General features: G+C 37.9%; 1 long non-coding RNA gene across 1 annotated transcript; it reads left to right on the top strand.

Moving 5' to 3' along the window:
- The first annotated feature begins 2,112 nt into the window (after positions 1-2,112).
- Positions 2,113-23,542, top strand: LOC121366166. The gene is made up of 3 exons (XR_005957133.1): positions 2,113-2,173; positions 4,498-4,756; positions 23,508-23,542. It is a non-coding gene; the product is annotated as an uncharacterized LOC121366166 (long non-coding RNA).
- Positions 23,543-55,883: the final 32,341 nt, after the last annotated feature.

Below are 55,883 nucleotides of genomic sequence, written 5' to 3'. Positions count from 1 at the left end.
AGGGAGAGGGGGCTAGAGCCAATAATTCTGATTGAAAATATTGTTTGTAGTAAATCTTAAGGCAGAGATACATTTTACTTGTAAAATGCAGGAGACTGCATTCCAGGACATCTAGTGTACGGGGAAGCATATCATCGAGCTCCCCTAGCAACTTTGCTACTTGCTTCTACCGTGCCTGCTATAGGCCTATATACATATTGTGAACATACTCGTCGGAATGTCGACATCGACACTCATCAGTTCGTGAATGTTTTGAATGCCGCCAGGGGTATGTCATCATCAGAATCGTTATCGTCTTCTAAATGATCATCATCAGCATCGTCCAGCGAATTATGCAGAAACTTAGCATGACGAAAACAAGTCGCAAGTGTAGATTTTGTGGCCTTGGTCCAGTACTGTTGCATCATGTACAAGGCATCCAGTACGGTAGTCCGAACGGACGTAGAAAGAAAGTGTGGTTCTTTTTACGTCCGAAAATTGTAACATTACCCTATACATAGCTGGTGTTGAAAACTTCAGATTGTTTATGACACATTTATGACACTGTTCGGTGGTTTCCCATTTAATATTTGATGGATCACCCGTTCGAGGGAAATATACCTAAGACAGACGGGACCAATAATTTAATTCGACAGAGGTATCTGACCCATCAGCAGTTAATATAAGGGTTTACCGAACCAAAAACTCGGGACTTCGTTTTTGGTTCGAGCGTTGCAGTGTGTCCGACCCTTCCGAGGTCGAGCCAACGAGTTGATATATATATATATATATATATATATATATATATATATATATATATATATATATATATATATATATACACACACACACATACACATAGACATACACATACACACACTCTGTCACAAAAGAAACGCATAGGTGATAGGGAAAGAAGAAAAGTGTTTGATTTTACAAAATACCGGGTTTGTTTTTACAATGTTGCTGAATGACCGTGTTTGTTAATGTTCCTGGAATGGGACAGCATGCCCAAATGCACCCTAAAACAAATTTAACGCACTTTGTGGCACGTTGAGACACGTTGTGCGACAATTGCAGAAACTCGGCGTGAAATGGTCTGATTTTGGCGAATGCACGTGAAACGGGGAAAAGATTGGGGTAGTGATGGGTATTTAAAGGTGCAATGATGCCTCATTTCCATTTCGACGTACAGACGAGTTACAAGATGCCAAGACTATGGAAGCCTAGCGAATCGAAACATTGCAATAGGCCGCCTCCAGTTAGGTCAATCGCAGTCAGCAGTCGCACACGACATGAACGTCCATCAGAGCCCCATTTCACGTCTTTGGGATAGGTACCAGCAGTTTCAGTCAGCTGAAGACTGGCCCAGAAGTGGAAGACCTCGCATAACAACTGCAGGATAAGATCGCTACATCCGGGTTCTGCACTTGTGTCACCGAACTGCCACAGCAACGAACACTGCTGGACGCATACCTGGTTTGGGAAGGTTGTCCAACAAACATTCGGAACCGACTTCGAGAAGCTGGTTTATGGGCTAGGAGACCGTATGTTGGCCCCGTCCTGCGACGTCAACATCGACATTTACGTGTTCGCTAGAGCATGAATGTACAGGGGTGGAACTTGGGAAACTCGCGGCGAGTATGGTTCAGCGACGAGTCACGTTTCCTTCTACAGCGACGTGATGGACGACAACGTGTTTACAGACGCCGCAATGAACGTTTTGCCAACAACTGCGTCGCCCAACTTGACAGATTCGGTGGAGGTGAGCCATCTCATACACTGGCAGAAGTGAACATATGTTCGTACAAGGCAACCTGATAGCTGTACGCTACCGGAATGAAATTCTTCGCCGTCAGATGCTTCCCATTTTGGATCGACATAGAGAACTCTTTCAGCAGGACAATACCAGGCCGCATACGGCACGTGTAACAATGGACTTTCTACAGAATGAGAACATTAATGTGCTGCCATGGCCATCACGATCGCCAGATCCCAACCCCATTGAACATCTATGGGACGAACTTGACAGACGTGTACGCCAGCGTGACCTGGAGCCTCAGACGCTTCCGCAACTGTCACATGCACTGCAGGAAGAATGGGCTAGGATTCCACGTGCCCGGATTCAGAGACTCATTCAGTCTGTGCCAAGGAGATGTCGCGCAGTGATTGATGCTGCTGGTGGCCACACACGGTACTGATTTCAAATTTGACTGTGATACAATTATAAATAGCGAAATTATGCCACTTTGTATTAAAGAGATAATTGCATGAATATTTTCACTTTCTTTCTTTCTTTATATCTGCATTGGTCAAACACCAGTCACACGTGTGTGTGTATGTATATATATATATATATATATATATAAAGAAAGAAAGAAAGAAAGAAATGTTTTATTTAACGACGCACTCAACACATTTTATTTACGGTTATATGGCATCAGACATATTGCTAAGGACCACACAGATTTTTGGAGGAAACCCGCTGTCGCCACTACATGGGCTACTCTTTCCGATTAGCAGCAAGGGATCAGAGATGGGGCGATTACTTGACCAAAGAAATCGATTACGATTACTTTAGAATGTCACGATTACGATTACGATTCCAAGATAATTGAAAGTAATCGATTACGATTGCGAATACATTGTCTAGCAATCATGATTACAATCATGATTACAATCATGATTACATTTCCACAAATCTACACAAATAATGAAATGATGTTACCACCATGAAGTTATGCACTTTATTTTACAACCATACCGATTTCATTCATTGAAAGAGAAAATGGATAATTTTTATTATTTATTAAATTATTTAAAACATTTATAAACGTATGTATACTGCAGGGAGGGAATCAGTTTCCAAAACCAGATTTATTATTCTTAAATTTGGATTATTGACGAAAAGGTACCCATAACCATAGGTATAATTATTGTATCAATGCATAACATATATATTTTGTTATATTATTGAAATAAGCCCTAATTAGTAATTGCAAACTGTCTGATCACTATTACTTGGGTTTTTTTATTGTTTGTAGAACGTATATCATTTAATACATCCACAAATTAAAATAAATTATTTAAAAAAAATTAAATCTATAAATGAAGAAATAAAGAACGAAAGAAAAAACCAAACAAGTAAATAATTAATTAAATTGATATCTGCATACATATACATGTGCACAAGTTGCTCATTGCATTTAATTGTTGACATTCTAAAAATTACTATTATTAATGAATCGATTTGCAGTCATGTTTGCTTTGTGCCATATTATTAGGATCCAAATGTATCAGTGAAAATTACAAGTATCTTGGTCTGGGTGTGTTTATTTTGGTATCATTTGAAGCACCGCGTTTCGTAGAACATCTATTAAAATCAGCTTTCGGGAATTTTTATCAGACGTATTCATATTTTAAGCTATTTTAAAGGAAAATAAACCAAGGTTTATCGTGAAAGCCTATTTTCAACTGGGTGTTTGCTTAATTAGTTACGTTATTTGTGGTTGTGTCTGCGACAAGGTGAGGATGACTGTCCATGGAATCAAGCTTGATACGACTGGCTGGCTGCCCGTCTGCAGTCGTAACCACTAACAAAAGAAAAGAAAGTTTGCTAGGATACCATTGGTTGACTTTCACACCTGTGACAAAACGAGATATTGTCAAGCGTTTCTTAGTTGAATTCAGACCCGTGATAACGCTGTATATGCATTCAGAGGAACACAAGTGTTTTATTATAAAAACAAATATATATATATATATATAATTCCTTTTTTTACGGCAATGAATTAGGATACAAAAGTGGGGCATGGTGCAGCGCCCTTTTATATATTGCTAGCTAGAACACTGCATTGTATTCATTCAAGTGGTTTCATAGTAAACGTAAACACGATAGATACCATTATGCTTTCATCCCTTGAGTAACATTCATTTGAAAATCCAGACGTTATGATCCCCTTTTTCTCAAGGCAAATAATAGTTCTACTATGAGAGTAGTAGACAATGGGAGATCAGTACTACTGACTGACCAGTACTGCTTCTAACTATAGGCCCTGTTACTGGAGTTGATGCTAAACACATCTAAGTTTAGTAAATAATTATGAGTAATTCTGAAAGTCAATGTAATCGATTACGATATATATCTCTGATATATATATATATATATATATACATACACACACACACACATAGACATACACATTCAATCACACTCACACACACACACACACACACACACACACACACACACACACACACACACACACACACACACACGCATGTACATGTATTCAGCCTGAACCCTGTAGTGACTCCCTAGAGTCTGGGTATGTTTCTTCACTGTCACTGATTTGATAAACAGGAATACACCAAACTACGTTGTTGTTAGACATCTGATCAAACAAATCAGAGAAGCTGCCAAATAGAAGGTGTCATACATATCAGAGAGGAGCTTAACTGAAATATAAATGACAAAACCGTATTTTGCAATCAAACTCGTATCTGTGTACAAGGCAGAGTCGAAAGAATGTCGTGACTGCATCCAAGATCTTCTGTGAGGTGCTCGCCCATTGGTGGACCGCTATTCCCCTAGCAAACCCGTAACAGGGTATTTCATCCCTCCAGCTTCGCCTTTAGGAGGACTGCCACTCCCAAGACTAAGCTTAGAAAACCCAAACTTACACAGGATAGAGCTCAACGGAAATATACACAGCTGTGATGACATGCACTTATGAATCACTGTATAAACAGTGATGATGTCAGGTGTTCGCGAAAGGTGAGCATATTCTACAGCCATCAAGTCCATAGTTGAAATGTACAAGATTTTAAAAAAAAGATGCAAAGGCATGTACAAGGTCAAAATAGGGTACTGCAATGAGACATCATTTTAACCAATGATGCGTCATATAGAGAAATGGCTTCTAGGTGTCTACCATAATACGTTCTTAAAGGCATACTGTCACAGATTTAAGGACCTTATTTCTCTAAAAATGGATAATAAATAAAAATTACATTAATTGTTGGAAACCAAATCTAGCTATCACATCACCTTAACTGAACCATGATGGAGTGAAATCCATGTCAACCCTCTCGGCAATTTTAGTTTTTGAATTATGGACCATTGCCATAATTCAATTATTTTTACAAAATCTAATTAATAAATGGAGTATGTGGTTATGAAGATGTTTGAATAAAGTATATTTAGGGACAAATCAAAGTATATTTGTTCAGGTAATACTTTGTTAGACAATTAAATAGGTCAGTGGTCTGTGACAATATGCCTTTAAGGTTTTCATGATGTTATAACCCTGATTAAACAACTTCTCTATCAATATATTATGAACATGCCTTAAGGTATCACAGACGTTGCGAAATACAGACACCAAAAGTGTTTGTGGTATAATAGAGCTTGTTATAAGCATAATATCATGAACAGTGAGTGGTAAAGCGCTCTGTCCCTTTAATACGCTGGTATGTTTGTAGCATAACAGAGCTTGTTATAAGCATACTATCATGGAACCATTGATCTAATGAAGCTCATATAATTAATGAATGAATGTTTAACGACACCCCATCACGAAAAATACATCGGCTATTGGGTGTCAAACTATGGTATGCATATTATGCAAAACAGTAACAGAAGCTCGTAGAATGCTAAGCAAAATATCTCGTATCCAAATGCTGACCACTCTCTTTTTGTTTGTCTATATGAGGACAACCATTCCCAAGGGGATCCTTTACTTAACATATATATATATATATATATATATTAGTGGCGCAGGAAGGTGCCAAAACGTGTGGGATGGGGGGCACACTTTTATATGTACACACTTTTACACTTTTACCGTAGCTAGAGGTACATTAAATCGCAGCTAGACATTTAGTCAAATTAATGTACACTTCCATTCGTACACAGTGATATATACACAAACACAAGCATATTATCTGCAAATATCAAAACTTTATTAAGGTGCCGTTTTAACGAGTCAATCATCATTGAGCTATTTTTCGTGGTCCCCTTTCCCAAGACGTGTTCGTAAGTATTTCTGTTGAGCACAAAAAATATTGTACATTTTCTTTTCTGCACACAATCTGACAAACAATAATAGTAATAGAAAACTTTATTAACGTCAAAAAATAAAAGAACAAGTTGACAACTACTTCTCAATTCATTAGTAACAAAGAACCTTTGTTGCAAGCGACTGGAGCGTAGACGCGCCGGAAATAATTTAGTGGTTAATTGGGGCCGCTTAGCGCTCTAAAAATCAAGGGCAGATAAGTATGTTTCTAATAGAGGCTATACACGGGCTGATGCGCGTCGTACACTGGTATATTCACAGGGCTCGTCTTTAGAAGCGGATTGTGTAGTTAATACTAAACACAAAGCTTAGATATTTTACATGAAGATTCAATGATCATCTATACAAAAACGGTCAGGTATTAAATTTTAGATGTTATGAAAGATATTATGTGGTTTTTGTTGTGAAAAAGACCTGAAGTGCTACGGTGGACACCGAATCAGTATCGTTCATTCATGCTGTTCGTGAATGGCAAAAGAAAAACATGCGATTTTCGGCATGGAAGTCAATTAAACTGTATATTAAGATATTTTCAAAAATCTGACGGTGAGAACAAAAGGAATTCTTACTTCAGTGATAAAAATCAAGCATTTCCTGGTGTGCAATTAACTCCTGCCGTACACGGTCCCTTCGGTTGAGTAACATGAGGATATCTTTATAATATGTGAAAATTTCAAGGTGTAATGACTTTTAAAATTTGACAAATAGTATCATTTTCTCTTAAAGGATTATGAACGTATCTAACCGTGTTTGTAGAAAATAGTGTATTTTAAAAATGTACCATTACGAAATATGGCCATGAATTGAAATTGCGATAAGATAGGCTGTTATATTCGGGTCTATTGTGTATAGAGCCAAAACGATGTTGCTGCAAGTGCCTGTAGCCAAACTACTATTCTTTTTTTTTACGACCCTATGTACAAAATGTCAGCGTCACATCTAGTCAATCCCATTCACTCAGTTCAATATTTGCTGGTTCGGTCAAAAACTTTTGTAATGACTGTGCCAAAGACATTTAGCATTTCTCTACAAACCCATTCTCTCTTAATGAGTGCCATGTACAAGAATACCTATGAAAATAACCGAATACATAACAACCGATGGAATCGTAATGTTTGTCTTGTCACTTGACTATTCTCGCGAGTATTCTTGTACGAGACACCTATTAGTTTAGGGAGTTATGTTAATTTTTTGAAGGTTGCATTTTTTTTTGCTCAAGTTAATACAATTTTGGTCATATGTTCCCATGACCTACCTGAACTAGAAATCCATTAGTAGCACTTTTTCTGACCCCTATCATATCAGCCATCTTGAAATTCAAAATGGCCGTCATTTTCATATAATTTCTTTATATATCTCCACTCCCATTTAACATGGAAACATATTTTTGGGGTCTATTTAAACATATTATGTTAAATATGTTAATGAATTAATTTGTTTTCATTATTATTATTCATCTCACATGGCAACCATCTTGAAATTCAAAATGGACGTCATTCCATTGTAGTTTTTTCTCTATCTTTACTTCCATTAAACACACAAAAATAATTTTGGTGTCAGTTTGCGTCTATGAGCTCAGATGATTATTTTGTAAAAAGATAAATTGTTGTCTGATCTTGGCAGCCATCTTGAAATTCAAAATGGCTACCACTTTAAAAAAAAAAAATTCAAATATCTTAACTCCCGGTTAACGTGGAAGCATAATTCTTGTCCATGTACATTTCTGTATTCCATGCATTGGATGGTTTTCATTTATATAGTCATGGAATCATGAAAACAATCTTGAAATTCAATATGGCCGCCATTTTAATATATGTGTCTTATATCTCAATTCATGGTTAATGGAGAAGCACAATTTTGTTGTCTAGATGTATATTTCAGTGGTCAATGAAGATTTATAGTCGTCCAATTATAGCAAACATCTTAAACTTCAAAATGGCAGCCATATGGAAATTCAAAATGCCACCAAGGAAATCATTTGGCAAATACTTTTCTCCTAGTCTACGTACAAATGCAACTTTTGTATTCATTAGTCCATTTTTAGGTCAAATAATTATAATATTGCAATACTAATGACAAACTGATGAAATAAAGGGACATACCAACTGTAAATTGTAATGCATAATGGCATATTATGCATTTACTTCATCTGTAATAGTATGCACATTGCAGCAGTCCTCATCAGTTTCATGTATGCAACGCTCTGTACATTGAAGGTTGTGTCGCTTACACTAAATTACAGTACATCTATCTGAACACTTACTGACACCACAGTTGCATCTGATCAGTTCTACCACAGATTCTGGTGCAGCTTGCACCTCCAACTGCAGTCACAAATATACCAACCCCCTTGACCCAACCAAGTTTGCATGGATCAAGAATGTCCAGATGTAGTATGGCATCTTGAGCTCAGAAATGTGCTTGGAGATGTCCTTTTTGTGTATGCTGTTTTCATACCCCAGAGGTAGGTGGCAGTGTTTCCACACTTTGGTTTGGTGATGGTTTCTTGAACTTTTCATCTTAGAGTAACTGCATCAGTTGTAGAAATGACCCTTGTGCTTGGTTCCATGTAGTAAAACCTTCACATTTTTCACTGACGTCTTTGTATGGTTCATCACCAATTCCAACCTGACTTTGGTGTTACCTATATATGCCAAATATCTAGTAACAGCATATCCAAAGAGCATATCACCAAGCAAATATCCTAGCTTAGGATCCCATGCTACATCCAGTGATCTAGACTCATGGTTGGATCAAGGATATATTTGTAAATGTGGTTGAAAGTGCAAGCTGCACCAGAGGCTGTGATAGAACGGATCAGATGCAACTGTGGTATTGGTAAGTGTTCAGGTAGATGAATATGTAAGAAATACGACCTGCAATGTACAGAACTCTACAAGTGGTGATGGCTGCTGCAATACACATGCCATAACAGACGAAGTAGATGCCTAATCAGGGGTCACAATGGAAAATAATTAATTTTAGTCAATTTTCAGATACATGTATGTAGGATATTTCTTTAGAAATTATTAAAAAGTGGCTAATTTAAACAACATTCAATTAGCCAGATACTAAATGGGTGAGCCCTGCTAATGTGTCATTGTGAATTACAGTTTACAATTGGTCTGTTAAAATCAAGAACATGAAAGTCATTAGTAATGCAATATTTTAATTATTTCGCATAAAATGTATGTTGACTAGGAGGAAAAGTATTTGCCAAATGATAAAATTGGTGACCATTTTTAAATCTCCATATGGCTGCCATTTTGAATTTTAGTGTGGTCCCATGACTGGAGGAAGGTTATAAAAATGTCACCCTTTAATTCATTGATCCTAAAAATGTACAGACAAAAATAATTGTGCCTCTACCTTAACCGGAAGTTGTGATATATGAAAAATACATTAAAATGGTGGCCATTTTGAATTTCAAGATGGCTGCCACAATTGGATGACTATAAAAATGTCATTAATAAATTCAAGGCTACATAAATTTACATATAGACAAAAAATATTGTGTTTCTATGTTAACCGAGAGTTGAGAGATATGAAAAAATATATTAAAATGGTGGCCATTTTGAATTTCAAGATGGATGCTTAGGTCAGACAACAATTTTTGTTTTCACAACTTCATTCACTGAGCTCATAAATGTAAACAGATACCTAAATTGTTGTTGTGGGTCAACTGTGAGTAAATATATATATATATAAGAATATTTAATTGTTGGCCATTTTGAATTTCAAGATGGCTGTCTTTCCCAAATGACTAAATAAAATGTTATCAGCGAGTTCATTGCCCTCAAAAATATAAATAGACACAAGAATTGTGTTTCTATGTTAACTGGGAGTCAAAATATATGTAAAATATCCCAAAATTATGGCCATTTTGAATTTCAAGATGGCCGCCATGATCAAATGAGTGAAAAAAATGCTACCAATGGATTTCTAATTCTGGATAGTCTTAAGAATAAAAAGATATACATTTTACTGACTTGAGCAAAAAAAATATGCAAATTTACAAAGCTGCCTGGACTATATAGTAACATATGTGGCTAAAACTCATACCTGCAGCGTATCAATCGACATAAACGCCACGGATATAAATACTACCACCCCTCATACTTAAAGTGAATAAGAAAAAATTATGGGTCAAACTGCTCATTTCTGAGATAACAGGTAGCATCTATGACTACCCTAGTTCCGCACAAAAATCGTACTTCTTTTTACAGGTACCCTATACATGTTTCAAGGACACGGTTACCTGACACAGTGGTACTAGATGAAATAAAATTGCATATTGTTTTACCCAGATGAAACTATTATTTTTTACAACCAACACACTCACATTTATCACCAATCACAGGACTTGTGGTGTTCACTTCTCTATCAAAAGTTCGGTGCACCTCGAACTTCGACCCAGCCGGAAGTTATTTGGTTTAGTACTACCTACAGAGACGAAGATCCTACCTCATATTAGATTAGGCATAGATGTTAAGTAAACTTATAAATAAAACATTATTTATTTATTTCAAAATAAAAATATGCCTGACAATAATGTGGTTACCTTACCTTCTGGGTGAACAAAGATGTACTGATTGTGGACACTTGTAAAACAACAAAATAACAAAAAACATTTTTTTTCTGTTTGAACTGATATTCAGTTAAAATGACATGGTAAACTATATAGCATCAGTCCGTGCACTTAAAGGGACATTCCTGGGTTTGCTGCAATGTTTAAGATGTTATCGACTAACAGAGACTTTTTAACGATTGTAATTGCATGTCAAATGTATTTTTCTTCCTAAAATATTAGTGGCTGTATATTAAACGCGTTTCTGATCGTTTTACTATTTGTACTAAGTTAAATTTCATTTTATTTCCTAAAATATATTTTTTTGTACGTACAAAATTATTTGAAGACAAATTCCAGTTTGGGCTTCTTACAAATATTAAAGGAGTAGTATAAGGGCCTACCGGGCGTCATGACCTACTTTTCCGTGACCTTGACCTTGGCAGATGTCTGGCCTGTATGGCGTCATGACCTTGACCTTGGTATGAGTCATAGGTGTGTCGTTATAGTCTGACCGTGGCCGTGACCTTGGTGTCTGGCCTTGGTGTGAGTCATAGTGGTGTGGCCTACTAGGATGAACGCTCGCCCGTGTCTCTGACCGACTTAGGTTGGTACTGATGTCCTTGGACTGGCCCTGACCGATTTGTTTAGCATTGACCGACTTAGAAGGCAGTGTCTGGTATACCTGGGCAGGTGTGCGACCTTGGTGTAAGTCATAGCCTTGACGTACTTGGTGTGTGACTCATCGCCTAGCCTTGACAGGGATGGTGTAGGATCCCAAATTGCTACTAATGGGAAAGTGCAGCGGGTTTCCTCTCTAAAACTGTCAGAAGTATGTTTCACATCCAATAGCCGATGATTAATAAATCGGACTGCCCGACGCGAGGTAGTGTATTTAATTTTAGCGCGCTGAATGATGAATGGTTATCACTGTTTACATCATCCGGCAAGTGATGGTATCTTGTGTTGTCAGTCTCTAAATAAAATACTCTACGGAACTTCTAGAAGTTACGTTCTCAAAGTCTGGCAGAAAGACGAAATGATTGAAATAGGTGAAAAAAGGAATTCTCGTTCTACACTATCTGATAGCGCATTCACAAGACTGTTATGAACTGACCTATTTCGTCGCTTCATCCCGCGAGCGCACACCCACCCACACATATATATGGTTTAAATGACAGGCTTTACCAATATTTCGGTAGCTCAGTCGTTAGCGTAGTCGACTTGAGCGTGAAAGCTACGTCGTTCGTATCTCATGTGGTAGAATTTTTTTTGTTTATTATTATTATTTTTAAAATTAGTTTATTTATTTATTTGTTTTTATTTTATTTATTTGTTTATTTATTTATTATGTTCAAGCAGAACCCAATACAATACCCTCTAATAACCCTGTGTGGACGGGACGTAGCTCAGTGTTCCCTTGATGTGCGGTAGGTCTGGGATCGATCCCCGTCGGTGGGCCCATTGGGCTATATCCAGCCAGTGCTCCACAACTGGACAACGACCGTGGTATGTGCTATCCTGCCTGTGGGAAGCGCAAATAAAAGATCCCTTGCTGCTAATCGGAAGAGTAGCCCATGTAGTGGCGACAGCGGGTTTCCTCTCAAAATCTGTGTGGACCTTAACCATATGTCTGACGCCATATAACCATAAATAAAATGTGTTGAGTGCGTCGTTAAATAAAACATTTCTTTCTTTCCTCAATCAAAATCTGTGTGGTCCTTAACCATATGTCCGTATAGCCGTAAATAAAATGTGTTGAGTAAATAAAACATTTCCTTCCTCGTAAAATAAAGATTAATTGAATACAAATATTTATTTTTAGTATTTTGTTTTTGTCATAGGGAAAGAAAGACATATTTGTCTCGAAGAAAGGAATGTTTGTTAAGAAGAAAGGCATATGCGTTAAGGAGAAGAAAGGAATATTTGTTAAGGAGAAGAAAGGGATGTTTGTTAAGGAAAGAGAAGGTGTGTGTGTGTGTGTGTGTGTGTGTGTGTGTGTGTGTGTGTGTGTGTGTGTGTGTGTGTGTGTGTGTGAAACATCCCCAACCCACTGCTTTGAAGAAAGAACGCGTGACTGCAACTCAACCCACTGCTTTGAAGAAAGAACGTGTGACTGCAACTCAACCCTCCAACCTAACCTATGATCTTTTAACTGCATTTTAAACACAAGTATTTCCCTAGAGTACAAGCCTTTTTACAGGGCTTTTTAATTACCAAATGGGTAAATACAGTGGTCGATCTAGGATCGATCCCCGTCGGTGGCCCATTAAGCTATAGCCAACCAGTGTATTATGTCTGGTATATCAAAGGTCGTGGTATGTTCTGTCTTGTACACACAGCTCTTGCTACTATAAAGTAGCGGTAGAAATATCCAATCACAAATCTAGTCATAGAGTAAAAAACACAAAAAACAAACGCAATGGTTTGGTTTTTCTTTTTTTTTATTTCTAAATTACAATCACTGGTCTCTCTAGAGACAACTACACATGAAATGGACACACATTGGGTTACATCGAGAGGCCTTAATGGTGACATGTGAATAATATGAGTGTTCATTTCTCTTCATCATCGTCGTCCTCCTCATCGTCGGTATCGTCGTCGTCTTGTTCATCCAAATATTCGCCGATCCATGAACGATACTGATTTAATTTAGAACGAATCTGTGGTCTCACATCTTTGTCTGGATTCACAAACTGTAAAATTTTCCTGGTGTTGGGACCTTTGTCAAAGTAATGCATATATGTCAGAAAGCGAGAGTACGTGTCTTTAAATAACTTCCATTGCAGTGTCTTCATGTTTCTTTCAATGGCATCTTGGGACATGTGTTTTTCTTCGTAGCGTTTTCTCTTGCTTTGGAGATAGTCACGATTGATGTCGAATTCACGTTCCACCATGAGACGAATGCCTTCGTTTTCCAGGTCGGGCTACGGCTCTCCATTTCCCTTTTCGCACGTTTTCACGTGTCGCTGCAAGTCGCTTCCGTCTTTAAAGACCAGACCACACGTATCGCAAGACTGCATCCTCTTGACTTTTTTCAGATAGGGTTCTACCTCATCATCTTCTTCTTCGTCGTCACTTTCGTAGGCGGGTATGCCTGGTAGTTTTCTCTTGAATGCGCCCCTTTGCATGATTAGGCCGAAGACGCCAACGTTCGGGTGTGGTCGGTTTCAAGTCCACCAAGAGATGTCCGTAGGGCCTGTGGGTAGCTTCCTCAAACTGATGCATGAAATGACTAGTGTTTTCCGGATACATCTGCCGTGCCAAAGTCAGAACTTGCTGCTTGTCGATGGGGTTGTTGAACAGCGCTAGATAATGGCAGTTTCTTCTCTGTGTCGGGTCCTTGCTGTGATACAGGTTCTGATTGATAGCGATGACGGATAAGTTTCTGTGATGACTTCCTTCTGTGAACAGGTCGGTGATCCTTGGGTCTTTATTAGCCATACACATCAGGTCGTCCAACACGATGAGATTTCTGACTCTGGGATCCAAATAACGATCCTTTTCCAAATTCTCAGGTATACCTTGAACAAATTTCACTCGAGCAACCTTTTTGATCATATCATAGAGGGGTTGCCATCGTTTGTAGAGCCAGATGATGCGCTGGGGAGGCGGCTGGATTTTACCATCTCTCAACAATTTGTATACGAAAAATGTCTTTCCACACGACGTGGTTCCCGACACGATCATGGTGAAGGGATGTAGCAATCTTAGGGGATGCTGTTGCTGCTGTGGTGGTGGTGGTGGTGGTGGTGGTGGTGGCTGCTGTGGTGGTGGTGGTGGTGGCTGCTGTGGTGGTGGTGGTGGTGGTGGTTGCTGCTGTGGTGTGGTGGTGGTGGTGGTGGTTGCTGCTGTGGTGGTGGTGGTGGTTGCTGCTGTGGTGGTGGTGGTTGCTGCTGTGGTGGTGGTGGTGGTGGTGGTAGACCTTTAGCATGTTTTTGTTGAAAATGTCTTAACATGGCGTCTCTCCTCGAGAATGTGAAACCACATTCTGAACATGTGCTCTGCATGACGACTCTAAATGAAATGACGATATCTGACCCACATAGTTCCTTTTATAGCTTATTTAGAAATGCTTCTGCAGTTTCGGGGCTTTCCAACCCGTATCACTTTGTTGTTGTTGTTGTTGTTTCCGTTTCAGATCGGCTTTGGCTTGCTCTACCACTTGTTGTGTTGGGGAGACCATGACGACTTTGGGTGTCGGGGACTTGTTCTGTTCCTCTTTTTCTTTTTTCCACGTGGGATCGTAGAGTTCTAGACATCGATTCACACTGTACATGATCTGACTTTCCCCACCACGTTGAATTCGAAGTGAGGTTGAAGTTTACCTTGTGCCTGCAGTTTATAGAAACGGGTCCACTTATCCACGTCGGGTACATATAACTTGTACTGGTCTGACATGTTGCTCCTCTGAAAGTTCTACCTCAAATGACGAGTTTTCCAAAACTATTTTACTTATATACCTTATGACGCATAAAGATATGGTACAGGAATATTTGAATGTGTGTGATACGTATGACCAGTGTCCCTCCTCCCAAGCACAAATCTCATCGTGCGAGCTCCCAAAAAACATCGTTACCAAAGTATTACCCTTTACCAGTGTTACTACCATAGGGACACGTCCAGAGACACACTCATGGACATAAATAAGAAAGCAAAATCTGTTATTCACGGTTTTATTCACAACATACAACATGAAAACATAGCACACAAGTGTCTAAAACATTTAATATCTGAACAGGTTGTTCACATAAGGACATCTTGGAGAGAGTCTGTAATGTTCCATCACTGGGTCGTCTGTCTTCTTCCATCGGTAGACGCGAAGTCCGCAACAGTAACAGGTGATGGCATCGTGGTCTCCCGTGTAGTAGAAACCGACCTTGGCAAGTTCTTTTGGTTTTTGACGTAATTGTATGGGCCACCGAGCATACGTCAGCATCCGGGCATAGAAATGTCTCATTTCGGGACGATGACAGAACATGTAACGTCTCGAATAGCAATCTTCCTCACAGGCAGCATCTGTTTCACAGGCAGCATCCGTCTGATCTGTGGGTTCATCCACGAGTTCGCCATCTTCAGTTCCAACCCCAATGTCACGTGTAGCATCCGTTTGATCCGTATAATGAATATTCTTCTTCTTCTCATCTTGTTTGGTAGTCACTCTTTTACATTTGATTGTATGTCTTTCTGAACATTTACAGACCAAGACGTCGTCCTCGTCGCTACTGCTGCTACTAACACTGCTCGAATATCCCGATGTCATTTTCTTCGTACCAGAATATCTTCAAACTCCAAAGCAAAAATAGATCTCGTTCGCAGAACTTTCGGCAAGCGAATGACGCTACTAACAAAACACCCCTTTTTATATCTAAATACGAACCTACATAGGTCAAGGCCAGTCGTAAGTAGGCCAAGGACAATAGTCTGGGGGACAGTCCAAGGGCACAACGGAACTAGTCTAAGTAAGTCAGGGCATGACTCATACCAAGGCCACACACACACACACACACACACACACACACATTCCTTTCTTCTTCTTAACAAACATCCCTTTCTTCTCCTTAACGCATATGCCTTTCTTTTTAACAAACATTCCTTTCTTCGATACAAATATGTCTTTCTTTCCCTATGACTAAAACAAAATACTAAAAATAAATATTTGTATTCAATTAATCTTTATTTTACGAGGAAGGAAATGTTTTATTTACTCAACACATTTTATTTACGGTTATACGGACATATGGTTAAGGACCACACAGATTTTGAGAGGAACCCCGCTGTCGCCACTACATGGGCTACGATTAGCAGCAAGGGATCTTTTATTTGCGCTTCCCACAGGCAGGATAGCACATACCACGGTCGTTGTCCAGTTGTGGAGCACTGGCTGGATATAGCCCAATGGGCCCACCGACGGGGATCGATCCCAGACCTACCGCACATCAAAGGAACACTGAGCTACGTCCCGTCCACACAGGGTTATTAGAGGGTATTGTATTGGGTTCTGCTTGAACATAATAAATAAATAAACAAATAAATAAAATAAAAACAAATAAATAAATAAACTAATTTAAAAAATAATAATAATAAAAATAAAAATTCTACCACATGAGATACGAACGACGTACCTTTCACGCTCAAGTCGACTACGCTAACGACTGAGCTACCGAAATATTGGTAAAGCCTGTCATTTAAACCATATATATGTGTGGGTGGGTGTGCGCTCGCGGGATGAAGCGACGAAATAGGTCAGTTCATAACAGTCTTGTGAATGCGCTATCAGATAGTGTAGAACGAGAATTCCTTTTTTTTACCTATTTCAATCATTTCGTCTTTCTGCCAGACTTTGAGAACGTAACTTCTAGAAGTTCCGTAGAGTATTTTATTTAGAGACTGACAACATAAGATACCATCACTTGCCGAATGTAAACAGTGATAACCATTCATCATTCAGCGCGCTAAAATTAAATACACTACCTCGCGTCGGGCAGTCCTTAGAAGTGGTAGGTTAACGACACCACTAGAGCATCTCGATTTATTAATCATCGGTTATTGGATGTGAAACATACTTCTGACAGTTTTAGAGAGGAAACCCGCTGCACTTTCCCATTAGTAGCAATTTGGGATCCTACACCATCCCTGTCAAGGCTAGGCGATGAGTCACACACCAAGTACGTCAAGGCTATGACTTACACCAAGGTCGCACACCTGCCCAGGTATACCAGACATTGCCTTCTAAGTCGGTCAATGCTAAAGAAATTGGTCAGGGCCAGTCCAAGGACATCAGTACCAACCTAAGTCGGTCAGGGACACGGGCGAGCGTTCACCCTAGTAGGCCACACCACTATGACTCACACCAAGGCCAGACACCAAGATCACGGCCAAGGTCAGACTATAACGACACACCTATGACTCATACCAAGGTCAAGGTCATGACGCCATACAGGCCAGACATCTGCCACGGTCAAGGTCACGGAAAAGTAGGTCATGACGCCCGGTAGGCCCTTATACTACTTAAAGGGACATTCCTGAGTTTACTACATTGTAAGATGTTTTCGACTAATAAAATATTTCTACGACTAAACTTACATATTAAATATATTTTCTTGTTTAGAATATCAATATCTGTATATTTAATGTGTTTCTAGTCGTCTTAATATTTGTAAGAAGCCCAAACTGGATTTTGTCTTCAAATAATTTCGTACGTACGAAAAAATATATTTTAGGAAATAAAATGAAATTTAACCTAGTACAAATATTAGAAAGACCAGAAACACGTTTAATATACAGCCACTAATATATTATGCAGAAAAATATATTTGATTTTTAATTACAATCGTTAAAAAGTCTCTGTTAGTCGATAACATCTTAAAAATTGCAGCAAACTCAGGAATGTCCCTTTAAGACGACCAGAAACACATTGAATATACAGACACTGATATTTTAAATAAGAAAATATATTTAATATGTAAGTTTAATCGTAGAAATATTTTATTTTTCTAAAACATCTTACAATGCAGCAAACTCAGGAATGTCCCTTTAAAAACAAAGATTTACGTATTCTACGAAATATAAAAACATGTGAACATATGACGACTTGAAACAGCGTGCTACATTTTCCATAATTTCACACAAATAATAATAGTGAACATTTCATGACATTTATGTTATTGATAACAAATAAATATGAAAATGTCTGGGTTTGTCAAAACACACATGCACACGCACGTGTACACAGTTCAAGAGCCACATGCATATATACATGTAGTATCTGTATGTTAATTCTGATAGAAATGTAGTTATAAAAGAAAAATAATTCATAAAAAGAACACGATCTAACAAGAAACCAAAAGGTTATGGGGTGCAATTCGTACACATTAAAAATTGACAAATGGGTGCGCATCGTATACACATGTTGGTGCGCGTCATACACTGGTGCATTGACAGGGCTCGTCTTTCGAAGTGAATTGTGCAGTTAATACTAAACACAAAGCTTAGATATTTTAAATAAAGATTCAACGATCATCTATAAAAAAGGTTATGTATTCAATTTTAGAGGTTATGAATAGCATTATTTGGTTTTTGTTGTCGATTCAGTACTGTTTATTCATGCTGTTCGTGAATGGCAAACGAAAAACATATGATTTTTGGCATGAAGTCAATTACACTGTATATGTTTACAGCCTAAACTTTCATACAGATTAGTTAATTATATATTAAGATATTTTCAAAAATGTCACGGTGATAACGAAAGGAATTCGCACTTTAGTGATAAAACGCAATCATTTCCTTGTGTGCAATTCATTCCTGCCGTACACCGTTCCTACGGTGTGCAAAGTAGAATGAAGATAAACATAAATTATTCTCATTTAATTTTTGAGGTAGGTTATCGTGGATTTAATATCGCTAAATGTTACATTTAAAACCTAACGCTAACACATTCGTAGGTATTAAATCAACGATAGCCAACGATAGGGGGCAAGTGGGGCAGTTCTCCCCCCACCCACCCCCTGAAAAAAATCCGGAAACAAATTATAGAAACTTAAATGAATACTAAAGCAAGGCTTTTGAACTGGTATGCATATTCAACGATACATAATGCACATTATTGTTTAATATCAACAAGTATAATCGTATAGTTAATTAATAAAACGGTTAAATGTGACGGCTATTATATATAACAGGCGCAGCCATTTTGTACCATCCCAGTGAATACGCCCTCTGGCGAGCTGGTGGTTACGTAATACCCAACGTGTCATGTCAGGAATTAGTCTTCAAACTGAAGAAACAGAACATACCTGATCTTTGCGGATGCATCGCAATGTTCTGTAATAATATCCATTCCAGTAACACAGCAACGTGTATATATGTGGTTTATTTTTCAATACAAAATAAACCACCATTGTCAAAATGGTGAAATAACTGTATTATGTTTTGTACATAAATTAACCCACGTACTGAAATAATAGTCGGTGTGTTTTCTTGGTTAATTGGTCTTTTCTTTCTGTGGCCTGTACCTGTGGTTCCTGATTGGCAGGTGTATATTTAGACGGTCCCCAGACACTGTGTCTAGACACACTAAAAAGACATGTCTCTTTTATTAAGATCACAGGGTATTGTGTGATAACCTCAAATTGTAATGGACATTACCAGCCGTCCTGTTTTATTACTGTAAGTAATTCTATAAAACCCTTGATTAAGTAGACTTTCCCATCTAAAATCACAAAACTGACCAATTACGTAGTCCCAAAGAATTGAAAATTATCACTTGGGTATCGTGAGTGGTAATTTTTGCTCGATAGGCCAATAGGTCTAATAATATAAAAACAATTATTTGGATTTAAAAAAAAACAAAAACAAACTATAACTCCATTTCGTTATATTGATGCAAATTGAAATATATTTAGTTAAATAGTTTATTATACTATCAAGTCATTTATGTTGTTTTACAAGTCAGGTTGATAAAAGCGAAGCGCCTTGTCATAAATTAGAGCGTTTGTTTACACTGTGCATACAGAAGTTGGACGGAGCTGATGTCACTTCGCCCCAAGCTATACTACCAGACGTCCCAAAAATGAAACAAAATGGCTGCCCCCAGTTAGCAGGAATAATCATGGGGTTTTTTTTAATTATTAACTCTAAAATTACACGTTTTTCATTTGTTAAAGTGTCAGTATGTGTTGGTGGTCCGGGTATGCATCTTTCCAACTCTTGTTGGAGTTTAGTCTACCGTTAAAGAAAATTCTCTTCTTAAAGGAATGCTAAAGCAAGGCTTTTGGACTGGTATGCATATTCAACGATACATAATGCACATTATTGCTTAATATCAACAAGTATAATCGTATAGTTAATTAATAAAACGGTTAAATGTGACGGCTATAGCCTATATTAAAAACATACTTATCTGGCCTTGATTTGAATAGCGCTAAGCGGCCCCAATTAGCCACTAAATGATTTCCGGCGCGTTCACGCTCCAGTCGCTTGCAACAAAGGCCCTTTGTTACTACTGAATTGTGGAGTAGTCATCGACATTTATTTTTTGAAAGTTTTATATTACTATTATTGTTTGTCAGATTGTGTGCAATCTCCTTCTTTTACAGAATGACTGACTCGTTAAAACAGCATTTTAATAGTTTTGATATTTGCAATGTGTTTGTGTATGTATCACTGTGTATGAACGGAAATGTACATTAATTTGACTAAATGACTTGCTGCGATTTTCTGTATCGCTAGGTGTATTATTAAAGGGACATTCCTGAGTTTGCTCTATTGTAAGATGTTTGCGACTAATAAAGTATTTCTATGATTAAACTTACATATTAAATATGTTTTCTTATTTAGAATATAAGTGTCTGTATATTCAATGTGTTTCTGGTCGTCTTAATATTTACAAAAAGCTTTACTGGATTTTGTCTTCAAATAATTTCGTACGTATAAAAAAATATATATTTTAGGAAATAAAATGTAATTTAACCTAGTTCAAATATTAGAATGATCAGAAACACGTTTAATATACAGCCACTAATATTTTATGCGGAAAAATGTATTTGATATGTAATTACAATCGTTACAAATTCTGTTAGTCGATAACATCTTAAAAATTGCAGCAAACTCAGGAATGTCCCTTTAACTACGATCTATGCAGTAGGCTAGTTAATAATGAAACTAACGATACAGACATTCACTTCCTCGCCTAACGATAATGTTTCTACTGTCTGAATCGGTAATAAAGACGGTTTCGGAAGCAAACATGCACATATTTTTTCAGTGGAATAAACACAGGTAACAAATCGTACATCAAAAAAAAGAAAGAAATGTTTTATTTAACGACGCACTCAAGACATTTTATTTACGGTTATATGACGTCAGACATATGGTTAAGGACCACACAGATACTGAGAAATAAAGCTGAAAAGCAACCTATTAACTTTTCATCTGAAAATGCTGAAGTATACAACAGGCACTTCTCTTTGGAGGAGTTGCAGGATGCTCTACGTAGAGCCCATGATACTTCAGTAGGACCAGATGAAATACATTTTCAAGTGTTAAAACACTTACCTGAATCATCCTTAATGGTTTTATTAAATATCTTTAACATCATCTGGATTTCTGGTGACTTTCCTTCTGACTGGAGAAAAGCCATTGTCATTCCTATTCCTAAGCCTGGTAAGGATCCAACGAATCCTACCAGTTACCGCCCTATTGCTTTGACAAGTTGCATTTGTAAACTCATGGAAAGAATGATCAACCGTAGACTTGTCTGGTATCTCGAGTCCCACAAATTGCTTACTAACGTGCAATGTGGGTTCAGGTCTAAACGTAGCACGGTCGATCATCTTGTTATATTTGAAACGTTTTGTAGGGATGCTTTTATCCATAACCAGCATTTGGTATCGGTCTTTTTTTTACCTAGAGAAAGCTTATGATACCACGTGGAAGTATGGGATTTTGAAAGACCTCCATGGCATGGACCTAAGAGGCCGTATACCTGACTTTATCTCAAATGTCTTACAGAATAGGTCTTTCAAGGTACGAGTGGGATCTACGTTATCCGATTCTCACTCCCAAGAGATAGGTGTGCCTCAAGGTAGCATCCTGTCAGTAACTTTATTTTCCGTGAAAATTAACAGCATCACCCAGTGTTTAAAACCTGGCGTTGATAGCTCGTTATATGTAGACGATTTTCAGATTTGCTACAGGTCGTCCAGTATGAGTATCATTGAACGTTAGTTGCAGCTTTGTTTGAATAAACTTTAACAATGGGCAACTGACAATGGATTTCGATTCTAAAAGTCAAAAACCGTCTGTATGCATACCTGCCAGAAAAGGGGTCACCATTTAGATCCTCAGCTGTTTCTGGACAAAACTCCGGTTCCAGTTGTGGAGGAGACCAAATTTCTGGGGGTTATTTTTGACAGGAGGCTATCTTTTGTTCCTCATTTACAGTATGTGAAAAAGAAGGGCTTAAAGGCCCTCAATATCTTAAAAGTTATTGGCAATACTGAATGGGGAGCAGATCCAACGGTTATGCTCCGACTTTACAGATCTTTAGTTCGGTCTAAACTTGATTATGGGTGCATTGTGTATGGGTCAGCACGTAAATCTTACTTGCAAATAGTAGATCATATACACAACCAGAGACTTAGGCTTTGTTTTGGTGCTTTCAAAACATCTCCTGTGGAGAGCTTGTACGTCGATGCACACGAACCTAGTTTGGATGCTAGACGTGCAAAGCTTTCTCTGCAGTATGCTACAAAGATTAAATCAATGCCAAAATATCCTGCACACAATACGGTGTTTGATAACAAATATATGAAGTTATTTGATGCGAAACCGAATGCGATTCGAACATTTGGTCTTCGCATTAAGCAGTTTTTATGAAGTTAACAACATTGATTTAACAGACATTTTGGAAACGCCTTCATATTTTATTTTGCCACCTTGGTGTATCAAACCACCAAAAATTGTATTCGATCTTGTGCATCTAAAAAAGTATCGCACAGATGCAGTTATTTATAAACAACATTTCATGGAAATCCAAGAGAGGTAACGTGATTACATTCCTGTTTACACAGACGGATCACGGGATGGGAATTCTGCGGCTTGTGCTAGTTTTTCTATCAGACGCAGTAATTTCCATGAGATTCCCCGATTCAGCATCAATCTTTACTGCTGAAAGCTGGGAAATCATTAAAGGGACATTCCTGAGTTTGCTGCAATTTTTAAGGTGTTATCGACTAACAGAGACTTTTTACGATTATAATTATATATAAAATATATTTTTATGCATACAGTATTAGTGGCTGTATATTAAACGCGTTTCTGATCGTTCTAATATTTGTACTAGGTTAAATTTCATTTTATTTCCTAAAATATATTTTCAGGAATGTCCCTTTAAAGCCCAGGAACAGATTAAAGGTGGGTTTATACTTTTTACGCCGTCACACGGCGTTAAACGCTAGCACACGCCGGTAAACGCTACGCCGGTTGACGGCGTGAGCTGGCGAGTGACGGCAGACGTTAAGTGCCATTGGCCAAGTATAAACACACGGACGTACACGCTCGCAGACGCTGACCTTGTTTCAAGACTCCGCGGTAAAATTGAACTTTGAACAAATGTTAAGATGGTGGACATAAGCGACGAGGTGGCACTTCACCTCGTACAGTTGCAAACAGCAGTCGTCTTGTGTTATTTAGAGAGCCAAAGGGACACTGCTCGACTTTTGTATTAAGATCCTTGAAGCCAATCAAAACCAAGGCGATTTAATGTTATACTTTGAACAGGGTCCGGGGGTCTTAATATGCATGCCATTTCCAAATCATGAAGTGCTGCAAATGACATTTAAAATAAGTTGACAAACAGGTAATATAGTGAACTTAAAGGTTTTGGAGCAAACTTGGGGAGTCAGACATATGGAGCAAAATTGATCAATTGGGGGTAGAACTGGCTGGAAGCGAACTGGTTGGGAACAAAACTTCCCAATACGTCCACAAAGAAAACACACACACACACGTCATATATATATATATATATATATATATATATATATATATATATATATATATATATATATATATATATATATATATATATATATATATATATATATATATATTCAGTAAAAACAAGCCAAATGACAATAGACCGGTTTTATGGGATAGCCTGGTTTTTACAAGAATTATTAATCATAGAACGCCTCATGAAACATCCATGCTTACAATCTCGGCCTAACGATTCGCCAGTGGCTCGCCAGGCATTGTCCTTCTTAGTCTGGTCCTTGAAATCTGACCAAGTCGGTACATTTACAACACTTATATCCCTGTATTTCGTTTATTAAAAGTTCGTGAATGTTCTCCATTCTACTGTACAGTGACCCAGTGCTGTGTTGTGAAATGACGTAACTACTTCTGATTGGCTGAATAGCTGACGTCTTCCAGCGCTTACCTTGAAAGTTCAACACGGTTGAACTTTGAAAAATGTTCACGCCGTTAAGCGCCGTTACACGCCGACTCTCGCCGGCGTGAAAGTATAAACCCACCTTAAGGATTCATGTGCATCCAAATATATTATTTTTACACTCACTTTCGTGTCTTCAAGCTCTACAGTACATGAAATTGGAGCACCCGTTAGTTGGAATGGTGATACGAAAGTGTGTCTTTTTATCAATTGCCAATAAAGATGTTATATTTTGTTGGGTACCCAGCCAAGTTGACATTAAGGGTAACGAAAAGGCAGGTGTTGCTACCAAGTCTGCTTTTAACTTGCCCCGTGTCCATGTTGGTGTCCCCTACAGTGATTTTAAATTTCATATTAACCAATATATCTTTTCGACTTGGCAAGATGATTGGGACGGTGCGGTTGCGAACAAGCTTCATGCTGTCAAGCCAGTCCTGGGAGAGTGGTAGTCATCCTACAGGCGGTGCAGGAAGGATGAAGTAGTTTTGTGCCGTACCCGCATCGGCCATACATATTTGACGCATTCATTTATTTTAAAGGGACATTCCTGAGTCTGCTGCATTATAACATGTTTCTGACTAATAAAATATTTCTACGATTAAACTTACATATTAAATATATTTTCTTGTTTAGAATATGTCTGTATATTCAATGTGTTTCTGGTCATCTCAGTATTTGTAAGACGCCCAAACTGGATATTGTCATCAAATAATTTCGTACATAAGAAAAACGTTTTTAGGAAATATAATGAAATTTAACCTTGTACAAATATTAGAACGGTCAGAAACACGTTTAATATACAGCCACTAATATTTTATGCAGAAAAATATATTTGATATGTAATTATAATCGTTAAAAAGTCTCGGTTAGTCGATAACATCTTAAAAATTGCAGCAAACTCAGGAATGTCCCTTTAAACTTACATATTTATATATAATGTATTTTCTTGTTTAGAATATCAGTGTCTGTATATTCAATGTGTTTCTGGTCGTCTTAAGATTCGTAAGAAGCCCAAACTGGATTTTGTCTTCAAATAATTTCGTACGTACGAAATACAACACATTGAATAGGAATAAGATGGAGCCAAAAACCGCGGAACCGGAAGAGGCCTATTTATTAGTACGATCGTACTAATAGCACGATCACAACCTGACAACTCAAATAGCTTTCAAAGAACCAATGTTGGCGTGACAACTTTTTTCTTTGTCTCTCCTGCCACTCCTGTTTTGAAAATCAAAATATTGTTCTTGCATATGTATTATGGAACCGGACTGTCTGGTCTGGAGTAACGCAACAAAATATTAAAGGAATTTAAACATTAACTGTAAACGAAGGAAATGTTATGTACTTTTATGTTGTACTTATTCAATGTTATTTATATCAAAAATCGGTTACATAGTCATCAAGGTGTCCAGGCTTGACCCGATGACGTTTGGACTGTCGAATCGGGCGAACGTTATTTGGGGTCCTCTCTATAGACGTTTCGCACACATCATCTGGAACAGTAGGATCTGTCTCTAATAACACACCATTATCATAGGATTGATCAACATCAGACAACAGCTCAGGAACAGGTGGTTGATTGGGTGGGTTATGAAAGGTTTGGACTTCATCATCAAGTAAATCCTGAATGGTATGAAGTGGTTTGCTAACACTGATGACGGAACTTGGAACTTTGAAACACTCGCTGTCACGTACTCTTATAAGAGGTACTCCTCAGTTGATTGCCTGTAAATTTGGCTATGTTTAACCATGTGCCATCCTTGTGAACAACCAAGTACCGTGGTCGACCACAAGTCTTTTGACGATCATTTAACAAGTATACCACGTCACCTGTCGAAACACTAGGAACCTGGGGTTCGCGGCTAGATGGTGTCTTCGACTTTTCACTGAATTCATATTTGGCTGTGCGAATCATATTTTGATCACTGATCAACTTGTGATCATCAACAGGTATTTGGTCGTTTGTGAACTGGTCTCTGTGAGTCCACATTTCTCTTGAAGACAGACCCCGGGAGCGAATTCTTGAATTAAGTCTGGCCGTAACAATAGCTAGAGTGAGAGAAGAAATGCTTCCACCATGAGGATCATGTCGAACAAGTTCTTCTTCTATCTCTTGAACAGCTTTTTCCGCCACTGGATTTTTGTTTGGATTCTTAATCCTTCCTAATTCTAAAGAAATTATTTCCTTTTCCAGTAGCTTATCCTTTATTAAAGCCTGGAATCCAGGAGCAGGATCAATACGAACAACTGCAAGGGGACCGCTGAGAGGACGGAGTTCAACACATGATCGAATCAAAGCGTCACGTAATGATTCAGCACGTTCATTTTCAATCAACATAGTTGTAGTGAATCAGGTGACTGTTTCTCGAAGGCCGAAGATCAGTTGTCGGTTACGTTTGATAACGTTGGCTGCAAATGTGGATCCAATGACTTCAGGAGGTGGACATGAAGTTTGTTGGATGAGTCTGAGAAACTTTGGTTAAGGATGCACAATGATGACAACTTGTGGAAGTGAGGGTAATGGCATTATCACAATCCAATGTATAGAAATAGCGCTGGAAAACCAGTTTCATTTGATGACAGGTTGGATGATCCAATTGAATGTGTAGTGCAGCAAGGAGACCATCAAGAAATTGTCGTGGTACAATTATACTGTCTTGTGTGGGATGTAGAGGTTCATGCCGTCGAACAACCAACAAGCCATCATTGGATATAGAGACAACTCTTAAGTAACGCTTGACATCCTTAACATTCATAACCTTCTTGGACGGACGTGTACATTGGCGTAGATGAGCGTGAGTACGCCTCAGTACAGAACATTCCTCCTGAATACGTAACCATGCAGTTCGGCTGGTGAATGGTAATCGTGCTGCTCCCTTTAGAATATCTTGGATGTCAACTTTGCGAACAGTAGCATTCTCGAACTGTCTGACGAAACTACCAATTTGGCATTCAGTTTCGCTGCAAGCAAGAGCATTGCGGCTTGTGAAGTCGGACGGAACATTAGCTGCACCTGCCAAGTGCCTTATGGCAGCTTGATATTGGCTTGTTGTAGAGAGGAATGTTAACACACGTGGGCTCGTGGAGAATTCGCCCCTGGCTAGTTTTTCGTAAGCCTGAACGCAGGGCTTACTGTCTGTGAGGATGACTGTGTTGGCTTTGGACTGTATAATATATGGACTAAAGTGTTTAGTGGCGAATGCAATAGCTAGCGCCTCAATTTCACAAGGTATCCATGTATACTGACGAGCTCTCAGTTTCGCACTGAAAAAGCCTGCAAGTCGAAGCTTGCCATCGCGTGTGATGTACATTGTAGCACCAATTCCATGATTTTTTATTGACCCATCGGTGACAATCCATAGCTGATCATCTGGCCTAGGAATCACTATGGATTTATGGTGGGCCAGCTCTTTCTGAGCACTATAAAATGCAGTCAATCTGTCTTCTGACCATTCAATCTTGTCCTTGGACTCTTTGCCTGCAGTGATGTCATCTAGTGGAGAAAGAATTGATGCGCATCCAGGTAGAACACGGGCGAGTACCTTGTAAGCACTAATGAACGATCGAAGACCCTTGATTGTAGGTGGTACAGAGCAGTTGACAAGAGTAGCAATCCTGTGAGAGTTTGCCGAAAGTGAACCTGAATTCCAAGTCCATCCTAATATGGTTGTGGACTTCGGACATATGACCGTCTTGCGAGGAGAGAGATGGAGGTTGGCCTTTAGTAGACAAGCAAGAACGCTCCTCCAGTTGTTTAACACCTTGTCGATTGTATTGCCACCACAGAAAAGATCATCTGCAATTTTCACAACAATACCTTCTTTCAGTAATGAACAGAGAACACGACACAGAAGTTCCTCTAAGGCGGTTTCCGATCCTGGCATGCCCATAGCAGATCTGGCATAGACTCTGACACCTCTAAACGGCGTTACCACACCGCAGAACTTCATGGAGTCTTTGGACAACGGTATCTGGTAAAAAGCACTGCTAAGATCGGTGGTAATAATATGTCTCCACTGCGCAATTTTCCTCAGAGTAGAATCAATGTCTGGTAAGAGTGAAGGTTGGGGTTTACTATAACGGCCAACATCAGCGAATGCAGTTACAAGGCGTGTTCCTCCGTTAGGCTTGTTCACTAGGAAGGAAGGGTTGACATATTCCACTGATATGCCTGCATCTTCTGGGCGAACAAAAACACCCTTTTCTACAAGCTCTTCAAACTTATCTTGTAATTCAAGTAACCTGTCACGGTTATATTGGCAAAGCCGACCTTTACGTTGGGGGGGGGGGGGGGGGGGGGGTAAACAGGACCCATATGAACTACTGCCTTGAAAGGGTCCATGGTACCATTGTAGCTTGGAATGCTTGGACTGAATACGTCATCAAATTCAGAAAGCAGACTTTTGAAGTCACGTTTGGATGCTGGTGTCAAGATATTATCTGGATCTAACGTGGCGCTCTCTGAATGCGTATCTGAAATTTTACCAATATGTGTCTCTCGGATGGTAATGTCAGGACTACGTGGACACGACGCAGACTTCAGGAACAAACACCGGTCGTATCTGACAGAAATGTTCGTTTCTCTGTAAGGTAACTGGGGTGTTTGTTAGGTTCGGAATGCGGATCCGGCCTGAGACACTAGTAACTATGCTGGGCAATGGCCAGACATTGGACGGTTTCGTGTTCTTCGTTCGTATGATATTCCGTTGAGGTTCTAGAGCAAATTCTTCACTTGAACTGTTGTATGGTTCTGGAACCTGTACCTCGATATAGTCACCGGGCTATATAGTTGATGCAATGGAAGGAGCTCGCAAAACTGTAGCGTGGCAAACCGAATGCGAAGAATCTTTTGGCCTGGAAATTGTACCATACTCAAAACATGTACCATCACCGAGAATGATGGTTCTAGTTGCGGGGCGAGCATAGACATCATTTACTTCCATAAATGGCACACCTGCGAGAATGCCAACGTCCACACTTTTGATAACGAGAACTTTAGAAATAAACTGATGTTTCTCTCGAGAGAGAATGTGATCTCTGTTTCTCCTATGGTTTCCAATGGAGGAAAACCATCAGCTTGGTGGGCAGACTGTGTACTTTTAATGATTTTTGCGCCTAAACGGAAGGCAGTTGATTCTCGAATCATGTTGCCGGTCGCTCCACTATCAAGAGTAAGTCTAACCGTGTGGTGGCCACAAAATACATCCAGGTATGGTGAAGAAGAGATATGTATTCGTCTCGCAGATGGGGCTGTCATGAATGGACTCTTACTTACTGATGGTTCTGCATCTGGTTCGTCACTGGAATCCTCACTGAGGTGTTCATCACTGTCAACTAGAGCAATAATCTGTCTCGCCCTTGCCATATATCGACGATCAGCATCAGGGAGAAATGGACATGCACTGGGAAAATTATTTACATCTTGCTTGTTTGTTTGTTTACAAATTGGGCAGGTCTTTTTAGGCAGTTGGCGCTTTGATACATAATTCGGCTTTCTATGGGAGGGTTGATGAGTAGTAAAGTGGTTGTTCGTTGAGGAAGCTCTTAGGATCTTAACCTCCTCACCTGCTTGAACTTCATCTAAAAGAGATGTAAGAGCCTGGGAGATCTCTGGTCGAATAGAGGCTAATGTCCATGAACGGAGCTCAGTGCCATATCGTTGTTTGATAAGCTTTGATAAAGCAGGATGAAGTAATCGTAACCAAGTCAATACTGCAAAGTTTTCGAGGGAGGGTGTAACCTCTTCATCTGCGACATGATCACCGTGATGGGTAATACTGGATTCGTTTGTGAGTAAGTTATCTTCGATAAAAGCAATTATCCATTGGTACAAATCTTCTGGTCGTTCATCTGGGAGTAACAAAATGTCGTTAAAATCCAAGAAATGGGCACCGGTAGTTTGAAATCCGAAATGGAGACGGATAGCTTGCCAAATATTATCCAAAGAGGTGGAGTTGCGAACAATTGTGTTTCTTGAAAGTATAGGACAGTAATTTGCGATTTGACCAAGCATGAGTTCTGGCATGTTAACCTTTTGTTGCGCAGGATACCGTCATTTAATAGGAATGCGGTCAACATCATTCCTGAAACCACGAAGTGGATTGTCTTTAGTACGTTTCTCCCAGTAAAAACCAGGTACGAGAAATGTTGAGAAATGTGTGTCGAGCGATAGATAACGTGTATTGTAAGTTCTGTCGCCAGCTTTCGAACGAACTTATTGTTTCATGTTTTGTTAGACACCATTGCTTCGGTGCGCGATGGCTGTGGGCCATTGTGGATGACCTGTTTGAAATAATTTATTATTAGACTAGTAAACACGTTATCGTGTTTTACAGGGGTGTTGTTTTTGTGTCGAACACTCACGCGTGTTCTGTTGGGCCCGGTTTTGACACCTACAACCGTAATACTTCCTTCAGTGAGTCGCCTGTGATTATCTTACAGATACTCTGTTTCAAGGCGTTGGTTCAGATCCCGACGATGCCACCACGCCAGTAAGAAGAACAGAAATACAACACACTGAAGGTATCTCACCACTATTGATTATACATTGGTGACAGTACAAATATAAAGCCAAGCACTGACTAAATTATTAACAGTAGGTGCTATATACTACCTGACATGAAGAGAACAGCCTCTGTGACAGGATTTAAGTAAATAAAATTGATACTTCGCCACCTGCAATTTTAATTATCCACTCTCCTAAGCACATGGGCTAATGGAGGGGAGGCTACTCTCGTTAAATATATGTACCACAGGCATAGCAAACATGGTCTTGCTTGTAGCTAAGCAGATATGCATCTGTCAGTTTGATATGCCAAAATCAAGAGGCAATGTTACCCTTCCAATATTCCATAATCATACTGTCAAGTCTGTTCAGACACCAACATAATAAAATAAAGAAAAGAGGTACTCTTTTTCATGGAACTAAATTCGTCGCCTACACGTCGCTCATTGGCTGAAATAGCGGTGTGATCCCTGAATAGGAATAACATAGAGCCAAAAACCGCGGAACCGGAAGAGGCCTATTTATTAGTACGATCGTACTAATAGCACGATCACAACCTGACAACTCAAATAGCGTTCAAAGAACCAATGTTGGCGTTGGACATAAAATGAAATTTGACCTAGTACAAATAGTAGAACGATCAGAAACACATTTAATATACAGCCACTAATATTTTATGCAGAAAAATATATTTGATATGTAATTGCAATCGTTAAACAGTCTCTGTTAGTCGATAACATCTTAAACATTGCAGCAAACTCAGGAATGTCCCATTAAAGAAGGATCCTCCACCTCAGTGTGAACATTGTCAGTGTACACTGACTGTGCGCCACAGTTTGGTGGAGTGTGACCATCTCAAGCCGAAAAGAAATGATATATTTGGCAACAGAAATGTTTTGGAATCTTTTTAATTCCATCCAATGTTAATTGTAAAAGTTTTTAAAACACTTTGACTTCCATTCAAAGTTTTAAGATATACTTAACTTGATTTTATATACTGTATTATACTTTTTCCCCACAGCTCCTTACATTGTGGTTTTACATAAATATATATAAATAATATTTTCATATACTTACCATTTGTGAAACCCAATAGCCGATGTGTATTTTTGTGCTGGGGTGTCGTTAAACATTCATTCATTCATTCATTCAAACTCGCTGTCGCCACTTCATGGACTACTCTTTTCGATTAGCAGCAAGGGATCTTTTATATGCACCATCCCACAGACAGGGTAGTGCATACCACGGCCTTTGATATGCCAGTCGTGTTGCACTGGTTGGAACGAGAAACAGCCCAATGGGCCCACCGACGGGGATCAATCCTAGACCGACCGCGCATTGAGCGAGCACTGTATCACTGGACTACGTCCCGCCCTAAATCTGACGTCATGACGTATATTAAATTTAATTGAATACTGACGATGCAAATAAATGCGTTATTGATGGAAATACGCAAACAAATCGGAACAGCGAGTCCAGTGTCATTGTCAGACAAGGTGTAACGGACATAGTGTAACGGACACAATTTCTTATGTAATTTAATAGTTACAATCGACCATGGGCTTCATTTGGTGGGGGACGTGTCTCCCCCCCCCACTTTTTGGGATGGCAAAAATCACATATTTCAAGACAATATTTATTTGCGTTTTACTTTTACGGTCATTTTTACCTGGATTGTCAACTTTTGCATATCTTACATTATCTGGAATGAATATCTGTTCATATAGGCCCGAGGTCCCGATGTTACCATATTCAGATATTCTGAGCATGTACAGTATACATTTGTTGGCAATAAAGTATGTTTCACTTTGTAGTATAGTATGTAATGTATTTGCAGACAGCCAATTTTACAATGACTCGATGGAAACGATGTGGATGTAAATTGCAGTATATATTTCAGAAAAATATTCAGTGTACATGGTGGTGCACTACTCTAAATAATGTTCTCAGACAGCCACAATGACCTTGGGCGCTCGCGATTAGTCGCACGAAATATTGTTAGAACCCAATTGTCCCCCCCCCCCCCCCTTTTTCCTTGCAAATGACGCCCATGCAATCGACTATATACCTGCAATTATTAATATTATGCACCATTAAAGTGACGATCCTGAGTTTGCTGCAATTTTTAAGATGTTATCGACTAACAGATACTTTTTAACTATTGTAATTACATATTAGTGGATGTATATTAAACGTGTTTCTGATCGTTCTAATATTGTACTAGATTAAATTTCATTTTATTTCCTAAAATATATGTTCTCGTACGTACGAAATTATTTGAAGACAAAATCCAGTTTGGGCTTCTTACAAATATTAAGACGGCCAAAAACTCATTGAATATACAGACACTGATATTCTAAACAAGAAAATATATTTAATATGTAAGTCTAATCGTAGAAATATTTTATTTTTTGGAAACATCTTATAATGCAGCAAACTCAGGAATGTCCCTTTAAAATAAATGAATGCGTCAAATATGTATGGCCGATGCGGGCACGGCACAAGACTACTTCATCCCTCCTGCACCGCCTGTATATACATAAACGTGAAACAGATATTTTTCAATATTTTGTTGTGATTAATGAAACATATATTTATTGGACTTAAAATAACAATTTATGAGAGGAAGACATTGATTGGTACTTTTGTCTGGGTTTTAATGCTGGTTTTGTTCTCGTTACACATACAATAGCATAAACACACAAAATAGTGTGAAATGCGTTCACTACATGCTCAATCATGCTGCATGCAATGCACGTGAAATGCCAGTATGTGGACACATAAAAGTCACGTAACGGTGTCATATTCCTCGTCACATTAAGAATGCCACGACTCATAGAAGAACAAAGGGAGCGAGCGTTGGGCATGGTTCAAGGGGGGACTTTGCAAAGCCAAGTTGCTAGGACCTTTTGGACGACTTGTTGAACGTCATCAACAGACCGAGAGTGTCCGTGATCGACCTTGATGAGTTAGGACGTCGTGTACGTCATCGCTAGCCACCACCGCGTAACGTCGCTGAGCTTGCACAGGCGTTGCAGGAGCAGTGGAGGAACATTCCTGTGGCTTATTTGAGATGTTTGTGCCAATCCTTTCCCCGTCGTCTTCACCCATGCTCACGGGCCAATGGTGGACACACCAGATACTGACCTTGATATGGTGGTGTTGAACTTCTCGATTACGAATGCAACTCGATTACTGATGATAACTGGCCATGTTTCCATGTGAATGTATCTCATGAATACCAGTCATTAATGTTTGTCATTCAGGGCCGTACCCTCCGGGGGGGGGGGGGGGGCAGCTGCCCCCCCTGAGAATCTTGTCCTTTTTTTTTTTTATATATATATCTCCAGTAATAGCATAGAAATGTTTAATCTTTATAGTATGTTAAAAATTATTTATAAAATTTAGTGCCCCCCCATGGATTTTGGTCAGGGTACGGCCCTGTCATTATTTGCAATGAAAAGTTGTTTTTGCGTTTTCATTGTATGTCAGTATATATATATATATATATATATATATATATACACACACACACACACACACACATATACACACACTTATACACACACTTATACACACACACACACACACACACACACACACACCACAAACATACACGCCCTCCCCATGTCACCTCCCTACGCCACTGGCATATGTACATAGATAAACCCTTTTTTCAAATGTGCGTGTTCGCCTGGGTTATGTTTCTGGTGTGTGGCCTTGTTTTGTAGGCTATTGTTTATTTGGGGGCAGATTAAAGTACTGTCGGAAATAGAATAAAAATGATTTTCGTCGATTATTTCTTACATATTAAACAGACAAGTAAATATTTTGTAAATATCTATTTAATGATAGTCTACCTAATTTAGCATTTACTTGTTTTGGCTCGCATTGATGTACAAGGTGGTGTTTACTCTTGAAATTAAAAAAGATTTAGTAAACAGGTGATTTGTGCACTTTATTGGAACAGACTATAAAACATTGTGGTCAACATGCATTGTGTCAATTTCATTGCTATTACAATATGTGAAGGACTGTTTCTGATGACGGTTTACCCCTATCCCTCTCCAAAACAAAATATTTGTAGACATTTATAAGCAACTTTTGAGCAAAACTGTCAAGAACCATTCTGTGATCTATTATACCAGTATTAAAGGTGCTATCTTAAAGTTGCATAATGACAGCTATAATGCAAATCATGTTTTTATTAAATTTTGCTTTAACATTTAAAGACTACACCTTTAACTATAGGCCCATAAATGATTATATGAAATAATTTTATCTAGTAGAAAATACATTTTTGTTGGAGAATTTTTATCACAAACAGATGCTCACATATAACTTCCAATATAGCACCTTTAAGTGGTTGCAAGATTGTGTAAATTTCTAATGTACTTATATTAATTTATATTCACTAAACATGCTAGTCATAATTAATAATTTATGCTGCAATTCAAAATAATCAATTGACTTGCAGTTTTAAATTAAAAGTTTGTTTAAGGGTAAATGAAATTGACACATAGTGTCAAAATGTGTTATAGTTTGTTCCAATAAAGGTCACAAATCTCCTGTTTACTGATATTTTTATTTCAATTTCAAGAGTAAACACCACCTTGTACATCAATGAGAGTCCAAACAAGTAAATGCTAAATTAGGTAGAGTATCATTAAATAGGTATTTACAAAATATTTACTTGTCAGTTTAATATGAAAGAAATAATTTACGAAAATAATTTTTATTCTATTTCCGACACTACTTTAGTTCTTGTTACTGCAGTGGCGGATCTAGAAAATAATAAGAGGGGGGTCACTGGATTGGGATGGAGTGAACCGGCGGGGCTGAGCCATGGTGAAGGTTCCGGGGATAAAGCCCCCTGAGGTTTCGGCATTGTGGACATTTTAGAGCCTTATTTCACTAATTTCCGAGGATCTAATTCCTAATTAATAATTCCATAAAGTTGATAAATTTGTTGCCGTTTTCCTGATTCACAACAAAATATTATATCGAAAACGATTTAATTGTGTCCTTATCGATGTAAGCCATGCTCAGTTCAGTTGTTCACCTGATTAACAACAGGGCGATGCATATTATCTTCCTGAACAAAAATTTGAAGTAACGGTATATCTTTGGAATGAACATGCAAAAAAAAAAAAATCCCCAGGAAGGGAGGGGTGACTAACCACCCTATTCACCCCCCCTCCCCCGGATCCGCCACTGTACTGGTGTTTTCTTTAGGGGGGAGGTAAAATTTTTGAGGAGGTTTTATTTTTTAAATATCAGATTTTTTGTTTTGCCTACCACTTACGCTTATAATCATGTATACAACAATGTCTTCATTTTAACATGTTGAACATCTACCGACCTTAAATAATCGGCATGCAAGACTAACATAAATATGATGTAAACAAAACAAGTACTGTTACTATAGGTAGATGTTTTTAGGTTAAATTATATATTTAACAGCAAAATTTACACGTTATAATTCAATGCATATAGGCCTGATTGATTTGCAATAAACGAAATATTTAGTCAAACAGGCGCGTGTGCAGGAAATTGTGTAGAGGAAGTCTAGACTGACTCGTGGTGTTTTTAGGGAAGGGGTCGGGCCATGCGTCCCCGCATAATATAGCACGTGGGGAAGGGGACTGTTCTGATCGGAATATTACATATGGTCCGTCCCATCCTCCTACAAACATGTTTTGTTGGTTTTGTAACTAATTTAAGTTTGGTTTGACGTAAAAATAAAAATAAATGTGTTTTGGAAATAACAGAAATATACTATTTCTGTGTTTAATTTAGAAAACAAGCGGCTCAGAAATAAATAACTTGTAGTAAATTCCATAGCATAAAAAAAATGCGTTCCCTGTGGGACGCACTATAAACATATATTTCTATTATCTATTACAACTGTTACTGTCACAGACAATTAATTAAAACTGCAGGTGTGTTTGTATGTTTAAATGAAATTATGATAATGAATGTGAGGCGAGATTGCAGCTTTAGAAAATTTCCAAGCACGTAACCAAAACAATCAGGGTTGGTGACAGCTTGCTAGATTCATCTCCTATAGTTAACACATGGTCAGTTATAACAAAACGCAACTTCATCAACGTAATTTTTACCTGTATCATTCTTTATTTCTAAAGCATAGGTGGGGACATTTATGATGCCAGGGACTGGCATGCATAAATCTCAGCTGAAGATTCACAAACAACTGTGGTCATCAGCCATATTTGCTGTAACCGGAACGCGTCGGAAGTGCTTAGAGGACGAAACTCTGCCTATTTTTTCTCGCGAATTTCTAATAGACGCTATTATATATAACTGGCGCTGCCATTTTGTACCATCCCAGTGAATACGCACTCTGGCGAGCTGGTGGTTACGTAGTACCTAACGTGTCACGTCAGGAATTAGTCTACGAACTGAAGAAACAAAACACCTGATTTTTGCGGATGCATCGCAATGTTCTGTAATAATATCCATCCCAGTAACACAGCAACGTGTATATGTGGTTTATTTTTCAATACAAAATAAACCACCATTGTCAAAGTGTTCAAATAACTGTATTATGTGTTGTACATAAATTAACCCACGTACTGAAATAATAGTCGGAGAGTTTTCTTGGTTAATTGGTTTTTTCTTTCCGTGGCCTGTACCTGTCGTTCTTGATTGGCAGGTGTATATTTAGACGGACCCCAGACACTGTGTCTAGACACACTAAAAAGACGTGCCTGTTTTATTAAGATCACAGGGTATTGTGTGATAACCTCAAATCGTAATGGGCATTACCAGCCGTCCTGCTTTATTACTGTAAGTAATTCTGTAAAACCCTTGATTAAGTAGACTTTCCCATCTAAAATCACAAAACTGATCAATTACGTAGTCCCAAAGAAAAGAAAATTATCACTTGGGTATCGTGAGTGGTCGTTTTTGCTCGAACGTATCCTACCAATAGGGCTAATAATATGCATTTTTTCTTTGGATTTAAAAAACCAAAAAAAAAACCTATAACTCCATTTCTTTATATTGATGCAAACTGAAATATATTTAGTTAAATAGTTTAATCTACTATCAAGTCATTTATGTTGTTATACAAGTCAGGTTGATGAAAGCGAAGCGCCTTGTCGTAAATTAGAGCGTTTGTTTACACTGTGCATAGAAAAGTTAGCGGAGCTGACGTCACTTCGCCCCAAGCTATACCACCGGACGTCACAAAAACGAAACAAAATGACTGCCCCCAGTTAGCAGGGATAATCAAGGGTTTTTTTATTAACTCTAAAATTACGCGAATTTTTCATTTGTTAAAGTGTCAGTATGTGTTGGTGGTCCCCCCCCCCCCCCCCCCCCCCCCCCCCCCCCCCAACAAAAAATCCTAACTACGGCCCTGATAGGCCTAATCATAAATGTACTTCATAGCAAAATATTTAAAGATCTCTTAACGGTCGGCTTTCAATAAAAGAATGATATTTGTACACAAATGAAGATGAAAACCAAACCGACAGCTCGATTAATTTTAGTCCTCTGCCTAATCGAATCGACTGACAGTAAGGGGGCGTGGTTAACTTGCAGTACGGAGCAGTCTATCTCAAACACAAAGCGTGAACAAACTTATGCAAACGCCATTCTGGTATTCTGCTTCGTTCAGCCAGGTTAGCTTTGTGACAAGGTAATTTTCTACTTCTAGTCTTTGAGGTACGTACTTTTTTGTGTTTTTATTGTTTTGTTTTAGTTTTTAAAGTTTAATTTTAAATTTTACAACTTTGCAATCGTGGAATATTTATACCTTAGAAAACATAATTTACCAACAACTGTTAATGGCCAAACATAATTACAGGTTTTTAATTTAGTGTGTCATTGTAAACCTTGAAATTAGGGTTTCCAGCAAGTCCGTTCACAGGACTCAAGTATCCGTGCAAGGAAGAGTATTCTCATTTAATAATATTTTTTAAACACCATTTTGCCATATCTACCGGCGGTTACATTATATGGCTTTAAATGAGATATGAAGGGAAAACAACAAAAGTCGAATGTGTGGAATGCCCCGAGTCGTTTCATCCCCCGGTATGGTCATTTCGCCTTTAATTATTACTAATATTATTATATCTTTAGCCATAGCTCGCTACCATGATTTATTTATTTCCGTTCAAATAGCTCCTTGCTAAAAAACAAAATACACAATATGTATATATGAGGGTGGGAGTCAGGGGCAAAACGACCCGTTTGGAGGACGAACCTACCCGGGACGAAACGGCTCAGGGCGAATCTGGATAAGGGCAAAACGACCCGATACCTTCAACGATATATAATGCACATAATTGCTTAATATCAACAAGTATATCATTATATTTAATTAATAAAATGGTTAAATGTGACGGCTATTATATATGCTATTGATAGTTTATATAATGAAATTGTTAATGCATTAAAATTGGTATATCAACATTTGATTAAAGGTAATAGTGACAATCACAAAAATGTGCCTGGGTGGAATAACTACGTAAAAGATGTGCATTTCATTGCTCGAGAGGCCTACTTGTTATGGCGAGACAATGGTAAACCTAGAAAATGGTCGATTATGGCCGCCATATTGGATTTCTGCCATACTGGATTTTCGAAGATTATTTTTAAGCCCATATTTGGACTCAGCACCATCGAAAACCTATATAAGGACGCATCATAAGCCAATATTATCATATTATAGAAGCTCAAAATTACGAAAATAAGAAAATGGGGGGAAATGTTGGTGGCGAATATTCAGGGGCCATGTACAGGGGGGTTTACTGGGGTCGGGGAGCAAAATTTTTTTTTTTTTTTTTTTTTGTACTAGATTCTCCATCTTTTGAACAGGGGTTTACTTAAAAGTCCAACTAACAACACCCTACCAGTAATGCTACAGTCACTTATCCACCGATTCGGAATAAGGCGCCGGAACGGGCCCAAATTTCGGGAAAATTTACAAAATCTCACGGCGGCCGCAAGGATGCCGTGGCTATTCTGACTCCCGTAGAATACTGACTCCCCGGTCACTTTGCTACGGCAAAAGGTGTCAGTTTTCAACAGGAGAAAAATGACTCCCAGCGGAAAAACCCGTTGTACTACGACCCCCCACACGTTGAAAACTGACCCCCATAGAATAACGACTCCTCTTGAAATTATACAAAATCTTCTCAATGGGATTTCAACAAGTTTCTATGTAAGTTATTTTGCTGCAAAATCTTAAGTTTACAGGTCAATCTTCTATAAACCAACAACCCATAGGGACCTTAAAAGTGGCCTCTATCAATAGTATCATCAAGTGACATTTTATATAGTTCAAAATAGATGCAAATATAATATGAATTGAGGTGTTCATTTATATTAAAGTGGTTGTTATGCCCATTCTCTGCATTCACCTCATCTTTTGCCAATACGGGAATCCCAATATGCGAGTTAAAAAAAGTTTTAAACAAGTTTGATTATGTTTCCGTTGTTGCACATTGTTTACATACTTAAATACCCGTAAATTGTTCATGCCATAGCTGGGACTCGAACCTATGGCACCGAATCGCCCGCATTGAACGGGGCTGACCATTTTATCCTAAAGATAACTTTGCTTATCGTTAAGACTCTCCCCTCCATTTACAAATGGACTAGGCCAGTACTTGAAAGGGGCGGGATCTAGCTCAGTCGGTTGAGCGCTCGCTTGGGGTGCCACGGTCACAGGATCAAACCTTCTCAGTGTAAGTCTACCATTGGGGCTTTTCCCGTTCCAACCAATGCACCACGACTGGTATATCAACGGCCGTGATATGTACTGTCCTGTATATGGGAAAGTGCATATAAAAGATCCCTTGCTGCTAATGAAAAAAGTAGTGGGCTTCCTCTGACTACGTGTCACAAAAACCAAATGTTTGACATCCAGTAGCCGAAAATTAACAATCAATGTGCTCTAGTGGTGTCTTTAAACGAAACAAACTTTCAACTTTACTCCATGAAAAATAACAAAACTAGTGGCTAGGGCATAGGCCTCAAGTATGGTAGGTACTGGGTTCGCATTTCAGTACTAGATTTAACCTAACTCAACTCGCTTAAACCCGATTAATAATTTCTGGCAAACCAATCAGCCAAATTTAATGAAACTTGGGTGTAATTATAAGGTATGGGAACCCATTCAAACACACTAAAGATTTTGTAGATTCCCATTAGGTTTTAAAACATTTCATGGGAAACATGCAAACTCAGCCTGCCAGTCTAGACACCCCCCCCCCCCCCGTCTACCCCCCCCCCCCTTGTAAAATGTTCTGCACCCACGCCTGGATTGATTAAAATGTCTGATTTGATGATATGAAGTTTTTTTTATTTCATTACCAACAAATATGGCGTCCAAACCAACATAATACTATGATAAACAAATGTTTGTAGAGATTTCCTTTATAACAGCATTGAGATTATTCATTCAGTAATGCCCGTTTTCATGATGCCAGGTTGTTATTCGGCAAATAGGTGCCTATAACAACAGCAAAAAGGACAAAAATTCTTGCCGCTATGTTTTGTTGTTGTTTTCTGTTGCAGGGAAACACAACATACAGAAACAAATACCAAACATGGTAAACAGACAGTATTGAAATAACTGTCACGTGACTTGTTGCCTCATTCCAGTACAACTGATGTTATTATGATGCAGACATAAAATATCAATTGAGAAATATCCTAATAGTTGGGGGGATTAATCAATTAATTTATCAAATTTCTTTACATAAAAGTTTGCACATATGGAACAAATCAGGGCAATTAAGTTTCTAGGTTTCACTTTCCAGACTTTTATTTTCTATTGGCAAGATACATTCCCTCCAAACTGGACACGCTTTAAACAAATACAATTAGGAAGTTAGTATGCACAGTGTGTTTGTACGTCTGTATGTGGTGTGCGCGCGCTTCTGTGTATAGTTTGCATGTAGCGTATATATATTATTTTCGTGAAACCAGTCTGTGTAGTTTACTTCAACTTTACTTCCAGGTCCTCCCAGTCACATAGCAAATTGAATATATTTGCATCCATTTCCATCTCTGCGTGTTCGTTTCTTACTTTTAAACCAAATAAGTGTGATTTTGTGGCTTGCTATTCCTTGTCAACTGGATGGAACCGAATACTGGTGCTTCCTGGTTCTTCAGTTTGGTCTCGAACCTCAACCTCAACCTCAACCTCAACCTCTGACCTCTGTTGACTGAACTCATCCTCATATACTTTTAATTTCCTCGTCTTAAATGGAAGTTCTTTACCATTTTCTTTTATAGCATGACTTTTGTCGGTGTTATTTACAGCTTCGTTTCCTTCGGTGTGCCTTGTCGTGAACAGTTTTAGCCTATTACCATTAATTGCCGTTTTGACACCTATAAGTTCCTTTGTTGTTCACATACTTAATTATGTATTGACCAGTCCAGCGTGCGCCAAGTTTACCGCCTTTCCTAGTGGTTTTCCTTGTGTTATGCATTAAAACTTTGTTATCAACTTTGAAATTTACACGTTTCACTTTTGCGTAATAATTGTGTTTTTGCTTTCTCTGCGCAATCTTAATGTTGTCTTTGGCTTCTTTTCTATACAACGAAAGCTGAACGAATGCCTTGCATCTATTTCCCAGTGCTAAATCGGCCGATTCAGTGTCTGGCCCACTAGGTATATCTAGTTCAATAGATAGCCGAGCTGATCTCCCATAAACAAGAAAAAATGGGGTCTTCTTCGTTGACTCGTGCTCCGCCGTTCTGTATGCAAACAGCATATATGGCAATTTTTCGTCTCAGTCATTTTGATGTTCATTGACGTAACATCCTAACATGCTACATTACAAAACTCTCTTCCTTCATCTGTGATAAGAACTTCAGGACAACCGTGGCTCGATACAAACTTTACTAACACACGGAGGACACTGTGTGCCGTCTTGTCAACAATTGCCTCGGCTTCAACCCATTTTGTCAAGTATTCCCTGAAAACCAAAATGTATCGGTTTCCTACCAAAACAAAAGAAAAACCCCATTAAGCATTCTTAAGCATGTTACTATCCAGTACGGCAGAAACTTAACGTTGGAGCTAAACAGAAATGATGACGCAGTCACCGCCGCCGGGTAAGAAGTAATATATGTACCAATATTTTGCCTTTTCATACTCAGATCTAAAAAAAACATCCCTTTCGGGAAGACCGTTCTGGATATTCACCTGATAAAATGGCAATAATAGTATAGTCAATTCTGGATATTCACCTGATAAAATGGCAATAATTGTATAGTCATTGTATACATAGGTGCGTATTTATTTCAATTATTTTTTCAAGAGTACCTTTAGAGATGCGGACTACTGGCTGAAACGAAAAAATGAAATGAAATGAATATTTATCGAGAGGGGGGGGGGGGACACAGAGACAGAGTTTGTTTTGTTTAATGACACCACTAGAGCACATTGATTTTTAATGTTCGGCTATTGGATGTCAAATATTTGGTTTTCGTGACACGTAGTCAGAGGAAATCCGCTACTTTTTCCATTAGCAGCAAGGGATCTTTTAAATGCACTTTCCCATAGACAGGACAGTACATACCACGGCCTTTGATATACCAGTTCTGGTGAATTGGTTGGAATGAAAAAAAGCCCAATGCTAGATTTACGCTGAGGCGGTTCGATCCTGCGACCGTGGCACCCCTTTCCAGTAATACCCCTGTCTTATCCTTTTCCATTTATAAATGAAATACATATATATTTTAGATTACTACATTTAGAAACTCATACAGTTCTTTTACACATAGATGTGAAGAGATAATAATAATATTAAATTCAGATAAATAATGACAACACCATCGCCTGACTGCCTATTCAAGGGCACAGTTTGTAAGCTACAACGGCTTCATGTGGCCGATTACGGTTGTGGCGAGCATTCCGGTTACGGGTACCTAATACCGATAACACGGTGTCACACCATGTGCATTTTATTATTTACTTGTGATAAATAACTATGATAATCTTACAAGAATCATACTCTCCACATCTGGTTAATATAAACTAACGCTAAGGCCAAATAAAAAAAAGTTCATTCTCTTTGGATATTTCTTTCCAATGATAAAATTCTTCACTTCCATGTACTCTTCGAAATCCATTTTGAACAATGAACTAATGGAGCACTCACCCAGCTTTTATATATCAGGGCCGTACCCTGACCAAATTCAAGGGTGGGCGCAGTGTGTTGTCATGAATTCAGATGTCAAATACAGCATCAAATTCATTGTATTCATAAGCTATTTATAGGGTACATCAGGGAAATGTGCATGTTTTACCGTATAGGGGAGGGAATCATGCAGATATTTAGTATTTTAGCAAGAGCCTAAATGGAGATTTATGAATGTCTTTTATTTGAATGCTTTGCTAACCCCAGGATTCGGCCCTGTATATAACTACCCTTTAATCTTATTGTTGAACCAATGTTTTTAATTGTATTTTCATCTTCATTACATTTAGCTCAAAATTATCAGTGACCATTTGATCAATGTTAACTGAGAAGTTTAGCCCCAAAAGATTTAAATTTTCAGCACCCCATTCCAACGTTTCGGGTGATTATAAACGTAATTGGAATTTTTTTTTGCTACTAATACGTACAATATTTGTCTTTGAATAATTTATTATCTTGACTTTTCGGCTTTATCCCGTGAAGGTAAGACTGGAAAATTCGGCGAGGCTTGCTGAGCGCAATTTTCCATACAGCCTGAACAGGGATTGGCTGTAATGTATCTACGCATGTCACGTGCGTGACGTCAACAGTAAAAAAACGCTAGTATATCGAGGGGTTAGTGCCAGAACCCATTATATGGTAAATTATACAAAAATTAGTTAATCACCTTGTCAGCATCATGGGAAGGTGTACTATCATTTCACAATGTCTCATTCAAACCAATCATTTATTTATGCTTTTATAGAACAGAACCCAAACCAATTATCTTTTATGTCCATATCCACAAAAGGCAAAAACCATGTTTTTAGCACTACCTTATTCTGTCTCTCTAGAATTTTGTAGTATCACCCATAGCTGACAGACATAACGCGTTAGCTTACAACACTGGATTGTGGTGGGCTGTAAATTGTCTGAGAAGATTGAATCCTAGGTGCCATACCGCATGACAGGCTAATGACATATAAGTGTTTACATCCAGCGAAGGTGTTTTATGTAAACTATCTCTGGCTGGGTGTTTTGGCTTGCAAAGAAATAACAACTCTGGCTGAGGTAGCTAGAATTGACTGTTTACGCATCACGATGACCAGTCCGTTTGTGATCATCTGAGATGGACTGCAGAGAATGGGGGGTGGGGGGGGGGGGGGGGGGGGGGGCGGGCTGGAAGTGTTTAGTTCTTAGACATCTGGAATGTGGTAAAATGTGTGTGTTGTTAACTAGTTGCTGAATAATTGCCGGTTATGTAAATAGTTTAATAAGAAGTGATTGCAGAGTTCATTTAGTTCTACAGAAGAAACACGCAGTTAAGAAAATATTAACTCAACAGAGACAAAGAAACTAGTTAAACAGGAAAGCTGTTTTCCCTTATTTTAGTCTGAATAGTTACTATGTGTATTAGAGAAGAAAAAAATCATATAATTAAATTAATTTTCCGGGGGCAGGACGTAGCCCAGTAGTAAAGTGCTGGCCTGGTGTACGGTCAGTCTAGGATCGATCCCTGTTAGTGTAATCATTGGACTATTTCTCGTTCCAGCCAGTGCTTCACAACTGGTGTTACAGACCATGATATGTAGGCCTACTATCCTGTCTGTGGGATGATGCATATATTAAAGATCCCTTGGTGCTAATAAAAAAATAGTTGCCCATAGTTTCCTCTCTAAAATATATTTGTGGTCATTAATCACATGTCTGACACCACATACCTGTAGTTGTGTTGAGTGTGTCATTAAATATAAAATTCCTTTCTTTCTTTCTTTTTTTAAACATGGCTCCCATATGCAACAACCTTAGTTAAAAATTATGATCTAGCTATGTCTATATTTTGTAGACAATTTGAATATTATATAAAAAATAAATTTAAGTTGCAATTTAAAATGAAAATGCCTGGGAATTGTTTATTGTGAAAAGGATGCCGGCCCAAAAATGATAAATGTTTTATGACCATACGCAATAAAATATTTTAATTTACTTAGCATAGAGGGAAATTAGTTTATATTATTTCAAAGGCATCATCACAGGATTGTAACTTTTCTAGTCATTGTATATTTTATAGACATTATATAATATTTGACATATAGTTAAACATGAATTAGTAGATACAGGTCAAGTATTTTTCTTTAAATCGGAGTCCGTTCATGGTAGTTCATATTATAACTAATTGGTTAGAAGAGGCGTCCCCCTTTATATAAATGGCATAAAATAAATATGCATACTAATAATAAATATTATTCATTGTAGTAGTTGAAATGTATGCACATTTATATTTTCTGGGCTAAAATATCTAGATATTACTACATTAACTGGAATAATTGTAGCATTTCAGATGTTCCAATGATGAGATATCTCTGGTCATTATAACAAAGTGGTTACTGCTATAGTGTGTTTAAATAAAATGTGTGTGTGTACATGTATATCATTCTACGAGCGCATTAGACAAACATTGTATTACATACCCATTAAATCTTATTATATAAATACAGCTCTGAATACAAGAATTGAATACAACTTTCCGTATTCAACTCAACTGCCAGAACTATACCGTATTCAAAAAAAGTGTTTTGTTTAACGACACCGCTAGAGCACATTGATTTATTAATCATCGACTATTGGGTAATTTTGGCATAATTTTAGCAAATTGGGCTATGTATCATAATTTATGTAATATGTAGCCAGACAATATTTGGACAGAATTTTATAGTAATATTTTGTTTTTGTGTGTATGCATTTCGGTTGTCATATACATGCTAGATATACAACCCACCCCCCTCACCCCCACCCCCCGAAAAAAAGTTCCATTAGTAGTAAGGGACCTTTTATATGCACCATTCCACAGACAGAATACCACATACCACGGCCTTTGAGTTTTACAACCATACAAAGTACCAACAGTGATAGAAAGAATCATATTTTTCTAAATATATATTTGATAATATAATGTGGTAAATGCACTAAGATATATGAAAATTACACCAATTTTGAAATTCTTTCTGTCCTAAAATAGTATATTTATTTTAATATGAACTTTTGAGTCTATGTGTTTTAAGAGATGCTGTTCAAAATACAATAAGTTATTTTAACAGTGCACATTATATACTCAACAAAATTAATTATATCCAGAAGATATTGTCAGCATTTTTCTTTAAGTATGGTAAAGGAAACAGCAAGACAACTCCATCCTTTGTAAGGTGTCGACGTCGTACCATGTTCTTAAAATTAGTGATATAAAATTAAAATTAGTGATATAAACAGGAACATAGAGCCAACAAAAAATAAAGTTTGTTTTATTTAACGAGGCCTCTAGAGCACATTGATTTTTATCTTATCATCGGCTACTGGACGTCAAACATATGGTCGTTTTAGAATTGAACGTTACATTTTTGACGTTCATGCGATGATAAACACCAAAACCGTTTTACACACTGTATGAATGGCGTAGCGCGTTATAGTGAAACTGTCATACACTTCATTTATAAAATAACGCAAATATATTACGTTAACAATATGAAGACCAATATACTGTAGACAGTCACGACTGTCTGTGTGTAGGTCTTTATAGAGGTGTGTGTGTGTGTGTGTGAGAGAGAGAGAGAGAGAGAGAGAGAGAGAGAGAGAGAGAGAGAGAGAGAGAGAGAGAGAGAGAGAGAGAGAGAGAGAGAATGGCAGGGTGGTGTGTGAATTTATATGAGCGTGATTGCGTGATTCTGATCAACCAACAACCCTTTTAATGTAATTCTCTCACCATGCGTTTATTCACATGCCACTGTATATTACGTATCATGTATTTTGTATTAAGTACTATGTATTATCCATTAATCATTGTGCATTATCTTTTATGTATTATGTATGTATGATAATCTGTACTGTTCGAACTCTCTACAAGAGGAATAAAGAATATATATATTGGGATAAACATAGAAACGATGGAATCCTCGGGGATTCAGTTGTTGACGTAATTGATAAAAAGTAGTTACGGTAATAACATTCTGTTTTTATTTGTTTACCTAAAAAGTGCAGTTTTCGCGTTCATGGAAGAATGGACGTTCGTTTTTTTTAGATCACGTGATAGCGTGTTAATCAATCCAGACGCTTATTACAAAACAGTAATTATAAAATGGAATTATCATAAGTGCGTAAAATGTTTTTTGACGCATGAACGTCAACAATATAACGTTGGATTCTTATAATTCCAAATGCATTAATATTGCCATTATACAAAACTATATTTAAAAAACCCAATCGAACTCTATTCCACAATGATTTACAACTGTATCAATACACAAATAAGGGAATTCCCTTATAAAGTTACATTCGGGTTTTTTTTCCGTCAAACCTCCGATTCATTATAATGATTTACATAAGACGTTATCAATTTTAATTTTCTGAATCAAATGTGGATAAAAAAAAGTTATAAAATTTAAAATAACTGAACATCAACTGTCAGTTTTAACAAAACTTATTATGCATACATACCTACCCTATGTTTTTTTTAGCACGTTAGCGGAAACAAAGCATTTATTTATAGCTCATGGTAAGCTATTGTGATCAGTCAATTTCCGTCGTTCGTCGTCGTGCGCTGTTGTCCGTTGTCCAGTCCCTCCTGAATTCCGCGAATTTGCAGAATTTGCACCATCGTGCAGAATAGTTGTTCGTCCGCGGAAAATCACTTTTCGTGCAGAATTCATAATTTTAGGCTGTGGAATTTGTCTTAAACACTGCAAAATGTTCGATGTTTCTGAATTGTAACATTAAACATAGAATTTTAATAGTGTTTACTTTCCATGCAGTAATAAATAGAAACATAAATCATTTGTTTCTTTTCTTTTAAGTTATTACAGGCTGGACTGGTAACCGCCTCACAGTTACTAGTCTGCACAACCTGCGTTTGGAACCAGCCTTTAGTTTCTGTCATTGAATCGGAAATTCTCGCAAGATAGAGCGCAATGGATTGTGGCGAGATGTTCCGATCGTTGCTCAGTGCGTAGGTTACGGAAACCGACGAAGACGGGTTGTAATTACATTTTGACAGATTCCACAAATACGAAATAGGATTCAGCAATTCCATTCTATTTAATATAAAATAATTATATTAACATATAAGTATCGATTGTTGGAATTGTGATGTTAAGCAACAATATTTAAGTATTTATTAATTACAAATCACATTTAACAAAAAATCCGTAAGCGTAAAAACAGGAGGGGTTTTTTCCATATCGTTTCCATTTCAAGTTTTAATGATTCAATCTTCCGGAAGCACCCGTCTGCTTAAAGGTAGGGTGAACTCAAACAAGAGCCTTATGTGTTGGAAAGATGCATACCCGGACCACCAACACATACTGACACTTTGGGAAATGATAAACGCGTAATTTTAGAGTTAATAAAAAAAACATGATTATTCCTGCTAACTGGGGGCAGCCATTTTGTTTCGTTTTTGTGACGTCCGGTGGGATAGCTTGGGGCGAAGTGACGTCAGCTCCTGACCATTTCCTGTATGTACAGTGTAAACAAAAGCAGTAATTTTCGACAAGGCGCTTCTCTTTGATCTACCTGACTTGTAAAACAGCATAAATGACGTAATAATATAATAAACTATTTAACTAAACATATTTCAAGTTGCATTAATGGAACAAAATGGGGTTATGGTATTTTTCTCTGTTAAATAATCTAAAGGAAAAATGTACACTATTAGGCCTATTGATATGCTACGTTGGAGCAAAAACGACAACCCACGATACCCAAGTGATAATTTTCTTTTCTTTGGGACTACGTAATTGGTCAGTTCTGTGGTTTTAGATGGAAAAGTCTACTTAATCAATAGTTTTACAGAATTATTTACAGTAATAAACCATGTCCATTACCATTTTAGGGGCGACATGTAATATTCCACAATACCGGTATGTCTAGACAGCGTTAATTAATTGGCTCGTCTGGTTACCAATCAAATACACACCTGCCAATCAGGAATCACAGGTAGAAGCAACTAACAGCATAGACCAATTAACTAAGAAAACACTCATTTCATTTCAGTACGTAGGTTAATGCATGGACAAAACACTGTTAATTTTTTCGACTTGTTGTGTGGCCACTTTGACAATGGTATTTTATTTTGTATTGAAAAATAATATATATAGTGCTGAATATACTGGGATGTGTATTATTACAGAACATTGCAATGTATGACTATTTATCATCCCGCAAAAACCAGGTAGATTGTGTTTCTCAAGTTCTAAGGCTTATTCCTGACGTTACGCGTTAAGTATTACGTAACTATCAGCTCGTACTCACTGAGATGGTACAAAATGTCTGCGCCCGTTATATATAATAGCCGTCACATTTAACCGTTTTATTAATTAACTATACGATTATACTTGTTGATATTAAGCAATAATGTGCATTATATATCGTTGAATATGCATACCAGGCCAAATGCCTTAATTGTCCCTTCCTTTAAAACATAAATCGTCTGCTTTTTCGCGATTTTTAAATAAATCTGTAACATTTTGAACATCTAGTTTTAATTTTAAGTGTTATTTTTCAGTTTTATATGTTGCAGAATTTGCTGCAGAATTCATAAAATTTTACCGCGGAATATGTCAAATTTTACCGCGGAATTTTAAAATGTTTGCCGCGGAATTCAGGGGGGAGTGGTTGTCGTCAACAATTTCTTCAAACGACATCACTAAAACTGCTGGAATAATTTTGATAAATCTTTACAGGAAATACATACCATTACGTCGAAACGCATGGTTTATTTCAGTTGGGCTCGGATATAAAAACAAACTGATCACGTGACCGTTGGCCTCTGTAATTTGCATACCAGAAGAAATATTTTCGGGCAAGTGGACACTCATGAAGCTACAATGTGTCGTCTACAATTCCGTACTCCTTTTTTCCTTATCCAGGCAACTTTTATTCATTGGACCACTAGTCTACCAGTGATATTTATTACTAAGAAGCGTGGGTATATTGCTTTGCTCATGTCGGTCGGTATGTCGTGTCGGTAGACAAGATGGTTACTAATTAATAACTTGAGAATGGTTGGGCTTAGGATTCTCAAACGTGATATGAACGTTGGTCATGGCCAATAGAGGAACACTATCGATTTTGAGGTCGCTTGGTCAAAGTCACAGTGACCTTGGGCAGTTAAACGGGTTCCGATCAATACCTTGAGACCTAGGATTCTCAAAGTGATGGTTGGTCGTGTCCAATAGATGACCCGTATCAATTTTGATGTCTCTATGTCAAAGGTCAAGCTCATAGTGACCTTGAGAAGTTAAGCGCTTTCTGATCAATAACTTACATGTAAGAACGGTTGGATCAAGAATCTTCATTTACTCTGTATGCGGTATGACCATGCCTTTTCTCCGAATACAGCTATATCTTGGCGTGCACTATATGCGTACGCATAACGCTCACAGTTGTGCTATATGCGGCGCGCGCTATATACGGCGTTACAGAGCATACACATTCTAAAAATATCGGGCAAGACTATTTATGTAATAGGCGAACTTGTTGGTCTATTTCGACATTGAAAAAAACAGGAGGAAAAGTGCAGTAATAACCTCTGGATTGTATACTATTATCCTGTTCAATTATTTAGACCCAAAGTTTTTTGCAAATGTTACGTTTATTTCCTATTCGATATTTGTTTTCTTTGCATTTACATGAAAACAAACCCAAACCCCGACAGGTTTTATATACAAATCATCATATAAAATGCAAGAAGTTGACTTAATTACACTTTTTAAAAATCTCTGTGTCGTTTGAATGCACGTTATTTCGCCTATAAATAACTAAGGTCATTTGCATATCAAAAGCATCATTCTATAGTGCGTTTCAAACTAATGTTCGGTTCTGTCGTCCTATCCGCACAAATCGTAGTATGATCTATATTTAAGAAAATATCTGTAAACATGGAGCAGGCGCGGATTCAGGTGGGGAGTTCAAGTGACAAAACCTCAGTTTAAAAAAAAATATTATAATTATATTGTGGAATACACAAGCGCGCGCGCTAAAGGGAGAGAGAGAGAGAGAGAGAGAGAGAGAGAGAGAGAGAGAGAGAGAGAGAGAGAGAGAGAGAGAGAGAGAGAGACGTCATTTATGTAACGACGCACTCAACATATTTTAATCTATGGTTATATGGTTATAGGGAGAGAGAGAGAGAAGAATATGGTATGCATGCGATTGGTGGAGGTGTGACCCTCTGCACAACCCCAACCCCACTTAAGGCTTCTTTTGTATATGGAGCGGGACGTAGCTCAGAGGTAAAGCGTTCGCTCATGGTAGGTCGACTGATCGATCCCACATGGTGGACCCATTGGGTTGTGTCTAGTTCCAGCCTGTGCACCACAACTGATGTATAAAGGCTGTGGTATGTGCTATCCTGTCTATGGGATGGTGCATATAAAACGTCCCTTATTACTTATCAAAATTGCTTATCGGAAACAGTGGCCCATGTGGCGGTAGCGAGTTTCTTTCTCACTGTCATACTGCTCCTTAACCGTTTTGTCTGACGCCACATAAACGTATATCAAATGCGTTGAGTGTGTCGTTAAATAAACATTTCTCTCGTATGTATATGTAGTCTATATGCATTTCGAGTCGATTAGTTTATAGGTTGTTAGGTTGTTTGATAGTGAATGATATGGAAATAAATTGTTTTTGGTGTTAAAGAGTTCATGCATACATTAAAGTAATACTCCTGATGGGTATGGAGAAATAACTTAATCAGTCGACGAACTCATTTCTTCATCACTATCTTCGTTAAGGGGAACTATCACAGGGGGTATTTTATTTCTTATAAAACTATTTTGTTTTCTAAAATCTTCTTCGATCTTTATTACATGTTTAACTGCGTCAGAGAAGTGTGTAGGTGTGACAGAGTTCAATGCATGTGCAAGTTCTCTCCGCACCGTGGTCATTTTACCATCATTATGACGAGCTATGTGTCCTTTGACTTGACTCCAGATCAGTTCTATCGGATTGAGTTCAAAATGTCTTGGCGGCAGTCTTAGACACAAGTGCCCATGGCGTTCAGCAATATCATCAGTAACAAATTGCTTTGCACATTTGTTACTTTTCACAAGTTCATAAAGAACTGGCTTTGTCATGTTACTCTCAAAAGGTATATTTTTGTTTCGTAGCCACGACTGAATTTCTTCCTTTATAGCGTTTAGTGCAGGACATCGTGTAATCTCAGTTAATTTGTTGTGGTAGCTTGCGTTACCCATGACGATAACAGAAGGTTCTGGTAGTTGTTCTTCAAACCATTTGATAAAATTGTCATGATTCATCTCACCATGATAGTCTCCGTCTGTTTTTTTAGCCTCAAAGATCAATTCACAGCCATCTATCAATCCATATTTATCACAGCCAGCATGACAAATAATAAGTCTTTTTCCCTTCCCAGTCACCGAACAGAGTTTAGGAACTCGATCAGCAGCGTCTGATTTCGGCAGGTGATTGGCGGTACTTGTGCCCGGGTGGATATCTGTCCAGTGGTGGGATGTTGTGTGGTTGACATTCACCCAGGTCTCATCTTGATACACTATTAAATACCCCTGTTCTCGTAAACTGGATATTTCATGGAGAAAGGACAGTCTTCTGTCTGATATATTGGCGTCCTCAAAAATCACTTTTCCGGTTGTAGACATATGTTGGTATTTAAAATCGAGGTCATGGAGTGTTCTTCGTAAAGTTGATATGGATATGTTGATTCCACATTCCTCCCTTAAAGCCATGTTAATCTTATGTAATGTAGGTAATTCGCCCTCTCTATAAAATCTGTATACTCGTCGTCTAATAACACCTTTATCAAATAAATCGATGAGTTTTCGGTCGCGTTTTTTAACAGTAGTTTCTGTGCTTGGATTCGTAGAGCTTAGATTTTTCACAGTTCTTTTTACTGTTGAAACCGAAACTTTAAGTGCAGCGGAAACTCGATCGACAATTCGATAAGAAGCATACCTAGGTCTACCGCGCTGATATTCATCTTCAAAATAATCGAAAACGTTCTTAATACACGATTTTACATCAACTTAAGTGTTTTTCGATTTACCCATATTTTTCCTCAAATAACAATAACAAGAATGTCGACTAATACATTTTCAATGAATTTATATACCCTACCTAACTTGTATTTTACGTGGTTTACACATTGCTACAATAGCACGTGCAGTCATAGATCGAAATAATGATGTTATTGACCAAGCAATGCTATCGTATTTTGAACATTCAGGGCTGTGTCTGCGGGATGAAAAAGTGCTTGAACCCATACGAGTCCCGAACAATAGCCCTTTGGTTTTTTCGCATTACAAATGTAACACTCCACCCCCAAACCCCAGCCCCTAGCACCACCCTAAATACTATATATATATATATATATATATATATATATATATATATATATATATATATATATATATATATATATATATACGTATGAGTTCCCAATTTAGAGGCAAATTAAATAACATTTTTATTATTATTTGATGTTGATGGCCTTTGACATTTTATCCCCCCCCCCCCGGTCTTCTGGGTCCGGCCCTGCATTAAATTTATTTATAAATTTGGAAAGCACATTCCTGCGGTGTGTGAGATGATTTGTGTTTATTACTGTGCTACACCTCAGTTGTGTTAGGTTAGGTATGGTATGCTAATACATAATTGATATAATAAAATAAAAATACATAATACATTAGCTAAATTTATTAAATATAATGCACCTACAAGAAAGGGTTACATGTTCTGTTTGTTTACATCTATGTTTAACGGAAAGATTAGACAATGCTGTTACACACTGCAAAACAATAATAACCTTGATTTAGTGAAACAAGCTATAATGGCCTTCACGTAGCCTCAGATCCCAATGTTTTGATATGCAAATGACCGTAGTTATTTATAGGTGAAATAACGTGCATTCAAACGACACAGAGATTTTTAAAAAGTGGAATTAAGTCAACTTCTTGCATTTTATATGATGATTTGTATATAAAACCTGTCGGGGTTTGGGTTTGTTTTCATATAAATGCAAAGAAAACAAATATCGAATAGGAAATAAACGTAACATTTGCAAAAAACTTTGGGTCTAAATAATTGAACAGGATAATAGTATAAACATATTTTATGGCTATACGATCACGGTTGTTTTTTGTTGTTTTTTGTCTTGAAACGAATTTTATATAAAATTTTATATTGCAATTAGTTTCCGGCATACTTCGTAATAGACCTCTTTCACGTTCCCACTGCGCATGTGCGCGAAGAGTACCGTCTCTTGCTGAATTGGACGGTATCGAGGCTATATACAAATTGGGGGGCCTGATCGACAGTAACTGTTGTCATGAGCGTCGTGAGTAGCTTCGTAGGAGCTGTTAATATCTAGCGACTAACGTACATATTTCGTATAAGATGTTAAAATGACTGCGAAAAACGGTCTACTAAAGTTTACATCGGAATGGTTTAAGACCAAAAGCAGTGAAACATTAACTTAGACGAAGTCTCTGGAGCCGCCTGTCAAGGGTATTTTAACAATGCAAAATTAAAAGATTCATACAATAAAATTAACTTTAGTGGAATGTGTTTTTTTACTTTTAACAATTAGAATTATAGTTAAATA

This window comes from Gigantopelta aegis, chromosome 1 (genome assembly GCF_016097555.1).
Source record: "Gigantopelta aegis isolate Gae_Host chromosome 1, Gae_host_genome, whole genome shotgun sequence".
In the NCBI taxonomy this organism is placed as follows: domain Eukaryota; kingdom Metazoa; phylum Mollusca; class Gastropoda; order Neomphalida; family Peltospiridae; genus Gigantopelta; species Gigantopelta aegis.
The sequence above is the reverse complement of the archived record's forward strand: the minus strand, read 5'-3'. Positions and strand labels throughout refer to the sequence as shown.